We start from the raw sequence: 72089 nt of genomic DNA, 5'->3' as shown, positions 1-72089 counted from the left end.
GAAAAATTGTTAGAAAAAGAATGAAAGAAGGTTAAAAAAAAATTCTATTTTTTAAATTCTTAATTGACACAGCAGATAACTGTTCAAAGTAATGACCGTAACAAAGTATTATTATGTGATCAGTATGTGGATAAGTGAAATAATCACAGCAATATCATAGGGAACAGAAGGGAAGAATTGGGTATACTGTGTTATAAGTTAACTAAGTTACAGTGGTATTCGAGAGTGGACTTACATTAGCTGCAAGTGTACACTGCAAGCTGTTTAGTCAGACATTTATATGGAACAATAAAAGACCACGCATAGCCAAAGCAATGCTGAGCAAAAAAAATAAAGCTGGAGGCATAACACTACCTGACTTTAAGCTATACTACAAAGCTATAATAACCAAAACAGTATGGTACTGGCATAAAAACAGACACACTGACCAATGGAATAGAATAGAGAATCCAGAAATCAACCCACACACTTACTGTCAGCTGATCTTTGACAAAGGCACCAAGCCTATTCAGTGGCGAAGGGACTGCCTCTTCAGCAAATGGTGCTGGGACAACTGGATATCCATATGCAGGAGAATGAAACTAGATCCATACCTCTCGCCGTATACTAAAATCAACTCAAAATGGATTAAGGATTTAAATATACACCCTGAAACAATAAAACTTCTTAAAGAAAACATAGGAGAAACACTTCAGGAAATAGGACTGGGCACAGACTTCATGAACACGACCCCAAAAGCACGGGCAACCAAAGGAAAAATAAACAAATGGGATTAGTCAATCAAATTTTAAAAAATCCAAGAAATCTAAAGAGAAGGGAGAAAACGGATTCTATAAAATGCTCATATACTCACTTTGGAAGACAGTTTGGCGATTGATTACAAAACTAAGCATGCTCTTACTACATGATCCAGAATCATGCTCCTTGGTATTTACCCAAAGGAGCGGAAAACACATGTCCACACAAAAACCTGCACGTGGATGTTTGCAGCATGTTTATTCATAATTGACAAAACTTGGAAACAACCAAGTTTCCCTTGAGAACGTGAATGAATAGATAAAACGTGATACCTCCAGACAATGGAATATTATTCAGCACTGAAAAGAAATGAGCTATCAAGCTATGCAAAGACATGGAGGAAATTTAAATGCATGTTATTAAATGAAAGAAGTCAATCTAAAAAGGCTATGTACTGTATGATTCCAACTATATGGCATTGCGGAAAAGGCAAAAATATGGCGACAGTAAAGAGATCAGGAATTGTCAGGGACTAGGGGATGGGAGAGAAGAACAGGCTGAGCACAGAGGATTTTTTAGAGCAGTGAAACCATTCTGTATGACACTACAGTGATGGATACATGCCACTTCTACATTTATTTATCTAAACCCATGGAATGTACAACACCAAGAGTGAACCCATATGTAAACTATGACTTTGGGTGATAATGACATGTCAATGTAGGTTTATCATTTGTAACAAATGTACCACCTTGGTGGGGGATGTTGATACTGCAGGAGTCTGTGCTAATAAAGATATAGGGGAAATCTCTGTACCTTCCTCTCAATTTTACTGTAAAACTAAAACTACTCTAAGAAAATAGTCTTTCAAAAACGCTCAGTTAAAACCAGAAGAGGCGTAAAAAAAGGGGAGTTAAAAAAAATAAAGAAAAACAAATAAAAAACAGTTACATGGTATAAATATATATATTTATAATATGTACATGATATAAATAAATGATTGAATACATAAATAAATAGGGAAGAAGAAACTAGTTTCTGTTGCAGAAGAATTCTACGTAATTTATGTCCCTACTCCGCCTTCAAGGAGAGGCAGCATAAATCTGCTCTCCTTGAGTGCAGGTTGCACATCCTTTATTTCACAAAATTCTGTATGGAAAAGGGAGGAAAAAAGATTAACTTTACAAGGGAGAAGAATGATACCCACTACCTCAGCCAGGTGGCCAACGTCAACCTCAACAGTGATAAGTCACGTTGATAGTATTATCTTGATATGTGTTGGGGATGCAGCAATCACATTTCCAATCCTGCCCTGGGTATGGACATTCTCCCATATGGAAGATGGTGCTGCGTCAGAGGTTGGCCCCAGATTCTTCTTTCTTATTAGGGGAAACCTTTCCCATGTTCTGGGTTTGCAGTGAACTTCCTGGCAATGCTTAACCTGTGCATGATATGGTACCTGCCAGCCCCACCAGAGTATCTGCACCCCAGGAAGGGAACTGGATCTCTCTCCTGCAGCATGAGAGGGGTGCACACAGACCACCACCCCTCGCAGGCCATGGGGAACCCACAAGCCATGGGAGACCAGCGTGGGACAGATGCTCACCCTGCAGCGTCTCTCCTTTCTGTGAGCAAAGCATTGTCCCACAAAGGGCCTTTTGTGCTGAGTCGTCCCTGGGCACTCCCAACCCATAGAAGATGCATTGGACCAAGCTCTGTGGGCTCCTCCTTTGGCTGGTTGGCATTGCTGGGATCTCTGCCATTCTCCACACCTGGGATTGGTAACTGAGTCTTCCTGCTGGACAATATGAGAACAGCTTGGCATATCACCTCTGTTTTCTTCCTTCTAAAATCCTATAACCCCATTCTAATCACGACAAATGAATCAGGCAAGTTTCAGTAAAGGGGGATCCTACAAAATACTTGACTAGTACTTTTCAAAACTGTCGTCATCAAAAACAAGAACATTTTGAGAGACCATTTCAGCCAAGAAGAGCCTAAAAAGATGTCACTACTAAACATAATGTCATATCTTGGATAGGATCCTCGAACAGAAAATGATTTGGGGTAAAACTAAAAGAATATGAATAAACTATGCACTTTAGTTCATAATAATGTATCAATATAGGTTCATTAATGCTAACAAATGTACCATAGCAGCATAAGACATTAGTCACAGAGAAAACTAGGTGCAGGGCATATAGGTGTAAAGGAACTCTCTGACTATCTTTTACATTTGTCTGTAAAGCTAAAACTGTTCTAAAAAATAAGCCCTATTATTTAAAAAATCTATTTTATGCTAGTGATTTAACCAATCGCTTTATTGAAACTCTTGAAGAATATATGCCTGTACGCTGTTTCCATTTGAAGGTATACACTGGAATTACATTGTAATGTTATTTTCATATGATTAATATTTCTAACATGAATAGCTAAATAAGCATAAATTTGAGTTTATTTGAGAAATGAAAGAATAACCATTTCTTATATTTTGACCAACAGTCCACTATGTTAACCCAGTGATTACTAGTGAGGCAGCTCACTCTGTGAGCCCAAGAGCTAGTCTCAAAACTAAGAAAACCTATGGGCTGGCTTAAGAGTGTGGGGCTTGGTTCCCTCCAAAGCTCAGTTTATGGGACTTGAGAGCAGTTAAAGAACCTCACCCTAGAAAGAAAACAGGGAAGACAGAAAACACAGCGGTCCCATTTAGGTTTCTCCCTTCCCAATAAATGTGGACATGAAACTGAAGGAACTGTTCCTGGGACTGAATCTGCACTTGTCCACACTAGAAGCAATGACTGTATAAGTTTTAAATTACACTTTGGTGTCCTTGCTAGGATTGAAAAGTTTTAAGGAACCCTTCCTTAATCTTTCTGGACTGTAGAAGAAGAATAAGGCACTTATCATAGAGAGTGACTCCCACAGTGAGAAAATCTGTCACAGGTCTCAGGTAGGAGCAACAATTCCTGGGGTGGTGAAGTCTGTCCACCACAGCACAGATGCTCTTCGACTTACAACAGGGTTACATCTGGATAAACCCATCATAAGTTGAAAATATTGTAAATCGAAAATGCATTTAATACACCTCACCAACCAAGGATCCTAGCTTAGCCTAGCCTACCTCAATCATGCTCAGAGCACTTACATTAGCCTTCGGTTGGGCAAGTCATCTAACGCAAAACCGATGTTATAATGAAGTGTTGAATATCTCATGTAATTTATTGAATGATGTACTGAGTGCATATCACTTTTTCACCATCATAAAATGGAAACCGTGTAAGCCAAGCCATCATAACTCGGGGGTCATCTGTATTTAAAACTGTACTATCTTCTGTAGCTGTAGTTAGACGGGATTAACCTTCAGGCTGTAATTTCACACAAACGTTGTTTGTAGTATTGACACTACAACCGGAAGAAGGTGAGGAAACAGAACCATGTGGCCACAGAGATAGTGTTTTTAATTTTTATTCCATTAGGTGGTTGAGATGTTGGAAAAGGAGAACGATTTGGAAGAAGAGCAGCCGCCACAGAAGGTAAATGGTTTACAGTGTAATGACTACCTGGGGGTGACACCAGCACCTTTTCATGCCCAGCCTCCTCTGTCCCCTGTCCCATCCCCACCACAACTGGCACACCGTGAGTGCTCACAGCAGCCTGTGAATGTCTGTCATAGCACGTGCCACTAACATTGTGATTGTCGATGGAGATGGCCACTCACTGTTGTATTCCCCAGACTTGACTTACAGTGAATTCTCCAGATGTGTTTTCATAAAGGATGAACCATGAAGGAAGAGAGGCCAGTCTGGATGGGGAAGATTGGACTGAATGAGTCTTCCAGGAAGACTGTGCACTTTATCTGTAATCTCAGCACCCAGCATCCTGCCTGGCACAAAGCAGGGTCTCGGTAGATTTTTGTTTAACTAAATACTCATTAAATTAATTACTTTAAGGTGGCAGTGTGCATTTTGGAAGGAGAGAAGTCACTGAAGTCAAGCAGACATGGATTTGCATTCTAGTTCTGTCACTTGTTAGCACTGTGACCTGTAGGAAGTTATTAGAAACTTGCTTCCTATATGCATTAAAAGATAATATTTATACTGACTCCACAATGATTTAAAGAGGATTACAGAATATACTAAAAGATGTATATAGCATTCCAAAAAAGCCCAGTGTAGCAGATAGCAGCTGTTAAAGAATTGTGGCTATGATTAGTCATATTATTGTTTTATGTTTTTTTTTCCCCCCCATAATAGTATACATTAAATGTTATCAAGGGTAGGAAGAATGTCTTTTCCCTTTTCTGGGTCTCTTGCAACGGCCTAGCTAAGTATGCGATTACTTCTATTTTATCCAACCCTATGTAACTCTGAACAAAATTAATTTTGCTACAATGTAGATTTGATACTGAAAGTATACAAAAATAGTGTAATGCCACAAAGATTTTATACCATAAAATCCCAATGATAAAGAGAGGGTATATATCAGTACACAGCTACTCTACCTTCAGACACAACCAGTGTAATTATGCATTTCAAAGTTAAGCCACTTTATCTGCTAAACCATTGAAATCATGGAAGAGTGTGCAACTGGAGAGTTATGAAAATTTGGTCATTTTCTCCAACTATCACTTTGAGGACATCAATTCATTGGTTCTCAGAAACAGGACTTGTGGTTTTTCTGCCTTGCTTAGTAAATAAAGTGAACATTTAATAAGAAGGGTTTGTTTAGCCATAAGGGCTCTGCCCATGCTGAAGAAAACCTTTGGGAACCTTGTGGGATGAGATTACATACCTACTGAATGCAATTTTATTTTTCGATGGCTACAAATACTAAAATTAATCCACTTTCACTTTTAAAGTGTGTTCTCCAATAAAATAAGTAAATAATAGTAACAATTTTTTTATTAGTCTCAAGTAGGTAATTTATTTTTTACTATTTATTACTGTGCTTGCTTTTAAAGAAAAATCAAAGTTATAAAGAAAATCTTGCACGTCTCTCTCTCTTTCATCATCTTCAGATGGCTTGCGGCATCTTTGGAATGTTTATTACCAATTCTGGAAAAAACAAATCTCAGAGAAAATTTAGCCCTTCTGTACAGTTGCTTTCTCCCAGGTTCTCCCTCTCTCTCTCTCTCTCTCTCTCACACACACACACACACACACACACACACACACACACACACACACACACACACACACACACACACACAGGCTTCTCATCACCGAGGCTGCCTGATCACCAGGGAGCCTGTTGGCTTTTCTCAGTGCTTGCCTGAAAACATCCTTTCTGCTCATTCTGTCACTCACTGTCAAGCTACAAGAAAAGCCACAGGCTTCTGAGTCTTCTGGTTAATGCTAAGGGAAAGGCAGAAAAGAAAGACAGATGCCAGCCTTTTAAAACAACTAGACATAAATCAGGTAAACCAAAATCGTAATAGTGTTAAGAGACAAAATTCAGTTTTTATCATTGCACAGAGCAGTTGGGTGGAGTTTTTCTATATCCATATTTGTATATAGGACTATGAGAATAAAATACATCACATCGGGGTATGTGTGGGTGGGTGGGTGGCTTCTTTACATGGTCAATGTGACCCTTCTGATCACAATGTATACAATCTCATTTAATATTTGAGCTCTACTGACAGAGAGTTTGCTCAGCAAGAGTTAAGAAATCTTCACAATCGGATTGGCATATAAAATTCCCTTGACCCCCATAAGAGTTCTGTATATGAATGTCGTCCACAAAGGTCTCAGCCCAGTAACTGAAATGAGCCAGACATCAGTGCATGCTTGTTCATTTGTTCTTTCACTTTACTTGTTAATCTTTATATGACTCCCTGTTTAATAATAGCTTTATTGAGGTATAGCTCACATACTGTAAAACTCACCCTTTTAAAGTGCACAATTCAGTGGTTTGTAGTATATATTCAGAGTTGCTCCACACCACTATCTTTTTAGTATATTTCACCCCAAAAAGTCCCATACTCATTAACAGTCATTCCCCACTTCTCCCTCTTCCCACTTCTGACAACTATTACTCTTACTTTCTGACTCTATGAATTTCCCTGTTCTGTACATTTCACGTTGCTCCTTTTCTTTACTGTAATTGCATAAATTATTTCAATCCCATCAGTCATCTGGCATGTTTCACTTGGAAACTCAAGTCAGAGTTTTATCTCTGTTCACATAGAAAATATATAATCAAAATCTCTTTTAAGAGAAAAAAAAAACTTCAGCTTATTTCTTAAAGAATAACGTATTATAAATAATGAAGCTTCCTTAGATGAATTAATCCATGTTAATGAATATTCATCAAGATATTTAACCAGTGAGTCTCCAAGTGTGGTTTTAAATGACCTATATCAGAATCACCTGGGTACTTACTAAAGATGCAAATGCTTGGGAGCCACCTCATATCTGCTGAATTAGACTTTTAGGAAGCAGGCAAGGGGGTCCTGATCTTAACAGGGCCTTTAAGTTATGTTCTTATGCACACTAATGTTTATCAATCAGAGGACAACCTTGTACTAAGGTCTGGGGATAAAACAGATGATTAAGACACAGTATTTGACCTTAGATGGTTTCAACACACTTAGTCAACACATTTTGCCAATGACATATTAGTAAAATCATACAAATACACTGAAAGCAGAAGGTGCACTAGAGGAAAAGATTCCCAGTGATCAACTACTTTCTGCTTTTTACAAAATACTCCACAAATACCAAGCTTCTCTTATAAACGGTATCACAGTGCCAGATGCTGTGACATGTGCAAATTGTCTATATTTGATCTTGCACAAAACTATTCATGTCAACATGAATTCATTCATATATATATTTATTAAACGTATATGCACTGGGTTATCACTAAGTGCTAAGCACTGTTAAAAGCAGCAAACAAAATCAAGTCTCTTGACTCTAAAATGAATGGAGATATTTAGATGAGAGAACACCACACATAGGAGAAGATTTCATGCAAGCAGTAAAATGAACTGGTTCTCAGGGCATAAGTAGGATTTGTGTGGAAATCAGTAGACAGAAGTCATTCGTAGAGTGGAAGATACATAAATAAAAGTGTATATAGCACCAAGAAATTATGGAGCATCTGACTGAAGTTAAATCCAACCAAACTATCTCTTCAGAGTCAAGTATCTGCTGGTGTCCAGAATATAGGAGATACAGTGGATGAACATGATTGATGCAGGGTAATCCTATACAGTTATTGGGTCATGTAAGAGCCTGGAGACCAGTACTGGAGATGCTTAAGGAGAAGCTCTTAACATAGTGTATCCTGGTGAAAACTTACCTCTGTTCATTCCAGGGGAAAGAGACCCAGCTGCCCACACAAATGAGCTTGGGCTTCCCAATTCTAAAGATCTGAAAAGCTAAAGGACCATCTCAATCCTCTCTACAGATAACAGAAAAGAGAAGGGGCTCTCATGTTGAATGGGCAACCTGCTGTTTCTCAACGGCTGGCCCATAAGTATAGAATACTGTTGATTCTGCCACTAATGTGGCTATTTCTGCTAGAGATACCCCAGAAGGTAGATCTGAAAACCAACAAGCTGATAAGGAATGAATGATACATCTAATAATACATCTAATACCTCCCAGCAGGCAGAGAGAGGGGGAGAGAGAAAAAAAGGCTTAGATTAAGCACGTAAAAAAAATGAAAATTGTGGAAGAGACAGACCAGAATGTGAACAACTGTGAGCATCTAGGGAGCTTCGAGTACAGTGCAAAAAAAGATTTTACAGGAATATAGAACTAAATTTAAAACAATCAATAAGTGTTGAGAAGTAGAACAGTCACTGTTGAGATCAGAATTGGTGCCCTACATGATACAGCATAAAAAATATCTTAAAGTGTGTAGTCAAAAGTATGAATAGAAAGAAAATGATTCAAGAAACATGAGAATTGAAGGAGAGATCTAATAGAACTATATGTTAATTGTAGGAGTTCCAGAGAAAGGAAAAGAAACAGATAGAGGACTGGAAATAATAAAAGAAAGCATGCTTTTTTTCTTTTTTTTTTTTTTTTAATTGAGCTGAAGATAGAGTTGAGCCTTCAGGTGAAATTGTTCGATGAACAATCCAGGCAAAGTTCATGATAAAGAAAAGAAGAAAAAGGCTTGGAGAAATTACAGAGCTTCCAGTAGAAGGAGGAAGTGTCTTGCTAGCTTCTGGAAAGAAACAAGTCATATAAAAAAGAAAAGAATCAGACTAGTTCACAGCAACTTAATATGCCACACTCGAAACAAGAAAGCACCAGAAAATTACCTTCAGAATATTATATTGAGAAGTAATTGTAGCCTGATTGTTTCATTGCTGGGCAAGGTAGCAATAAGGAAGGAAGGAAGGAAGGAAGGAAGGAAGGAAGGAAGGAAGGAAGGAAGGAAGGAAGGAAGGAAGGAAGGAAGGAAGGAAGGAAGGAAGGAAGGAAGGCATGTACAGATAGACTATTGCTGTGGATAAATTGAATTGTGCCCCCTAAAGTTTATATATTAGAAGCTTAATTCCCATAGTAACTGTTGAGGGTGGGAAATCCTATTATGGTAATTGAAAAGTGGGGCCTTGAAAAGGTGATTAGATTCTGAGGACCCTGCCCTAGAGAATGGATTAATAATGGTGTCCAGGGGCGTGATTCTGAGGGCTTTAAAAGGAGGGCATGTGAGAGTCTCTCTCTCTCTCTGCTCCACCATTTTCTGCCATGTGAGACCCCTCCGTTGCTGTAAAGCCACCACCAAAAAAGACCCTCACCATATGTGTTCCCTGGACTTTGGACTTCCCAGCCTCAGACACCATCTAGAAATGCAATAAAATGATCATAAACATGCTCAAAATTGAAGAGAAATCTCTGAAATCAAACGGATGTAAATTCTTAAAATTGAAAAGACATTGAAAGACATTGACATTGAAAGGAAAACTATGAAAAGAACCTGGGATTAAAAGTATTAAACTTCCCTCAATTAAAATTCTGCATTAGGGTGAAGGGAAGGAAAGAGGAAAGAAAACAATAATTCTGAAATTCTTTTTCAGGTTGTGGTGATGAGGACAGTAGGGGAGCAAATACGTTCTAGAGAATTCAGCTTGTGGAGAAGGGGCAGAGAGAGAGGTGAGGTCCTTGGGATGGAATAACTGGTGACAGTGTCCAAGTAAAGTGGGAAACTTGAGCATGACGGTGAGAGCCAAGAGAGATGACAGCCATTCACGAAACAAAAACACAGTAAAAATGGATGTAACTTGTTCGAAGCTTAACCTTTTTTAAAGGCTAAAGAGAAAAAAAGGAATCTGATAGAACCAGAGAGACTGACAGCATAAATAAATCAAAAGGAGGAAAACAGTTGAATAAAATAATCAACCATTTTAAATATATATATACACACACACACAGTACATATAATGGATATTTTAGAGATAAAGAAATATGTCACATTGTTATCATAAAGCAATGAAGTTGGAAATGAAAGATAAAAATTAAATCAATATAACCTTATCTACTTAGAAATTAAGAAACAGTCCTTGACAACCCTTAGATCAAAGAAGAAAATGTACTCAATTTACAAAGTTACAGAACACAGAATACATCATGCCAAAACGTACAGGACATAGCAAAACTGCACTTAGAAAACTGATATTGCCTTAAGTGTCTTTATAGTTAAAGGAATTTTCAGTGTTTAAATTTCTCATTATCAAATCATGATTTTTTAACACTTTATATTGAATCTAATTCAAACCATATATATTAAGATTCATGATTTTCAGTTCTTTTAATACCTAAATTCAACCATCCTACCAATTGATTAATCTCAGCGGGAGTTTGCCCTTAAGGCAAAAGAAAAGACATTGACAAAAAAAATTCAATATAGCGGAGTTTTGGATAAAAGATGACACTCATTAAAGCATTCAAATAAGAGCATAACTGGATAATTTGATACATTTTTAATATCCATGATGGACTTTGTATTGATATTGCCTTTGTATGGAACTTCACTATAAAGTGAACCCAGTGCTATACTCAAGCACAATAACAGCTTTACGATATCCTTCAATGTTGTTATAAATGTTTGCACACACGACGACATAGCCTACCATTTCATTAGTTAAGGAGTAATTTTAATCAAGCTTACTGCATATAGTCAAAGAGGGACTTTGATACCTAGGTAGTCACACACGAGCAGTCTTCCTTCAAAAGCTTTCTGAAACCAGTGCACAAACTAAACATAGCCAGCTGCTGAAAGCATCCATTAAACATTAACTCCTCTAGTTAAAATTATCACAATTCATGCCTTACATATAAGAAGCTATCTCTGACTTTATTATTGCAATACTTAACCATACTGCAAATACTGAGTGAGAGCTTAGCAGCTAACAACCTTGCAGTTCCAGCTATTACAAAGTTTAGTTAATGTATTTGAGAGGACACTGATGAAATAACCAAGGCATCATAAACCTAAGATTAAACAAAATCACCTAGCAGTGACTAATTAACATGACACATGCAAATATGCAATATTATTCACTGTTGTAAATTCTTTATATTGAAAAATGATATGCATCTTTCACATAAAAGGGTTTTGTTTGATCCTTTATGTGCAGTAAAATTTCTTCTTCTGTTCTGTGGAAATCAAAAGCTCACCCAAATGAGAATAGTGAAAGGCTGTTTATTCAGAGCTTGTTATAGCAGGAGAGTCAGCACCATCACCTGCACCATCACCTGTGTTTGGCAGATGCTCAAAAGCAGGCAGACATTGGGGAAGCTTCATAATGGGGAAAAAAGAAGGCTTCAGGTGTGCCTTGACTGGAAGTTGGTGGCATGCATGAGGACACTGGAGGAGGGGTGAATTAGGAGTGGGGCATCCGATGTGATTGCGTCAGGGAGCATATTTGGCTTTTCTTGGTTCCTTGTCAATTGGAAGTGGGATCAAAATCTATGGAAGCCGGCAGTTATTGATTACTTCCATTTTTTGCCAATTGCTACAGAGGTTGTCGTTTGGCTTTCTGGGCTGGTTGCTGCAAATTGTGGATCAGAGTTCTATTTTTAAATATGGTCTGGCCATTACCATTTGCATATTTTTAGTTCCCATATATGGAGGACTAAAATAGTCCTATTTCATTATAATGCACAGGTACAAGTTGTAAAAACTGAGAGTACCTATAATCTTGTCATTTTCCAATTATCACAAAGAAATTTTTAAGTGCTAAAGCATGTGACATGTATTGATGAAGAATACATCATAGGTGCAGTTTTTAAATTACCTTGAATGAGATTTTCAGTAATGCCAGGAGTTTGAATCAACACAGATAACTCTACTGCCTATAACCAAAGAGCCAATGTTAGCTTCATAGTAACAAAAAATCATCATCACCATAACAAAAATTACTTTTACTGCTATGGTACTCTTACTGTCTGTCAGAGTCTCTGTGTATATTCATAATTAAGTTTTACTCTTTACAACACTTTAAGTGTAATATAAAATAAAAAGCTAAGTTATATGGGCTCAGTTATTCATTCAAGAATCACTGCAAATGGTGTTGATTACGTAAAAAACTTTTAGAAACAAAAATTTAACAATTTTCAGAAGTCTATATGCAGCAGGTTATCATTTATGGAAATTTCAAACCATTTGAAATAATACCATGCATTGTTTAATGGCTGAATTCATAGGTGATAAAATTATTAAATCACAGACAGGAAGGATAGACAATGACTTTAAGATTGTGGTTTTTCTGGAAATGAGGGGGTGGCATAGAGTTGAGGCAAGGTATAAAAGGGGTTTTAATTATATACGAGTTTTAAATAGCAAAAGCAAATATAGCTAAGTATTATTTTTAAGAGAGAGTAGAAATGTTTGGTATATTAGTTTATGTGTATGAAATAGGCCTAATTTAAATGAAAAAAATATAATAAATCTACCTGAAAGCTGAATAGAAATAAAGAGAAAATGTGTACTATGAACACTTGCAAATGTTTATATGAAAAATCCAATGTTTCTCAGATACCAGTTTTAACCAACTTGAATATATAATATTCAAAAATATCTCATTCCAAATAATAACCAAGTATAAAATTTCTGTGAATATTTAACAAGAAAATTTTATAACACTAATTCTTCAATCAAATGGTTCTGTGTAATTTCAAACAAATCCTAATGGGGATTAATCTTATAGTCCCACTGAGACTAGAAATTTTGGTGAAATTGTAGATGGCCACAGCAGATAAGATCATTTTTAATAAGAAGTCATAAAAAGAAGGATCTTGAAATATTAATAGTTAAAAGAAGAGGTACCTTATGCTAGGATATTAGTGAAGTATCAATGGATCCTGATTCTGAAGAAATACGACAGTACAACTTAGTGCTAGTTATAAAAATATATATATATCTAATTCTTCTTTATGCATATTATGTACCTAATTACCTTTCTTTTCAAATGGCTGAGGAATCAAATTGATGAATAAATAGTTTAGTGTCAATTAAGTAAACTTTAGAGAGAGAAGTGGAAATCTCCAGCCACAGATCCTGCAGGTGAAATTACGACTGTGCCACAGACTCCCTGGAGAGCCAGCAGCAGGTCCCCAAACTGGAACTACCCTTTCATTTTTTAATTCCGAGTAATCAGTACACAGCACTGAACACAGAGGAAAAGAGCAGCCAGAAATGACAACTCCAAACTCCAAAATGAGAGCACATCCACCAAAGGAAGCAGAATTAATGAAGGAAATGAGAAGACTTAAAAATATCTAATTAGTATTCTCAGTCAGATGCAAGTCAATTGCAGTGATAAAAACAAAAGCAACTTGCAAAGAAAGCGATGCGAGCAGACAGCAAGGAGGGCTCTTGGAAATAGAAAGCATGATTGCAAAAATTAGTAACAGTAATAATTGAATCACAAATGCATTCTAAAAACTAAATTTGGGAAGACCAACTCTATTAAAATTATGGGAGAGGGAAAGGATAAAAAACATAGAGAAAAGGTCAAAGATGCGCTTGGCAAATCCAGGCAAGCCAATACTCATTAACAGCATATAGAAAAGAAAAGGATGGAAATCAATAATTGAACAAATTATATATGAGAAATTTTCAGAGCAGAAGAAAACACTGGAAACCACTGCCCCCCAACACACACACACATCCTGTTAGAATTTTTGAATTCCTTAGATAAAGCGGAAACACTAAAAACATGCACATGCAAAAAGCGCAGATCCAAAATAAACATATAAATAAATCAAAACCCCAGGTTTACAAAGGGGAAAAAATCACAATGACTCTGGTTCTGATCTGTAGTACCATAGCTCAATGTGAACCACGTTAGGAAAAATCATTGCAAAATTTTCAAACTATAATTCAACTGTGCAGACTAAAACAGGAAAAGCAGGATATGTTAGAGAATATAAAGCATGTTCCCATTTCTTATCTTTTTTACTGCATATAGGAAATACTTCAAATAGCTCATGGAAAGATTAATACACTCATTTAATGCCATTTTTTCATGAACTTTTTGAAGTACCCTTGTATACATATTGTCACACAGAGATGTGTTATGCTAGATAGGGGTTATGAAGGAAATTCTATTTTTTGGTTGTTTTTAACAAATCAGTATCATGCTATGTGTTCATATTTATGCATCTTGGTTGGGCCCAAGCACTGTGATGTTGCTGCCTTCAAGGCATTCCTCTTCCATGAGTGTAGACAGGAAACACACAAAGGCGAAACCAGGGAGGACGCTCAGTAAGGATGTGGTGTCCGGGGCCAGTTGCAGGGCTCTTAGCTCAGCCATATCAATCTGTGCGGGAAGAGACTATTGCTAAGATGTCTGCAGGAAGGAGCATGATTTAGCCAACTCACAGCCAAGGCAAAAGCACTGCAGGCAGAAGGATAAACACGAGGCAAAAACAACACATTGTGTGGGAGGAAAGAAATAGGACAACAGGCTCATCAGTTGTCGGAACGTATAAAACTGAGTCATTGCACACAAAGAAGCTAAACAACTAAGTTGGCCCAAGTCATAGAGGGCCTTTTAACCCCAGGCTAAAGAATTTGAAGCATATTCTGCAGAGAATAACTTTTCAATCTTTTGAAATAAAATAACCCTTTATCCAAACAATATCAACCTAGAGATCTAATATATATTAAAAAAAAAACAATAGTCCCTTATGTTTAATTACATGGGCTGCATTTGGTAACATCAAGTGTATAGTCAGGCCTTAACCGGAATGAGACCTCTGCAATAAACCCCCAAATCACAGCCTCAGCATATAATTTATTTGTGTTTAATTTTAGTTGCACAGTATCAAAAATAAAAATAAAAAGACTTGAATCAGAGATAAATTTTTGCAAATAGTCATTTCAACTTTATATAAACTGAAGTCGAAAAAGAGACTTAATTCTTGAATCTGGTCAGAGAAAAGTGACAGATTGATAGCAATAATGGCTAATATTAATATAAATAAGCTGACCAGGAATGGGCCATGTGGGTGGACCTCCCTGGACCGGCTAAGGATTTGGTAGCCAATAATCCTTAAATACTTGCATAGCACTTAGCTATTGATTTTCTTTTAAGAAACACTGTGTTTCTTTGCATTCAACGTTTTTCATTATCAAATAAGAAAATCCAAATCTGGGCACTTATGCAAAAGGGAGAAATGACTGGAAGATGTGGGGGCTCCCATTATGGACGAAGGGTGAAAAACTCTGCTTGGAAAATGCTCAGGAACAAAGACAACCCTAAATTTCCAAAATCAGGGAAATGAGCAACTCTGTGTTCAGTGGGGACGAGGTGCCCTGGAGACAGCCAGTGTGCTGCAGGGCACACTCTCCACTTGGGGACACAGCTGCTGCTGCCACTGGTGATTCCTAACTCACAACAGATGAAAATGTCTTTTTACTGAGCTCAGGTCCTGTGCCCGCCCCTGGCTCCCTGGGGACGGGGAAAAGAAGGACCTTGTCCCTGACAAAGACAGAATGAGAAAATCAGAATGTAGAAGTTAGCCAGTCGGGGAAGAAAGATCCCGAATAGTTTCCCTGAAACTCAGAGGGAAACAGAGACATTGTGCAGTCTGTGAATAGCACGGGTTCATCCCTTGTTCCCTCCACAACCCCCTAGAGAATTCCAGGACATCAGATCAATGCGACTGGTTGGCAACCTATGCAAGCTGACCGTCATGCAACCTTTCCTCCAGCTTGGTGGGACGGGACATGATCTTTTTGACAACATACCAATATGGACTACTTATATGCTATCGCCAATATGGGCTACCAATACACCATTACCTGGACTGAACTTCAGAAGGGTTATTCCTTGAAATTTCTGTACTCCTTAGACTTTTTTTAAGTTGTGAAATGAATGTTTATAATGCTTCAAAGACTTTTAAACCTGAAGTTCGATACCACACCGTCATGTGTGTACCATCCTCAGTAAGCTTATCTACAGTGTTTGCAACCATTTAAAGAGCAAACCATTGACTAAAACCACATTGATTTAAGGCTCCATCAAGGGATAGACAGCCCCAAACTAAATGGTAAAATATATGCACCATTTGTACTGACATCTATAATTTGATTCTCTCATGGCCATTAAAAGTTGGTTCGTAGCAAATAAATCCTTTAAAGGCAAAATTCACCTCATTTGAGTTTTGACCCAGAAGTTCAACAATCATGAAGTCCACAGTCTTATTGGCAAAATTGATATACAGTGTTTCTAAGTCACTCTGCTCATGACTGAGAGCGATGCATGTTCCATTTTTACATTTTACTGGAACTTTACATTTTCAACTCATGATTTAAAATCTCTAGGCTTTTACTCCACCAAATTGTCTGAAGACACAGTGTGCCACAGAGTTTAGACTTGTTTGTCCCTCTAGTTTCTTCAAACAGAAATATTTCTCAAGTGTCTACTGTTCTAGAAGGGTAATTTTTCAGATGTGGCCACTTCTTTGGAATAGTCTGAAGGTATCAGGCCTGTGAAGCAAGGGGAGGGGGAAGAGAAAAAAGATGAAACACAGGGTTCATTGGGTAAATTTTACATTAACTATTTCAGGCTGAATTTTTTTTTTTTTTTTTTTTTTTTTCCTTGAAAAGTCTGAGTCTTGGTGTGGAAAAGAGAACTTGGCTGTCACATCACAGCTTTCTTGTAGTGAGACTGTCAGGGGGTCTTGACTGGAGAGTATGATTCAGGACTGTTGCAGTTTGTCTTTAGCCTGTTCCAGTTCACCTTTCATTTTTAGGAAAAACAAATTGATTGCTGGGTCCATCATTGTTGAGCTCAGCTGGGCAATGCTTGGCTGCTGGACTTGCTTGACGTATTGGATTTCATTGGTTTCCTCAGTTGCTAGCCATATTACAGGGATGTTTTCCCTGCATGCAGACTCTTGCTTTAGTTTTTCTTAAGACTCTCTTAAGCCAGTAACATCATTAGAGTTAAGATCTGTGCACTTGACCTCCAAAGGTTAAGATCTGTGTACTTGGCCTCCAAAGCTTGTGCATTGCTTCTTAGTGTTTCCATCTCAGAATTAACTCATCTTGTTCCATAACTTTTAAGTCTGTTTCACTCAGTTGAACTGTCTTGGGAAAAGGGTCATCTTGAATCCAAGGAGTCACTTTCCACGTGTGATTTCTGTCACCCTCCCAACACTGGTCCCTGCCAGGGATGAGGTCCCTGCCAAGGCGAGGAGAAGGGGACTGCAGGCCTAGCTTGATCGTGGTCTCAAAAAGCTAGGTCTGTACCCTACAGACTCTTAAGCATCCCTCCCCAGCACAACTCAGAGGGTAGGTACTCAGAACAGATCATAGAGTTAGAGGTGAAGAAATAAACAGAGAATTAAAATTTCAAACGCTGTGGGCCAGGCACTAATCATTGCACTTTACACACTCAGCTCATGTGGTCCTCACATTCCCCATGTGATATGGACTAGTGTGACACACATTTTACATCAGAGGGACTGAGTAGCATGTCTGGAACCATTCAGTTAATAAAGAGCAGAACCAGAAGTGAAATCCAGTCCAGTCTGCCTCCAGAGGCCCATGTTTATAGCCTTATTCCAGGGGTTAAGGACTAAAATTGATGTCAACTATATTTGCATTAAAATCAGGGAGTTTCTTTATCTCTTTCAACTAAACAGCATTGGTTACTTGTATTCTTGAAAAAAGTAGCTAATAATTCTCAAAGTTTTAACATGTATTTAATTTTTTCCATCTTTTTTGTGAGAAAACAGTACCCACTATTCTATTGTTTTTGTTTTATCTTTAATATGCTTTTGCAAGTTTCTCAATCAAACATCGTCCTGAAAGACATATTAAAGATTTGAAAAATACAGAGATAAGGAAATAAATTGCTTGTTCTAAGTAAAGACTAGTAGGTCACGGATGTGGTTTAGAATTCATGGTGACTGGGATGATCAACCCTTGTTTGGTAGTGGGTCTTATTATAAGGTTTTTAATTTATTTTGAATTTCAATGTAGGTAGATAGAGACAATACAATATCCCATGAAAACTCACACTTAAATATGAATTGATTAGTGATTGCCTCCTATCCTCAGCTAGATCTTGTCCTCAAATACTGTGCTAATGGACAATATTTCTTACTATTTGGGGAATCAGGCAATATCCCCAAATTCCTTAGGTCTGATATCTCAAGACCAACTTCATAGTACATGGCTGAATTTTGGATCCCACGTATTTTATTTTAGTCAGGCTTGTGTTTAGATTTAGTCTTACTCTATATTTTAGGGGTGGTTAGTTAACAACTGCTGTCTTACTTATCATATAAAAGTATTCTATTATTTAGAAATCCATAAATCCAAACATACTCCGTGTGAATGCTATCTAACTACTTAGGTTGTGTTAATTAGCATAATGGATCTTTAAAATATCCAAAAGATGTTCATCGACAAGAAAATTTTAAGAATCCCAGCCTATCAAGAATCCACTGAGCCAGTGCAATTACACATTCTGGATCAGAATCCTAGGCTTAGGATTCAGAAGTAGATAGTAGATCTGCAGCAAATAATCAGACATATTTCCTTTACCTGACCAGAGGTCTAGCTGAATTTTGCTGCTGAAATGCTGTCACATCTGCCTTGAGTGAACATTTTGTACAAACTGCAGGACAGAGAACTGGAACTTCAAGTTTTAAGAAGTAGTAATACAATCTTTTGTAATTTCTGCTAGTAGATTTTATGTATGGTAGAATTAGGTCCAGGATTTGCCTCTTTTTAACACCTTCTATAATGGCAAAGTTGGAGGCTTATAAACCTATAAACCTCACTATCTCTAAAAATTGGAGAGTGCATATATCCACCAGAATGAACCAATAATTCAGAATAACCAAATCAGCTATGTCAATTTGCAATAGGACTCTGTTTTGCATTTTACATGCACAAGTTGTAAAAATATCTAAGAAAGATAGATCGATACCTATTAGTTTTTGCTGCTGTTGTTTTATTTGGCTTGTTTTTATTCTATAGCACTAAATACTTTGTGCAAAGAAGAAGAAATGTACATTTTGCTGATAATAAATTTACATTTTGCTGACTCAGTAAAGAGTCCCTTGTATCATAAAATGCCTGTTATTACAGAGATATTAGTGCTCCTTATATGAGGGCGCTTGGTGTCCTGCTCCTTAATGTGACACCAACTTTGAGGAGTTAAAAATAAATTCTATTAAAACACATCTGACCTTTTCAAAAAGATAGAACATTAAAACTATTTTAAGCCAAAGTTAGAATGGAGCATTTGCAGAATCCCTGAAACACCTGCATGCACAACAGTTTGCAAACTGCTGGATTTTGCGGAAGGGAAAGACACTATCAGATTTATATTTGAAAGATATGTCTAGCATCTATGGAAAGAATGATTTTGCTGAGAAAATGACTGAAAACACAAAGCTTCATTAAAAAGGCAGAGGTGAAGTACAGCAATAGGAATAAGAGCAAAGAGAAGCTGTTTCAAAGATTATTTAGGAGGTAAAACGTGCAAGGACTAAAGTCATTCTCCCATCTTCTAGTGTGGTCTTCTCTGAAAGCCATCAGATCCATGGTTTCCCTTCAAGCTGGCTGCATGGCATAACGGTGAGAAACATAAGCCTCTGTTTAAATCCCAGATCTAGAACTTACTAGCTCTGTGATGTTGGGCAAGTTACATAATTAACCTCTTGATCTTCCATTTCCTCATCTGTAAAATGGGAATAATAATTTCTACCTCACAGATTTAAGAGGAGAGATAAAAGGGAGGGAAAAGTCTATGCTAAGGTATTAGAATAGTGCCTTGCTAAGCAAACAGTAAATGGTTATTTTTTTTTTCCTTAAGAAAGAAACAGTTTAACTAAGAGCAGACAATAAAAGCCAAGGGGTATGTGACTAGTCAAGATGGGTGTATTTTAAAAGAGTGTAGGAATTAAGCAGTATCTTCACATGGAAACCAGGCCGTGTAAGAGAGTAAGTAAAATAATGTTATTTGTGTATTGTTTTGATTGATTCAGCCTATTTTTTCCCAAGTGGAATTGTAGGAGTAGCAGAGACTTCACCCGAAAAAATAAAATTAAGTGGTGAAAGGAGAGAAGATAAAGATTAATTAAATTCGAGAAAGGACGGATTCGCTCACTGGCAAGTCAGCTTGGTTGGGTTAGACAGAGAATTGAAGGTGGATGAGGTTCGAGAACTTGCTGTTTGGCCAAAACTGTGCAGCTCGGGGCAGCTTCCCACCGCACAAGTTCCCGCGCATCATGAGCTCTGCATCTACCAGGTGCAAGGGCAAAATCCCTCCTGTGAACAGTCAGGGAAGGTTTATCTCTGGTCTCTAATTAGAACTGAGAATTAAACGAATTATCAGCGCTAAAGCAGACACATCTGGATATCCTTTAGGTGTCCTGTGGACGTTTAATATCCGGCCACACTTACAAGCCTGGATTTTGAGCAGAGAAGATGCATGTCTGTTCACGAAATCAAGTTTTTCCTGTATTCTGGAAGTATCTACTTGGTGATATGAACTGGTTCCACTAAAATAGATAAAACCACTATCCTAGCACCCTTATTTCATTTGCAATTACAGGCAAGCAGTTTCTCCTAGGGAATAAATGGTCATTTTTGACCATTTTATTACCATAAATTATTGTCACCTAATAACATTTTTGTCTCATTATAGTAATGACAAATTGTGCTGACCTTTGAAGATGGCCAAAAATAAGACAATCTTTTTGGTCATCTTTTGGGTTTTGATTTTTTTTTTTTTTTCCTCACAGTAGTGATGAATTTTCACCACCTTTATTTCTTTTTTTAGTTCATCTCAATCCTAAACTCTTATAACACTTGTTTATTGAGAAATTCGATGGAACGTCATTGTGACAGAGCGGTACTGGGTTTTTGTATCATCTATAAAACTTATTCTCAATGGTTTTTACGTTAGAATATAATCTTTCACATGGTTATAATCTAAACTAAAAACTCACACAACAGCTGTTACCATTCCTTACTCTCAGGTCCTCTTGTAATCACGATTGACCCTGCCCTGTGCCCAGGATGCCTCTGGAGGCTTTTCAACACAATCACTTATGATCTGACTGACTGATGATCTGATTGATTTACCAATCAGAGTTACCATGTAACACTAAACATACTTGCCACCCCAGCCCAAGGCTGAATGCTTCAAGGCTTAGAGAAGATAAGTTCATTAATACAAGCCTAAAATTTATCAGAGAGAGTACATTATGCTTTTTCTAAAGAACATGAGGAAACAGCAGGAGAATGACCTATTTGACATTTTTTGAAATGTTATTCTTGATAAACATTTTTTTTTCCTATAGAAGCATGTCTATTAAATGGCAAATATTAGGTAAGTGGAAGAAAAAATTATTTCCAAATTATACAAGTTATGTTCAAAACTTGGAAAGTTGACAGGTTTTTATCTCTTAAGTCAGTGTGGAAGGAAATTTTAAAGGCATACTCTAGATTAACAGTTTTACACTGTACAGTTTATAGTGTTACACTGCTCAAATGAAGACCACGTGCTCATGAGAACTTAAATGCAGTGTTAACACAGTGATAGCATTCTTGAACATATGTGACCTTAATCCACTCTGAAATGTTCACATGTGCAATCTGTAGATAATGATTAAGTTCCTCAACTTTAGAGGGTTCTATTGTGCTCTTCAGTCTGTGCTATTCTAAGCTGTTTGGTTTATCATTTCTGTCATATTCCGAGTCAGTTGAGGACAGCTGGATTTTGCTGATGAAACTGTAGAAGGCTGCATAATTAGATAGAAGGGAAGTATCTATTTCAGAAGGAAATAAACATCCAGGAAGTTATTTTATGGGGTTAGAAGAGGGAAAGAGATGTGAAAAATATTTTTATCCTGTCACCAGACTTTTCCAAGCATTTAGATTTAGCTTTCATTTACAACATTAACTTTGGCATTCCTGAATGTCTTTGTGTAATGGACTTAAATAATTGACATTGGAATTGCTTCCTGGTACTGAAACTGCTTCAGACTTACTTCTTCAGTACTCCAAAATAAGTTATGACAGATAGATATTGTCATTACCCATGTTAATGACAAGGAGAGTTGTGCTGCTTGAAGCTAAGTTATTTTCCCAAAGTTATACAGGGTAGGTAACAAAACTGGGAAGTAAACCCCAAAATATTCTATTCTTTCCCCAATATTATATAGCCTTTTGCTTGGGAATTTCCAAGACTAAAAATGGAAAGAAGTCAGCCATCTTGATATGTCTAAAATCTGCCCATTAATACCTCCTCTTCACCAGTCACCAAGTGTGCAAGAGGGATGAGGAATTAGAAGCCATCATGTCCCTACCTCTCAGAGGCTCCAAATGTCTTTGGCCAGGAATCAAGGCTTTTAAAATACAGCCAAACCACATTTTCAGGAGTAATAATAATGATAATCATAACAGTAATAGTAACCGTTTGCATAATTTTCCTATTTATTATGTGCCAGACACTACATCAAGAATTTCACATATATTATCTCATCTACTTCTAACAAAAATATGCATGTGGCAGCTACCATGATTATATCAACTTTCCAGTAGAGGAAATATTACAAACTGAGAGGTGAAGTCACTTGTTCAGGATGCCCTGCTTTTTCTCTGGCTGGGATCAGGATAAACTGCCTTTTCTTTCCATTAATTAGGTGGAAAATAGAAGGGTTGGTGGGCCACCACGTCTGGATGTGAAGTCATCTGTAGTTGCGAGGGGAAACTGAGGACTGTGGGAGTGATGCATTATAGAATTTGAAGTGTTTCATACAATTTGGCTTATAGCCAAAGAGAAAGCTTAGAGAGCATCAAATTATGTAGAAAAATGCTATCCTTGAAGTCCAAGAAAGAGGCACACTGGGTATAAGATAAACACATCTTTAATAAATTGGGATATTATTCAAATTAATTTACATCACTATATCCAACTAAATGCTGATTATGCAAAACACTTATGAAATATACTAAACATGTAACAGTAAAAAAAAATGTTTGGGGAAGCAATTAACTAAACACAAAAGAAAAAATAAATGAAAATATAAATCGGGATCTTGCTGAAACCAATGTACATAACTCAATCCAACTATGTGCCAATTACATGAAACATATCTGAAATATACTAAATGTTTAAAAATAAAAAAGAGGAAAAACAATTAGCAAACAAATGAGAGGGAAGAAACAGAAATATAAATATCAACTGCATTGATGAAGACATTTGTCAGTTAAACCAAAACTGCTCTTTTGAGTGTTGGAGCATGATGTTTATGACTAGAGGAATACTATCTTTATTCTGCTTTCAAAGCCATATTGGAGCTGGAAGAGGGCAGAGGAAGACACGGGAAAAAAGAAAGTTCCTTCTACAGTGTAGCGGATTAACTCACTTTTGTACAAAGTAGGACTAGGGAGTCCCAGAGCTGGATTTGGAGGCATGAGATAGAAAGAGATTTTTCTGAATTAAAAACAAAGAGAATTTGTTTCTCATTCTTGTGTGTTATTTCTAGTTTCTAAGAGGGAGGGAAAGAGAAAAGGGATGTCTAAAATTAAATTTTAAGTTATTTCTATTTGGGCTGTGTAAATGTCTCTGTTCATTTCTAAGATCTCAATAAATTAACAGGACATACGTAAGACCTCACGTGGGAGCTTCTCAGTGTGTGCACTCTGTGCACGTGTGTTCGCATTTGATATTCCATGTGACCACCGGCCAAATCCTCAAGTATCCAAACACCTTCCATTCTTCTCATAGTTTTCTCCTCTTTCTCTTGGACATATAGTAAAATAATAGAATCTCAAGATGATACTTCCATAACTTTCCATAAATTTTTTGAATACCCCTTACAATAATAACAATAATAATTTTTAAACGTTGTGACCATTCGCTATTATTCTCAGCAATGTCACATGAATATCTCTGTGCACCATTCTCAGAATGTAACTTGCACTGTTAGAAATGCAATATGCAGGGCCGGCCTGTGGCTCACTCGGGAGAGTGTGGTGCTGATAAAACCAAGGCCACGGGTTCGGATCTTGCATGGGGACAGCCGGTTAGCTCACTGGGAGAGTGTGGTGCTGGCAACACCAAGTTAAGGGTTAAGATCCCCTTACCGGTCACCTCTCAAAAAAAAAAAAGAAAGAAATGCAATATGCAATACATGTAAAATTCATTTGAGAAATCTCTGTCCAGATTTGTGGCATTGATGCTACAAAAAAGCAGAGAGAATGTACCCATTAAGTTGCCTCAATAAAATATGGTAAGATACGATTAGCCTTAACATGGCCAATAATTTCTGCCTGGAGAGATTATACAGGGTCAGAATACCATTCCCCTGTAGTACATATTCCTGATTTTGACCGAAGCCCCTGTGCCATCATGCAAACTTCCCAGAGCTGGGGCTTTTTCACCTAAATCGTTAATACCCTTTAGAGATAGGAAAACATCACACACTCACAATAATAGGTAAAGTCTGTCTTGAATTACAGATACCTTGATGCACAGACATAGAAAATGCTTATAGTTTCAATTCTACAATTTCAGCCAAGGATAAATACAAAAACACAAAAGCTCACCCATCCAGATAGTAAAGAATTTTTCTCCTTCCTAATGGGCATACATTTCTTAATTGATTTGAGCTAAAATAGAAAAAGAGGCAATTAAACAAATCAATAACAAAACAGACTCTTTTCATCTCTCATCCAAGAGATAGAAGATTTTGATAAACAATTCATTTACAGTGGTTAACAAATACTCAGACCGTAAAACAGAATCCCCAATCATTTCTGCTACCAGTGGGGAACGATAACTTATCAACATTTAACAAAATAAAAGCAAAAGCAAAACACAAAAATATTGAAGAGGAGAAATAAAACATAAAAAAACTGAGTCAGCCCAGTTCTCCTGTGACTTTGAATTCACCATGACGCAGTTTCCGTTGTGTGTGAGTTGCATATTTCTCTGGTGACGAAGTTTCTTCTGTTCTGTCAGGTGAATCCATGCAGCATCTCAGTGGAAAACCTCCAAAATTATATAAAGTTACAATATCCAAGTATTGAGATACTAGGGTAAAAACAGGAAAACAGTTCAATGAAAGATAAAATAACCTCAAAACATTCCATAAAATATGTAGGATAATTTAATACATGTGAACAAAAGCACCACAGATTAGCAGAAAACATAAACATTATTCAATAAAAGACTTAGAGAATTAGTTATTTGGAAAGGAAATAAAATTAAATCATAATCTTATACTACCTATTACAATAAAGACCAAATATACCAAATGACAAGATTAAAAAATCAATCATTTTAATAACTAACCAGAAGAAATCAGATGATTATATTTTCACTACTTGGGGAAAGATGTTACAACAATTTGTTTAAAAATTCGGACACAGAGATTTGGTTCTATGCTGCTCCTGGTCTGTGGTACATGCTCTTCTCCAGATATTTCTAGTTTCTTCTCTAGTCTCATTTACTGTTTGTGCTCAGGTTCTCTCTTCCCTCCTACAGAAAAATTTTTATATGTTTTAAAATGTTTTGTATTTCCTGTTCATATGTGTTCACGTGTATGCGTGTTTTTAATTTTCCTAAATGTCATTGTGTAATATATGATTCTATTTCATACTTTTTTCGTTTGATGTTATACTTTAAAAAATTCCTTATGTTGCTGTGTTTATAATTACAATTTACCTTTAAACTGCTGCATAATACTCCATGGTGGGCAGACAGGGGGTGTTTTGGCATTTTGTTTTTCCTTTTGCTTTGTTAAAGGCCATTAAGTTATTATTCTTCATTGGTTGCAGCAATGACTGGGGATTTGGTTCTATGGTCTGACTATTTCATGATCATTATAAATGGATTGATGATTTATTGAGATCTTCTATCTCTTGGACGAAAGATGAGAGAGAATCTGTCTTGTTGCTTGCCTGTTTGTCTGTGTGAACCAACAGACCTCTTGATCCTGCTATTGAAGCCCCTCTTATTGAACTAAACTTCTTGCAGCACAAATCCCATCTAAATGCCCCTCTGTGAGCCTGGTGAGAATTCCTTTTGGATATATACCCAGGAGTACTTGGTTGTAGGAGAGGCAGTTGTTTAATTTGAATGGAAGGTGTCGACTTGCACTCCAGAATGTTAGCACCTCTCCAAATGGATTTGATAACCTTAAAAATGATATGGATAAAATAGCAATATTTATTTGAGAATGAGAAATAGAGGTTGTCAGGTTCCAGTTAACCTAAGTTGATAAATAGAAGGAGTTTGAGCCATGTATTACCATAACAATTCTTCATGATAAGCCAGCCTAAAAACCAGTGGCTAACAAGCACAAGCATTTATTTTTCTTACTATAGGTATGTCTGGGACTAGTCTGCTTGAGTCTCCAGATCCACTGGGTTTGCCTCTAGATTTTGAGTTAGATTCAGATCTGTTCCATACATCTCTTCATTTTCCTAGGAGCCCTGGCTGCCTGAAGCAAGTTTTCACTGGGATGACAAAGGGCAAGAGTTTGAGTATATACACAGCAGCAACCGTTGAGTCCTTAGCTTGGAGCAAACAAACCACCCTTATGCACATATTCTTTTGAACAAAGATGGTTTCATGGCCAAGTGTAACATCAATGTGTGGTGAAATAATTCTCTCCCTTGACTGAAAAAGAAAAAGATTGAATCAGCAGTCCTGTCTCTCATAGAGGTCATTCAGGACAAGATTAAGGATGTCAGAAAGTGTCTAGGTGTTTCACTAACTTGTTCAACACATACATATGAAACAAATGACAGGAGACGGGAGAGGGGAGTAGTGGGGCAGAAAGGGTCAGAAAAAGAAAAGGTTGTGATTAAAATTAAAGGAGAAGATAGATGACCAGAGGTGTTCCCCCTAGGATGAATATTCTAGATCATTAGAAAGAAGAACAAATATGTTTTGAGAAGTGTACAGGAACTAATCAATTGAACTAACAGATGTCAATTTCCCAAGTTTCTACTATTAAAAATGTAATGGGCTGGGGAACATGAAAAACATTCAAGCTGACAGAAGTGAACATCCGTTATTTCAAATTTTCTCCCTTCGAGCAAAAATGCTCAACAGACTTCTCTCTGCCACCTTAAGCACCCCACACTCCTTTGAGAGTTAGGAGGACTGAAGCTTAAACAACTTCCCAAGTCTTGGGAAGCTCAATTGTGACAGAGTCTGAGCAGGAGTGTGCAGATTATTCTAGCTTTAGACCTTTACCTCTGGATCCTGCTCCTACTAATAGAATTATGCTGAATAAAATATAAAATATTGAAATAAATGACTATGCTTTAATTAAGAAGAGTGGGAAAAAGCACTCACCTCCATATTTTTTCTCCTTTTAAAAAGGCAATTAACCACATTTTAGAATATTTCGAATGTAATCCAAATTTCAATGATATTAAGTTGTTAAGAGTAGGAGCTCAGATCTGGACACATTCCCTTATTTTTAAACCTAAGACTCATTCATCCACGTATATAAATGAGATAGTCATTTGTAACACTATTTCTCATTCATGTCTGTTCACATTTTCTATATTCCAATAGATCTTCTAAGTATAAATATATTTGATCAGTACATAAGTGACACTTTGCAGCCCACAACAGAATAAATCAGATTCCAATGCTGTCTTCAAAAGAGCATTGATTTAAAAAATAAATAAATAACTTAAGCAGAAAAGGGTATTTATCAGTTCACATAACTGAAAAGTCCAGGGGATATACTAGCTTCAGGCATGGCTGGATCCAAGGGCACAAAGGTTGTCATCAGGACTCAAGTCGCTCCGTCTTAAAAAAAAAAAAAATGTAAAACGACTTTTAGTATTAATTTCTTGAGCACATTCTGAAAAGCAATGTTTATACACTGTCTTTTCTTCTGTAACAAAAAGGGGTAGCATTGACAGTGAAACTCCCATTTCCCCTAGCTGTGCCTCAACTGGGGGAAGGGGCAAACAGCAAAAGAAAAACTGCTTGACCAAGCAGGACGGGCTTGATTCCTTGGAGTAGCAATACACTATGGTTAACAATAATACAAGAATAAAGTTAGTTAAACATCCACTTTCCTTAGGCTAAAACTTGACTCAAAGATCAGGATGCTTTTTCCCTAACTGAATGCCTTACAGCTTAAGATACCACCTATCACACCAATCTCAAGTTACTTCAGCAGACCACTTGCAACTACAAGCCTGCTTTGAAGTGTATACACCCTGGACCCTATGGTGCCACAGAAAACATCAGTCAAGATGCCAGGAAGCATTGTGCTGACTTCACCCTGAACTGACCAGCTTCCCACATGACTCCCTGGACCCCTACTCATGATTCTTCATGATAAATGCTGTGATCAGAGAATCCAAGGTCTTCAAGCTCCTTTAGCTGCCACAGGTCGCTTTGGCTGGACATTCAAATAAATGCTGATCCTTATGACTGCAAACTTTAGCATGAGAGACTCTAGCATGTTGGTCCAGCAGATGACAAACCCCCCTCTTGGTTCAGTCACAATAGAGTTGGTGAGACACTATTGAGACACAACATAATGTCACCAAAGCATGTATCTGCCACAGTTTCAGCATTCCAGCCAGAAGCTGGAATCTAGCACTTGAAACATCCCCTCCACTTTAATCTTAAATCAAAATGAGCATGGTTAATCTCAGTTATTATATCCTTCTTGGGGGAGGGGTCAGAATTTTAAAATATTTTCTGAATACAAATCAATCCCTAATTGGCAGAGAGATCATTTAACAGGACACTCCTTTGCTCACTCTTCATTGAAATCCCTACTTTCTAGTGCCCCATACTAGGTATGGTTTTCAGATTCCGTCTCTGAAACGAGGCTAAATTCTATACTGGGCTCTGAGTAGTCCATGCTAGAAACTCAAACCAGACTGAATCCGGCTTTCCCTGTGTTCACTTTCTCTGTCCTCAGAGTCACAGATGAAATTGTCATGGTCTACTGAGGGAGATTTTCCCAAAGGGTGAGTGATATTCTCAAAGGAATGCTTTCAAGCTCCATTTTACTGAATAGTTTATTATCCAAGCCATGTTCACTCCTAAATTAACAATTGCAATAATTTTTTGTACTTTCCTTATTATTTCCTTCCAAGGAGCTCAGTCACATCCACCTGGCGAAGCTCGGCTCCTAAGTTCCCAACTGCACAGGAATTTGTGTGCTAGCAGGGCAAGGACTTGGACTCACTTAATCTTACCTTAAAGACTCATGAGGTCAAGGAACTAGTTATCAGAAGAGGTGGTCAAGTTGATAATGCAGTGCAATTGGATCCATCTCCTTTCCTGTTTCACTTTCCTGTCCCTCCTCCTCGGGATGCTGTTGCAAAAACAACCACCCGCACATAATTTTTCTTCTCAAGCTCTGCTCTTGGGAGAACCCAGCCTAAGAAATCTGTACCCGCGTGTCTTGATATCTCTGTTGCTGTGTCTGATTATCTTTTTATCTATCCACCCATGCTCCTTAAGGACCTTATAATTTAGGCCAAAATAGTTGGATGGAGAGAAAGCATAAATGAATGGATAATTAATAAGGTATGCTAATAAGTGCCAGGACATAAGCACTTTTAATATATGGGGTCTATCTTTCTGGAATATTTTTGTTCATTTAAATATTTGTATATCTATATGCATTTTTACAGAAAATGAGATATCACTATCACGCATAGCGACACACACGTACATACACGTATACATGTTAAGACTATTTTTCAATTAAACTTAATGTCATATTTATTTCAATAAATCTAGATAAAGCATATATTTTTCATAGCTGGGGCAACATTTGGGTGGCTGTGTCAGATTTTTTAAATAATCTGTTATTAAACATTTAATTTATTTTCTGTTTTTTAATATTATAGAACCATGTTGTCAAAAGCTTTACTTTAAATGCATCCTGTTCAATGAAACAAATTATTTCCTTAATATAAATTTCTGGGTGAACAGTATTTCATTTTTACAGAAAATGTGTACCAATTGAGATTCCTACCAGGTGTAGTTTATGAGGTATGTTTTATCACATCCTCACAAGCAATTGATGTTGTTATTAATTCTGACCGAGAATACAGACATACAGATTATAGACAGACATGGCATATACATAAATATATTATTTAATTTGCATTTATTTAATTATTACGGATACAGTGCAAGTTATCCTGTTGGGCTTTCATATGTTTTCTCTTGTGAGTTGCCCATTCATTTCCTACCTCTAGCAGTTCATAAGGATCTCTTTTCAATGGTAAATAATATCGATAGAGGACCTACTATGTGCTGTGTTCTGTGTAGCAGATGCGGCAGACGCCATGGCAAAAATGCAGCTTGACCCCTTCCCTCTGGGGCCTTGAGTCTAGCAAAGAAGAGAGCCAGTAACATCCACAGCTGTGATGGGGGCTGTTGAGTGACATATGGCAGCAGAGGTCATGAGACCATCAAGGGGAATCACGGAAGACCCAGGGAAATAGCACTTGAAATTGAAGAGTAAGAGTCAGTCATGTGTAGAAGGACAGAAGAACATTCCATGGACAGTAAGCAAGCATAAAGGCCTGGGGAAAAAAGAAATGCATCATGTTTGATTATATTCACCCTTTTTAGATCATATATATAATCATATATACACACACATGCATATATATATACATATATATATAATAGTTTTCTTAGGCTATTGTATGTTTTCAGCCACTTTGCCAAATGGAAGTGTTAGAAATACTAACTGTCAAATATATAACTATTTTCCCTTATGATTTTAGTTTTGAGGGTCTTGCCTGGATAAGGCCAGATTATCATTCACTTCTATTTCCTTCCGGTACTTTTATTATTATATTTTTCTCTTTCAAATTTTTAAACCCTCTGGAATGTATTTCATTGTAGAGTATGAGAGGATTATCACTTTTTTCTCTTTTTCAGATGAAGCTACTTTCCTTTTTCTCCCCAAAACTTACATTATCCAGCAGATTCCCTGCTGCACATTGGTTCACTGCTCCACAGTAACCACGTAGTCCCCAAACATTACCAACATTCTTCCATCTCTGGACCAACCCATTTTTTCCCATCTGCAGGGTCATCTCTGCCCCTCACTCTTAATTTACATCTCAATCTTCTTTTAAAATTTTTACATGTTATCCTGCTCATGATTCTTCCCCAAATTAAGTCAATTTGTCTGGCATTCTTTAGCAATTCACCAATTAGAAAAGAGAAGCTAATATTCATTAGTATGAAAATAAAATATAAACAAGAAATGTATTTTACCTTTTTTGGTGATGTGTCATTGGATGAAAGTTTTTACTAGTTTTTTATTATAATTTTTAAAAATAACTAGGAGCAAAGGAATGCACTGCAGAAGTAATTGGTACTTAGACTGCATGAAATTGGCACAACACAATAAAACACAGTAATTTAGAAAATGTACTTCACCAAAATAAGAGAATTTGTATAGCCAAATTCTCTCAAGGGAGGATTAACCTGTCTCTGAAGCAAAGGTACTTACAGGATCTTGAGAAACACAAAATACCTGTGCTTGTAGCAGCCTGAAGTCTGGCAGGTGGTCACAAAGTATTACCAGAATATGAAATAAACATTGTTAAATACGTTTAATATTTTTAGAGGCAACTCGACTAAAGCTGCTTACCGCAATCTGAATTAGTCATTACAATGTAAAACTAAAATTATTATTTTTATTGCAGGAATGAGAATGCAGTCAATTTTTTTCTCACTATTTTTTCCTGGTTTTCGAGACATTTTACATAAGCTCTAAAATTTCCAGAGAGATAGCATGGGCTCTTGTATTAAAAATATTGGAAAACATACATGTAATCTTTCCCAGAAGAATTACTGTCTATGATCAGAGACAGGATGTTGGCTTAGAGTCCAAGCTCGTTAACAGTTCGCCTGATTTGGCAAACATTATCCCTTCTCAGGTAGGGATGAGATCCTGATTGATTTGATGATATTGCTGGACTGGGAATAGAAAATTCATGTGAGGAAAGAAAATAATGATAAATTTGTCATACTGATTGTTCATAGCAGCCAAGTGAGTCCTCCGTGTTGCATCCATGACCAGCAAGGAGCTGCAGCAGTGCAAGTCTAGACACGACCGTAGGAGAGTGTCTAGGAAACCCAGAGGTACTCAACCCAGGGAAGCTGGCAAAGCTGAAGAGAGCAGCCATCTCCAAGATGTTCAGTCCAGGAAAAGAGCAACGAGTCAGTCAAAATGCAGAGCTCTGGCCAGTAATTATCTAGTCTCTTTGTAAAGTGCATTCTTGTACATTCCCTGCTCAGGAAGAACATTTCTCCCTGGCCTGGATACCTGGGAAGGGAAGGACTTGGAGCCCTGGAGAGAAGGGGGCCTGTTGAGACACAGCCAGACTCTCGCAGAAGACAACATCCCACTTCCCGAGCACAAGGGTGCCAAGGTGGATGTCTAAGAAGAATGCTTCCCTAAAATTCTCTTTCATCATTTATCTTTCTCTTCCTGAAGAATATCACTTTCCATTTTAAGATAGGAGAGGATTTGCCAAGATTGCAAACCACACAGAGGAGTCAATTCAGGGTTTGGCAAACCACGTACGCCCATCCGATCTAGGACCTACTTGTCTTAGGTCTTTGTGCTATTGTCTAGCAGCTGTGCTAAGACCGGAAAGAGAAACATCTGGAGTGAGGAAATAGCTTATGGAGAGGAGGAATGGGGTGCCTTTTGCCTTTGTTGAGATTTTAAAATTGTGGGTTGGATGGTTATCTTGGAAGACATGTATGCCCCCAATTTAAAATTTGGTGCTTGTCCCCTAATGACAATGTCCTATTCCTGGCACTGAATTGCTGTCCACTCCACTATGAGCCAGTTCACAGCTTTACATCTGTCCATGACCACAGCCTGTCCTATGTCCAAGATGTCCATCTGGCTGTGGAAGCAAAGTAATTGCTGTGAGATCTATGAAACCCTGGTGTATGGGATGCCCTCAACCTGAGAGATCCTCGCACACACCATGGAGATAGCCATTTTCTACTCACAGCCTCTGCCAATATTATTGGTATTCCCCCTTAATACCTAAAACGGAAGCAAACAAGAACACTCTGGATGCATCCAAAAGACACTGCAGTTCAAAAAGGAGCCCCTGACTTGACTCACAGTGATAAAAAAGTCTTTGCCCACCTTACCCACACCAGCTCTTAAAGGGCACCAGAACCATTTTTAGGAAACATCTGTCAATATTCTCATCTTTCACAAGACAGAGAACATAATGCTTGTGATGATGACTGTTACCAATAGAGGGCTGGAAAATCTGAATGACTGCCAGGATTTTCTCAGTAAAACTAATGAACTTCCATGCAAATAGTTACAACAAGCAAAGAGAGATGTGCAAACGGGATGAGTTTCATCATGTTGAATAAGGAATGTCAGGATGACAGCACTTTTATCAGCCATGGTCACCTCTGTTGACTTTCCAGGGAGATGTTTTGAGTGGCTGTGTCATTAAACCTATTAACGAATTTGAAATGGAGGTTAATTTTAAATGAGAATGTAACAAAGAAGGGAAAATCCAACCCCATAACCAGCTCACTTTCAGCATAGGAATCAGTGTGTTACCAGGGGAAAGAACGAGGGGTACACAACCTCACCCAGGACAGGCCAACCCACCTCTTATTCCTAGGCAGGTGCTGGCAAGGTTGCAATATTGGACTTGTGCTGACAAATACTTCATGATTCCTACTCAAAATCTTGGAAAATCATAGCAGAATCCCAAACTAACTGAAACGGACTCTGCTGATAGAAAAATAGACTCCTAGGTAGGAATATTCAGACAACCAGACCTCCATCCATGTCCTCTGATTGCTGAGAGATCTTCTCTACACCACCTGGACTCTGCTTCCACTTTAGGCCAATCCTCCATCCCCTATCTCTCCCCCACCCCTGGCTTCCAGATCCTGACTCTACCAAAGTCGGGCTTCTTCTGAAAATAGATTGGAGGCTTGACTTCTTCATACACTTCAAGAACAACTTACTTATCTCCTGCAACTCTGACCTGAGCTGCTTTCACCTGAGGTCACAAAAAGAAGACTAACCCCTGTGTTCTGATCTCAGGGGAATCACACTTGAAATGTAACAGACTTAGGCAGGAAACAAACAGAGATACTGGTTCCATTGAATCTGCCCAAATCTTCTGTGCTAGGTGTCACAATGCAGCCCACACCCAGGACTTAACAAAAGGGACAGCAGGCTTCAACAACAGCAGTCCCACGTCCTTTCCACCTGGACCCTGTACAGCTCTACAGATACTTACTTCATGTGCACACCCCTGACGTGTTTAATCCCCTGCTTTTTAGCTTACAGCACATAAAATGGGATACTAGAAGCAAAGACTTGAAGAATGAGGGGTATATAGTGAGGGAAGAGGAGGCTCTTGAGTGCCAGACCATCCATAGGCACCGGTAGCAGGAGAAATGAAGTCATAACAATGGACAGAGAAAAAGAAACCTAGAAATTCAAAATTCATTGCCATAGAGTATCATGATGGCTGTTTGTAATATCCTTATGTCAAAAAATAGTTAATTTGCTTTTGTACTCTCTCATTAAGAAAGTACCAAGCTATTAAAATAAATGTTTCAGTGCTTTTCTGGATAAAGAGAGTGAGGTATGAAGAAGAAAATAGTAACTATCAGGTTGTAAGCAAGGGGGTTTAGTCCCAGGATATTTAAACAAGTTTCATGTCATTTGCCAAATCTGTTTCATTTTTACGGACACTTTGGGACATTGTATTACTACGGAGTGTGGGGCTGTATCCAGTAGGAGAGACAGTCAAGGCTGATGAGAGTCTTCCATGGCTTTGGAGGTGGGGTTCAGGGGAGCTGCAGAATGGAGGGTTTGGAAGAGAACTTTGTTCTGTGTTTTCCATCCCTATATATGGAAAGTGCTGCTGCAGATCAAGTCAGTGGAGAGACGCTATTGGCATTTACAAAATGTATTTATTTCACTCCTAACATGTTTTGCATGTTACAGAATAAGGACATGCTCGCTGCTTGAGTAACACAGCTACGTAGGTCTTCAGTATTCATAAAAATTAGGCAGCATCATATGGAAAGAGAAGCATTTAACTTCTAGTGAGAATATTTTGATGGTGATATGGCATATTGTCTAAACAAGGCAAACATTTTCATCTATATGTTATTCTTCGTGCTAATGGTGAATTTTTTTTAAAAAAACAGACTTTCTTTTTTATAGCAGAATAGCATTCCATTGCGTAGATATACCACCTTTTCTTTATCCAGTCATCGGATGATGAACATTTGGGCTGGTTCCAACTCCCATTTGTAGCAACATGGATGGACTTAGAGAAAATTATATTAAGTGAAACGAGTCAGGCACAGAAAGAGAAATACCACATGTTCTCAGTTATTGGTGGGAGCTAAAAATAAATAAATAAATGAACAGACAAACAAATCAAGGGTGGGGGGAAGAAGACAGAATAACCACAAAAATTCCTTGAACTATTTAAGTCAAGTGAACAGATATGATATGGGGGGCAGGGGTGCGTGTGGGAGAGGAATGGGTAAAGGGGCACGAAAATCAACTACAATGTATATTGAGAAGTAACATTTAAAAAATAAATAAATGAAATAAAATAAAGAAATAAATAAAAATAAAATAAAGAACAAACTTCCTGTCCTGTCACACATGTTGGCCTTTAGAAGAACACTAGATCAGGAGTCAAGAGTGCTGGGAACATCTCCTGCTGCAGGCCATTAAGTACCTGTGTGACCCAGCACAAGTCACAGCATTCTCCACTTCAGTTTCAATAAACCCGCTGAGAAACTGTAAAATCATTGTAAGTCTAGGGAAATTTATATTTTACAACAAATGCAAGATTCTCACAGGTGTAATGGCAGCAGTATGTGGCTATGTCTGTAACATTTTCTAATACCTTAATTCACTGGCCATATGTTCTGATTATAATCTTTCTGGGGGAGAACAAAACTCAGGCTCTCAGTATGTGAAAGACAGGCATGATCTTTTTTGGCTGGCAAAAACAAAAATTGCAAATGAACATTTCTTAGCCATTTATTTCATTAGCAAGACTCTCAGCACATGTAACATTTCTGAATTGAGTTAATGAAAAAATAAAATCTAATTTTGACCAAAAGTCATCAAATGGAACCATTTCTGAAGGCAATTATTTTGGGGTAATTTACTATCAAGTGTCTGGATCCTGTCTCAGAGCAGGTAAACTTTCAGCAACATCCTGGTCCTGAGGAAAGCCAGATAACCTCTGATGAGATCTGCTGCTTCAAAGTCTTGTTTTTTACCAAATGGTCAAAACCAAAGGGAAAAAGAGGTACAATCACGTGATTTGTTCAGTGTATTTGCCACCAGAACCACAATGCAGTTTAGGCAAATTGCAGAATCCTCATATAGTTTTCAAAACTTTTCTGCATTTATTTATCCATTCACCTGGCATAGCACATGAACCATAGTAATCAAGGAAACTTGTTCTAACGAACAAATGAATGAAATTATAAGTAGCTGACTTTTACATTAAGAGTAAAAGCATGATTAGATTTCTTTTATATTTCATCCTTCACAGCCCATTATCTACCTAAAAAATTCTAAAGAATATTGCTTCAGTATTCAGAAATGTCCTAGCTCAAGGGAAAAATCCAGTTATGCTTCTTTCCATGATAAGTTGAAAGAATATTATTAAATTTTCTAAACAAATTAGTTGTTGGAGGGGGAAAAATAACCCAAAACCAAACAAAAACAGCAATAAAAATAACAAAAAACCCGTGGGCCAAACAGAGAGAATTTCACCAAACTTAGTCATTTAGTGATAATCGGGAGTAATGGATAACAGTGCTATTAAATTCTCACCAATATATTTTTATTATAATGTTTAATCACAAGGATTTAGAATGTCTGAGTTGTCTACACTTAAATAATGCTGAAAATGGTCAGTCTTAACCCATTGGAATCATAGGAAATATTGCACAGTTGCTTTCTTTTGTTTTCTAGATGAGTTTTACTTCTAGATTTTTATTTTACAATTATACTGGAGAAGATTTAAAAAGTACACACATACACTATTTTGGGAGAAGAACATTTTAATCTACATGCACACACATGCTGCAGAAGATATTTTAGTCTCAGCAGAGGCACCACGTATTTTGCAAATCTTTCATTGATGCCTTGAGACTGAGTTAGACCTTCCCAGTGTACATCAGACTGATAAAATCAAGATTACAGCACCTACCGTAATGTCACAGCCTTCCTGAGTGGCTGTCCACCAATTTTGACCATGAATTTTCTCACATTTGCATTCCCAGTGCATGACAAAATTTATAGCATATTGGATCTGTTCCTTAAATGTGTCTTAAATGAATGAATGACATTATGGTTGGGAAAAAGCAGTACAGGATTTAACCATAAATTTCCCCATAAATTTAAAGCTGTTCATTCTTTGATCATTGAAATGGTTGCTCTTAGCAATCATGGAAAGGAAAGACCATTAGTCACCATATGTTGTTCATTAACACTACAACATAAGATTTGCATAGTGTTTTCTTCTCAAGTTTAATATAATTTTGAGACAAATGTTAGGAAATAAATGCTTTAACTTTGACCTTAACTTTGAAATAAATTGTACATTTATAATTGGATCAATCTTAAAATTTATTATTTTAAATCACACTAAAGTTGATTTGTCACTAAGTTAAGAATGGGAGACAACGTTTAACTAAAAATTTAAAAGGTACATCACAAGAATTCAAAAGTGTGAGCAGTTTTAAATTCTTGAGACTGAGATACTCTCAAGGGAGAAATGGAAAATGTTTAATACTGTGTATGTTATAATGAATATGAATTTGATATTCGAATGGTAATTCTTAAAAATTAATCTGAGCACAATTCAAATTATATAACCTAATATAGCAAATTATAGGATTTTTAAAATCACATTCATGAAGTGACTCCACTGAATTGTTTCTGTAAGTACTGTCTTAGTCTGTCTTGAGTTGCTAGAACAGAACACCTAAAACTGGGTAATTTATAAAGAACAGAGGTCTATTTGGCTTACGATTCTGGGACAGCTGCATCTGGCACGGGCCTCAGGCTGCTTCTGCTCATGACGGAAAGCGGCAGGAAACCAGTGGGTACAAGCAGGGCCCATGGTGAGAGGAAGCAAGAGAGAGAGAGAAGGTGCCAGGGTCTTTTAAACAGCCAGGTCTCACGGGAACTAACAGAGCAAGATCTCACTCAGGACCCTCACCCCCTAGAGAGAGCATTAATCCATTCATGAGGGATCCGTCTCCACGTCTCCATGACTCATACAGCTACCAGCACTGCCACGTCGGGGATCAGGTTTCCACATGAGTTTTGGTGGGGACAACATATCCAAACTCTATCAAGTACATTTCCGTTTATTCCTAAGAAAAAGGGAAACTGGCCATGTTCTGAATGAGAAGGTTATTTTAATTTAGGTGACTAGGGTTTACTTTTTTAAATGAAATGTAATTTTGAATAGCTTGGAATTAATTATTTCATACCATTTTAAAGTCTCTGAAAAAAATATGCAACATTTATTTCACTTCTTCCATGTGCTTAAATACCTGTCTGTCTGTGACAGTGTTTTTCTACCTTAAAATAATTTCAGAGAGTGGAAAGGTCTAGTTTCAAACTGCTTTCTTCTAAAATACAATTAGGATCATGATGACTGGTTGGAGCTGTTTTGCTTTTTGGAATGAAACGTTAGAGTCGGGTGATACGGAATGAGGTGGGATGCCATCCGTCCCTTTTGTACACTCAGAGTTTAAATAAATACGGCATCAGTTTCATGACTGATGATAAGGCTTTTTCACTCATCCACTGTGAGAAGACTGGGGGATTCGATTTGGAAACACAGTAATGGTCAAGCAAGGGAGAGCAACTTCAGCTAGAAAAGCACTTGTATAACTTTTGCTCATGACTTCTCTGTTCTTTTTATTTGTTTCTTTTATTTCCCTTTGACACATTAAGTGTCCTGCACTGTGAGTTGTTTATCATTTTCATGGATTGGTTCATGTACTATTTATCTCAGCTACTCTACTTTTTATTTTATTTTTCCCTTGTCTAGTCCCTTAGAGGAAATAATCTTTCATAGATGCCTTCCCAAAATTACTCTTCAGGGTTATGGCAATAAAATGATTCTTTCTTGTATTCAGTGCTTTGGATATAATCTATTTTTCACATGTCCCCAAGATACATGTTTTATTTTATTAACCTTAGAATATAATTGTCATTTCCCTGCCCAGTACTTATGTAGAAGGCAGTGAATTTAAGAGAAAAAAAGAATTTAGAATATTTGCTAAATCCTCTTTTCACAAAATATGGTGTGTCTAGGGGATACATAAAATTATGAAGATAATTTATCTGATGCAGCTGAATGTATCTGTATTTACATGAGAAAGTGACCTAATGAAAACCTAAGCTGCTGTGAAAACAAGTTTCTATTATCAGTAAATATCTGCTAACTTTATTACTCTCTTCTAAAAAAGTAAAAAAAAAAAAAAATGTATACATGGAAATTATAGAATGCTCGTATTAAAAATGCAGACTCCAGGACAAGCTCTCTACAGCAAATTTTTAATCAAGTGAAACTATATCAAAATTTTCGTTAAAATTCCAATTAGGTTAAAAAAATGCTTTCAAGTAATGAGAATTAGACTAAAAAGAATTTAACACGCATTTGTGAATGTGCACAGCACATGTAACTGTGCACAGCAGTCCCTCCTTATTTGCTGCTTTACTTTCTCTGGTTTCATGTACCCATGGTCAATCCTAGTCCACAAATATTAAACAGAAAATTCCAGAAGTAAACAATTTATACGTTTTCCAATGCATACTTTTGTGATTACTGTGATAAAATCTCACTCCATCCTGCCCTGTCCTGCCCTGGGATGTGAATCCCCCCTTTATCCAGTGTATCCAAGCTGTCTATGTTCCCAGCCTGTCAGTCACTTGGTAGCCACCTTGGCTTTCAAATCAACTGTCATGGTGTTGCAGGTCTTGTGCTCAAGTAACCTTTATTTTACTTCAGAATGGCCCCAAAGTGCAAGAGATGTGATGCTGGCAATTCCAATATGCCTAAGAGAATCTGGGAAGAACTTCCTTTAAGTGAAAAGGCTCAAGTTCTCACTTAATAAGGAAAGAGGAAAAAAAATCGTGTGCTGAAGTTGCGAAGATCTAGGGTAAGAATGAATATTCTATCTGTGAAATTGGAAAGAGGAAAAAGAAATCCACGCCAGTTTTGCTGTCACACCTCAGACTGCAAAAGTTATAGCCACGGTGCATGATGAGCACTTTAAGATGGAAAAGGCATTAAATTTGTGGGTGGAAAACGTGAACAGAAATGTGTTTTCATTGTTATAATTGTTCTATTTTATTGTTAGCTAGCGTTGTTCATCTCTTACTGTATCCAATTTATAAATTACACTTTATCATAGGTATGTATGATTAGTATAAAAACATAGTATATACAGATGTTCCTGAACATACAAGGAGGTTATATCCCAATAAACCCATGGTGACTCAAAAATAGCATAAGTTAAAAATGCATTTAATATCGTGATATACCCATCATAAGTCAAAAAATCATTAAGTCCAACCATTGTAAGTCCAGGTGGTCCTCTATGTACAATAAGTTTACCTCCCAATGAACCCAACTTGAAAAATTATAAGTCCATCCATTGAAATTTGGGGACCAGCTGTTTAGGGTTCAGTACTATCTGCAGTTTCAGGCATGCAATGGAGTTCTTGGAATGTATCCCCTGCTATTAAGGGGGAGCTACTGTATACACACACAAATATTGATACTTCAAACACTAAATTCCAATGCAAATCAAATTTTTTCATATAAATAGGACTCAAATCATCAAGGAGCTAAAAAATACCTATTTTTCGTAATCTCTACTGTCATTGACATCAGAGCATCTGTTTATTTGATGCTTTTGTTGCCAATTAGATTATCTTTACACATGCCCAAGCTCTCTCTGCACTTAAAAATATTGTTTTACCTAAGTGTATCCACTCGTTTTTCATAAATCTTATGTTTAATAAAGTTGAAATTAGCTTTCTACACACAAATGCTAAACTATGGTTAAGCAATCTTTCCCCTTACAAACGCAACAAAATATTGGATAAGTTAACTTGAATTTTAAAAAGTTATTTGATTAACTCTCCAAGAAAGATGGGAAATCGTTGAAGTTTCATCAAGGAACAGGGTACCCAAATCTTGGTAACCAGGAGGTGAAAGCAAGGGTCTCCTGCAGTAACCACACCAGATCTAAGCTTTGGGAATTGCAATTTGAAGGTCCAAACACTGGTGATGAGACCTCAGAGTTAGATTCATTATCAAAATGACCTGGAAATGTTTTTTCTACATAAATCTTGGAGCTGGAGATTGCAAAACTGTCTGTAAACAAGGGCATAGACATAAAAAAGAAAACAAACAAACAAAAAACTGTTTGCTTAATGATTATGGGAAGGAAGCTGACTCCAGCCTATGGTGTGAGCTGTATGAAAACCAGTGCAAGAACCTTGACTGGATCTTGAGTTGGGGGGGCGGGGGGGCATAAAAATTATGCAACAATATGAAAACTTAAATATGGATAATTTTGTTGATGCTGTGGTATTATTGTTAGTTTTCTAAGGCATGATAATGGCATTGTAGCTGTGGGGAAATAGTTTTATACTTAGGAGATGTGAGATGAATCATTCGGGAGTGCTATGTCCAGTGCAAAGACGATTTGACTTTAAAACACAATCAAACTCACCAAAATAAAGGAAAGTAGAAAAGATGTGCTCACCTCAATATTGACATTTGAAAAGGCTTTTAATCAGTAATGAAAAAATTAATTCCGAGCAAAAATTAGTCATAACATTAGAAAGACAATATCTACCCAATCAGCAAGTTTCATGCTTCATGGTGAAGGATTCTGAGTATGTTAAAATCAAGAATAAGGCAAAAACAGAAGCTAGTTCATTACCAGAGAAAGGGAGCTGGGAGATGCTACGAGATATAGCACATCGTTGTTTTTGAAATTTACCATTTCCACACACCCCATAGAATCTTAGTGGAGAAAAAATACTTTCACAGTTTGTCCTAATTTTATGATTATTATTGTTATTATTGAAACATAATTGATTATATATGCTGGTGGGGTACAGAGTTCAATATCAATACCTGTGAACAATATGTAATGATCACATCAGGATAAGTATATTCATCATTAGAAAACATGACTATTCTTTGTGACCCTTATCCAGTTCCTAGATGACCCTCCTGCTCCCACATTCCCATTTCTAATAACCACAGTTCTCTTTTCCTCATTTTTTTTTTTTTTTTTTTTGGTGAATTTCCCTATTGGAGGGCAAGCTTTCCAATTCAAATTTACCTACTTTTCTGATATCTTAAGAACTAAAAGAGCGACAGTATACTTGACTTTTCTTTTTCATAGAGACGTAATTGATTATACATATTTGTGGGATACAGCTTTGACGCTCAGTATCTGTGTACAATATGTGATGATCAAATCAGGATAGTTGACATAGTCGTCACTACAAAACATGCACATCCTTTCTGTTCATTAACCTATTTCTCCCGGACCTTGCATATCCTCTGCCTTTCCCCTCCAATAACCATATTTCTGTTCTCTCCTTTTGAAAGTTCAGAGTATTATTGTGATTGTTGTTTCTTCCTTTTTCTTTCTTTTTTATTTATTTATTAATTATTTAGCTACTACTTATGAGTGAGGACATGTGGTATTTCTCTCTCCGTGTCTGGATTATTTCACTTAACCTAATTTTCTCCAATCTCATCCATGTTCCTGCTAATAGCAAAGTCTCATTCTTTTTTTATGGCTCAGTAGCATTCCATCATGTACATATATCACATTTTTCCTTATCTGGTCATCCTTTGAAGGATATAGAAGTTGGTTCCAACTCTTGGCTATTGTAAATACAGCTGCAATGAATGTGAGGGTGCAGGTATCCCTTCAACATGATGATTGCCATTCCTTTGGGTACATACCCAGCAGTGGGATTGCTGGATTGTACAGCAGTTATATCTGTAGTTGTTTGAGGAAACGCCATGTTGGCTGCTTTAATTTATTGTCCCACCAACATTGTAGAAAGGTTTTACTTTCTCTGTATCCTTGTCAGTATTTGTTATTCTCTGTCTTTTTGACGGTGGCCAGTCTGACTGGGGTGTGATGATATCTCATTGTGGTTTTGATTTGCACTTGCCTGATGCTTAGTGATGTTGAGCATTTTTTCATGTGTCTGTTGGCCATTTATATGTCTTCCTTTGAGGGATGTCTATTCAGCTCCTTTTCCCATTTTTTAATCAGATTATTTGTTTTTTTACTGTTAAATTATTTCAGTTCCTGTATATTCTGGATATTAACCCTCATCAGGCATATAGTTTGCAAATATTTTCTTCCCTGCTATAGGTTGTCTTTTCATTCTGTTGTTTCCTTGGCTGTGCAGAGCTTCTTAGTTTTATACAATCTTTTTTTTTTCTTTTGTTGCCTGTGCTTTTAAGATCTTATTTATAAAATCTTTGCCCACTTCTACATCCTACAGTGTTTCCCCTATGTTTTCTTCTAGGAATTTTGTAGTTTCAGGTCTTATATTTAAGTCTTTAATCCATTTTGAGTTGATTTTGGTATATGGAGAGAGGTACAGATGTAGTTACATTCTTCTATGCATGGATTTCCAGTTTTGCCAGCAATATTTATAGAAGAGGCTGTCTTTTCCACAATGTATGCTCTTGTTGCCTATGTCAAAGACCAGTTGGCTATAAGTATGTAGGTGGATTTTTGGGTTCTCTATTCTGTTCTGCTGGCCCGTGTGTCTGTTCTTATGCCAGCATCATGCTGTTTTGGTTACTATAGCTTTGGGGTATACTTTGAAGTCAGGTAGTGTTATGTCTCTGGCTATATTTATTTATTTATTTATTTATTTATTTATTTATTTATTTAGCTCAGGGTTGCTTTGGCTATTCACAGTCTTTTTGTTGTTCTATATGAACATTAGGATTGTTTTGTTTTGTTTTGTTTTTTCTATTTCTGTGAAGAATGCCATTGGTGTTTTGAAAGGGATTGCATTGAATCTGTAGATTGCTTTGGGTAGTATGCACATTTTCCCAATATCAGTTCTTACAGTCCAAGAGCATGGAATGTCTTTCCACCTTTTAGTGTCTTCTTTAACTCCTTTCAGTCGTGATTTGTGGTTCTTTTTGTAGAAATCTTTCATTTCCTTGGTTAAATCAATTCCTAGGTATTTTATTTTTTTGATAGTGATCATAAATGGGATTGCTTTCTTGATTTCTTTTCCTGCTAGTTTATTGCTGGTATATAGAAACACTACCAATTTTTGTATATTGATTGTATATCCTGCCACCTTAGTAAATTCATTTATCAGTTCTAACAGTTTTTTTGTGGAGCCTTTAGGTTTTTCTGTGTATAAGATCATGTCACCTGCAAGCAGGGATAACTCAACTGACTCCTTTCCAATTTGGGTGTTTTTTATTTCATTCTCTTGCCTGATCGCTCTGGCTAGAACTTCCAATACTATGCTAAATAGGAGTGATGAGAATGGGCATCCTAATATTCCTGTTCTTAGAGGAAAAGGTTTCAAATTTCCCTGCTCAGGATAATGTTAGCTGTGGGTTTTTCTTATATGGCCTTTATTATGTTGAGGTATTTTCCTTCTGTTCCCATTCTGTTGAGAGTTTTTAATCATGAAGTGATGTCAAAATTTTTCAAATGCTTTTTCTGCATCTATTGTTTTTGTCCTTCATTCTGTTGATGTGATGTATCACATTTATGGACTTGCATATGTTGAACCATTCTTGCATCCCTGGGATAAATCCCCCTCGATCATGATGTATAATCATTTTCACATGCTGTCAAATTTGCTTTGCTAGTATTTTATTGAGGATTTCTGCATCTATGTTCATCAGGGTATTGGCCAGTAGTTTTCTTTTTTATCATGTCCTTGTCTGGTTTTGGTATCATGGTAATGCTGTCCTCGTAGAATGAGTTTGGGAGAATTCTATCTACTTCAATTTTTTGAAATAGTTTAAGAAGTATTGATATTAGTTCTTCTTTAAATGTTTGGTGGAATTCAACATTAAGCTACCTGAGTCTGGGCTTTCTTAAAAAGGATTTTTAAAAAGCAAACAAATGAGTAATAGAACATTCTCATTTGAGCTATCCCTAAAATGGAGAGTAAGCTTTACCTGAAATTCCATATTTTTAAATGATAGTCCTAAACATACAAGAAATGCATACATGTGGTCACATTGTTAAGATAATTATTTGTCATTTGTACCAGAATTTGGCAGATTATATATATTTTTGGTTATTACATTCTCTTGTTCCTACCAAGCAGAACCAATAAACCAAAATTTTCTACTAATTCATCAGGAATTTGTAATCATCCACTAGCTAATATGTCATGAGACCCCCCTTTCCTCCTATATGTCTGTATCCCCTATCCCTGAATGCTGGAAGAGATGTGGTAAAGGGGACTACCTTGGTTAGTGTGGACCCCCAAGGTCATCATGCTGGGGTGTCACTTACCTGGGGATGCCTTTGACACTGAAGTCAAGGTCATATGCAGAACCAAGAGAGAGGCAATGGCAGGTTGTTGAGAGAAGAAAGTCCCAATGGTCTACCCCAGGGACTCAGAGGTGTTCCTTGAGACTGAGAGTAAAGAAACACACAGTAGGAGAATCAGGAAGCACAAAGTGAGCAAAAGAAGTCAAGGTGGGATGGCAATAGTGGGAAATTCTGGGCCCAGTCAGGTCCTGGCTGGAAAATGCAGTGGGAACACAGTCAGGATTAAAAGGCTGGCAGGTTATCAAGCAGCATGTTCATGGTGACATCCCATCCAGGCTTTCCCAGGAGATCCCAACTTTAAATATAGTAGCATTTACCTTGTCACATCATGTGCTTCAAGGTCATTCATTCACCCATACTTGGCACCTATTCATTACCAGGTGCTGGGCTAGGGGCCTGGGATATGAGCAGAACCATGGCGTTTACTCTTTTCCTGGGCTGCAGACTGTTATGTGAGGGAGACTGAGGATCATGACATAATGCAGAGTGATAACCTGTGCAGGCAGAGCACCAGGCAATGAAATATTAACCTCTTGCCAAGTGCAGTATTACAGGGAGCTTTGATTGAGCACGAGAGTCAGGCCCTGGAATCCAGGGCAGAAAGTAGAGACAGTTGCCACCTCATGGAACCAACAGGCTGTGGACTGGGAAAATCTTGAGGCCAACTAGTCTGCATGACATCTCTGTGTGTCTGCTGTAAAGAAACTGGTGTGTCGCAGGTAAGCTAGTCTGTGATCCTCTCATTTCTTCACTCGGTAACTATGCCTTGAGAACTTCCCTTGTTCCAGAGGCTGAGTTAGGCCTCGGGGCCTCAATGAAAAAAGACAGACAAGGTTTCTGTCCTCCAGGAGCTCTCAGCCTACAAGGGGAGAGGAACAAAACCACAGATATAAACATGAGCAGAAAAACAGTGAATGGTACATCAGTGAGACACGATGCTGCAAGTCAGGGCTAGCTTAAGCACATCGGGGACCTGAAGGGCCTCCCTGCAATGACATTTACAATGCAAGCAGAATGACAAGTGGGAACTATCAGTGGACATGTCTGGAAACAGTGTGCCACAGAAAGCTGCCACTGTGCAGGGAATTTAATACAGAAGTGAGTTGAGTCAGAGACGAGGTTCAAAAGGTGGCCAGTGAGGCTGGAGAGAGCTTGAAAGGACAGAGGAGAAATGCAGAAGGGCATGGGCAGATTCTGGGGTCTGGAACATGGTGTTAGTGATCTATTACTATGTGGAAACAGGACCCCAAACTCAGGTGCTGTTGGCAACAAACATTTACCATCTCATGTTGTAGGTGAGCCAGCAGCCCAGCAGCACTCGGCTAGGAGCTTGTACCAAGACGTGTGCCATGATAACAGGGCTGCGGTCTCACCTGAGGCTCAACTGGTGTAGAATTCACTTCCAAGCTCAGTCCCATGGTTATTGGAAAGGTTTAGTTGACACTGAGGGCCTGAGTTCCCTCTGTCCATGACCTTCTCTAGGTCCTAAACCATAAGAGCCTTTCCTTAGGGACATGGATAAAAGAACATGTGCTTCCCATGAGCAAGGGATCTAAGAGAGCAAAAGAGAGAAAAGAAACAGGAAACATAGCAGAGGAGAGAGTGCGAGACTCGAGTCATAGTTATTTTACAAGGAAACCTAGAAAGTGACATCTTTTCACTGCTGGTATTCTGTAGGTTAGAAGTGAGTCCCTGAGTCCAGTCCACACTCCAGAGCAGGGGATTCTACAAGGACGTGTGTACCAGATGGTGGGGACCACCATTCAGGGGGCTCCCACCACATAGGTACAGATGTGGGACTTGAGTCTGAACCTAAGTAAACATGAAGCCATTGTGAGGTTTTAAGGAGGAAAACAATATGTGAATTCATGCAATTGTAATCCGCTGCAGGTGCAGATGGAGAAATGAAGCCACGAGGGAAAGTGACATTCATGAGATTGTGTGGCAGGACCACAGGCCTGTCTTTAGTTGTGAGTCATGCTCCATGCCACAGCTCCACGGATTTCATCTCTGCAGTTGTCCACTTGCTCCACATGACTCCAGCCCATAGGTTTTCTAAGGATTACCTCACTCATGCCTGATGACATCCCTGGGAATAGATGCTTGATTGATCCCCACTGTACAGGAGGGTACACTGAGGAGGTCACGAGTGACACAGTGCTTTGTGCAAGTCCCAGAAGTGGAAAGAAGAAAGAGCTTTTTGTGAATCTTGATGGGCCTCCTCAAAGCTGGGAAGTGGCTGCACCCAGGCCTTCTGCAGGGGTGTGGTCCGGCCGTGCTGGGGGACGTGTGGACAATAGAGAGGGGTCATGGAGAAGGACGGTGAGCAGTCAGATGCCCACAGGGGCATTTGCAGTCTTGTCCACAGAAGAGGGGACAGGAAGTGGGATACCAGGAAGTGACCTCACTTCTTTGACAACAGACTCCCAACAGAAATCAGAACCCGGTAACCAGGCACCTACATTCTAGGGACAGCCCCTTCCTCGGTCACTTGGTCTGAGACAGTTGACAAATCAGGATGTTCTGCTGTGTCCTGATTTCCTGGGGTGGTAGCCTTAGGATACCCCAGACTGGGAGGCTTTGTCGATGCTTCAGGCACTGGTTCAGCCCTCGTCTTTGACACCTCTGGCCATTGGCAAGAGGTTCCCAAAGGTATCTCAGGGCGGCCCAGGGGAGGGCAGGCCAGGCCAGCACTGGGAGTGCCCCTGGGCAGCTGCACACACCCTCGTCCTCAGTGTGAGGGGGATGGGGACCTGAGGAGTAGACCCACCCTGGGAGAGTGGGTGGTTGTAAACCTGGTGGTCCCATCATGTTCTCACCTCAGGTCACGGCTGGTGGGTGATAAAGCAACTACTGGGGTGGCTGTCACCATGCTGAATGTTACTCCTGAGCCTTTGGGCTATCGTGTCTTGTCCTCACTGGGGGGAAGTCTGGGACATCAGGGTCTGTGTGTGCTCTGGGTCATGTGGGGCACAAACAGCCCGAACAATGGCCAGGCCAGACTCTGATGCTTCCTGCTGGCTGCGTGCACTGTCTGCACAGAGCTCCTTGTGGGACACTAGCAGGATCTCATGGAGGGGGTCCTCTACTCCACCCCTCTTTACACACAAATCATGGGCCCCTCACTACCAGCAAGGGCCAGTGCTTCCTGAGGTGAGGGTAGGCCCAGAGGAGACTCCACTCCCAGGGCCCAAGAAAGGCCAGTGAGTGTGTCGGGGCCACAGGCCACATTCACCCCCTCACTTCCATGGCTTGGAAGTTTGAGGTGCCCAGACTTCTGCTCCCCCAAACGACTGGGACCCCGTTTCTTTTCTAACCCATCTCTCACTGCCCAGTCCCTGCCATGGCCAGGGGCAAAGTCACTGTCACATGTTTGCTTGAACATCAGAAAATAGAATTTGATACTATTTCAGGTAAGCTTATGTCCAAGTTGTTTTTGCATTTTGCTATTTTGCCTAGTTTTCTTTAACTCTTGCACCAGGTGTCCATGGAGCAGTTGATCTGACTGTCTCCTTCCACTCCTGCAAGTCTTGCATACGGTCTTCGTGATCATGACCGTGGCTGTTTATAACCCAGAAAGAATGGGGGTCTCCTGCTATTATGTCCTTTTCTCTGCAACTGACTGTCTCAAGGAACAGAGTCCGATGGCCCTCCAGGTCAGGAGCTGGGGCCTCATCAGGCTATACCACGTTCCAGAAAGGAGGCCGGTTACGACAACATTTCAGCTCCTCACTGCTCCAGGACATTGTCGTGAATCCTTTCTCTGGTCATTTCAACAGTCTGCAGTGAAAGCCGCATGTGTCCTAATATACTGATCCCTCCCAAGGCAGGCTACACATCTGTGTTCTCATCTCTAGTGTGGGATGTCGATCAGGACTCAATAGATAATTCCCTTAACGCAGACAGGTGCTGTCAGTATGCAGATAACAAAGTGGCCTGAGGTCCTGATACTGTGACTTCTTCCCTGTTGAAACTCTCTTCCCTTCCAAGCTCTCATTTTCTCATGGAGAACAGCATTGCTCCCAGGGCACTCATGGGAAGTCTGTCTGGGTCTGCAGTTGGACGTGAGCTCCAGCCTGGACTCTCCTGCTGGTTCATGGTGGTGCCACTGACCATGTGTCTCTCCTCTTTCTCCTCCTAGAGTGTAAACGAGTCTTTCCTGAACCCAGATGACACCCACACAATGGAGACATCCATTCAGGCAACCTACAGAGGCTCATGGAGCACCTGGTGCCCGCCTTCCTGGGCGAGGACCACCGCTATGTTCAAACGTTCTTCTTCACATACCGAGCCTTTGCCACCCCCCAGCAGGTACTGGATCTGCTCTTCTGCCAGTGAGCTCTCTGCCTCCCCACACCTGATGCACACTGTGACCTGACCACCTCCCCGCTGTGAGTCTTGGGAATGCCACCACACCTCTCTGAGCCTCAGTTTCCTCCTCTGATCAGCATGGCGGTAGCAGAACTGCCTCCAGTGGGATCCTCCATGGAAGGTGCTCGTCCTGTGCCCAGCCCTGTGGAAAGATCTGCTGGAGGGACAGCGGTTCTCCATTCTCCTCATCTGCGATTTTCCTCCAACCCCCGCCATAAGAATGTCATTGTCACAACCTCACTGACCTCGTGCACTAGGGCTTTGCTGTTTTTGCATGTTTACAGGAAATTTGAGATTCTGTCTACAGGGTTCGGGGCGTATTCAGTGCAGGGAGCCATGGGGGCTGGCAGAGGGGACCCAGGTGCATGTAGATATCGTGGAAGAGCTGTTTAGGGTTCATTCAACGATGACATGTGAAGACACACTGTGTGCAGGCACTGTGCTGGGCACAGACTATAATCCAGTGAATAGAGCAGGCTACATTCCCTGCCCTCCTGGGCTCCCATTCTAGTCAGGGGTCAGACAGTCACAGTAGACGTGAGAAGCAGGTAGTGCCTGCAGTACAGTAGATGTGACAGACGTCCCCCCTCCTCTATGAATGCATTGTCTCAGACCCTAATGAGGACATCAAGCCCCAGGAACAGCTGTGGCAGTAAGTGGGGTTTGGGTGCAGATGGAGGGGCTCCTGTCTCCACTGAACTGTGTGCGTGGGGGGGGGGGCTGTGGATGGGGAGGGGCTGGCTGAGTTCTGGCTCCCACACATCTTCTGATCCCTGCCACATGGCTGAGGGCTGGGGGCTTTCCTGCAGGAGAAAAGAGGTCAACATGATAGGAGGATGGGGCCACAGGCACTGTACAGAGTGTGAGAGAGGCTGGAGCAGAGTGAGCCCAGACAGAGTCCATCCCACTCACCCGCCATCCCAACTCTGCTCACTGCCCAGTCCCCATGCTGAGCCCAGAGCAGGAGGTGTGGAGAGCACCCTGCTCCCACATGGGCAGGAACCTCCACAGGGAGACTCACCTGGTGTTGGGGGCTCAGTGAGTGTCTAGGGGTCAAGAGATCAGTGTGAGTGGAAGAGACAGACATGGGGACAGCATGTCAGAGTGTGAGATAAACTCTGATGTTTTCCATGGACCCTGGCAAGTCCAGGTGAGAGGATGCCTCCCTGTGTTCGCTCTTTAATGAGATCTTCATGGAGCACCTCCTGTGTGCTGGCGAGTGCAATCCACAGAGCAGACAGTAAACTACCTGCCCCGATGGGGAGCTCAGATGGTTGCAGGTGCCCCTGAAGAAGGCAAAGTTTGTCACGGCAGTGGTGGCAGGCTCCTCCCACTGAGGATTCTCCTGGCCCTCCTGGGTCACCAGGCCCATCGCTGCCTGCACTGGAAGATCGGTGGTGGGCATGGGATGGGGCTGGCCTGTGGACCACCGGGGCCCCAGGAGTTCTGCCTCACAGGGGAGCCCAGGGAGGGCAGTGTGGAATAACAGTCCACCCTGTGACTCTGCTTCCCTCCTGTATCCTCCAGCACCATGTCCTCCATCCTCAGTACCTGGCTGGATGTGTCCTCCAGCAATTTCAGTCAGTCCCCAGAATGTTCTGGTCTGAAAATTGCTGCTGGACTATCTGCAGCTAAACCTGCCAGGCTCAGAACTGGAGCGCTGCATTCACTCACCTTCTCCTGGCCCAGCAGGAGCACCCGGGGCCCACTGAGGCAGAGCAGAAGGGTGAGGAGGATGGGGTGGGTGTATGTGAGGGTTTGGGGAGGGGGCTGGGCTGAGCCACACAAGCAGAGCTTCCAGAAGTAGGGCTGGGGTCGGGCACTGAGAAACTCAGGCCCATCCTGCAGCGTTCTGCATCTGGGGGATGGGATCGTGGAGGCTGGGTACTTTCCTCCACACTCTATGTGGCCATCCTGAGTTTCTGCCACTCCTCTGATGTGCTGCAGAGCTGTCCTTCTGTTACTTTCATCCGAGTTTAGTTGCATATTCATTGTTTTGTCTCTTTATGTGGGAGAGGTGAAACGGTAGAATCTTCTAGATGGCCATCTCGCTTTATTCCCTCCCTGGCAGTTTCTTTGTATTAATGAGTTTGTTTGTTTTTTTTTAAATACAACTGACCTTTAATTGCACCCTTCACCTTCTTTACCTACTGGGAGTCATATCAGGAGCCAGAAAGAGGCGGTCCGCAGCTGATTCACAAAGTTGTCAGGGACTCAGGCTACTTCTGATTTTCTCTCCATTATGTTAGCATGTGCCTTACATTCTCAGGTCCACCTCATGATCTGACATCGCCGATTTAGTTCTAGGGACCATATACATATTCCAGGCAGAAGGAAGAGAGAAAGATGCTGTGATTTCTAACTTGTCATCTTTATTAAGTTGACGTGCTGCACAGTCAATATTTGTAATCTCATAAAATGTAGCATCCCAGAAAAATGCAGAATTTTTCTTCTAAATTAACTTCTGAGAATGACAGCCTAGAAAACTTAGTTCTTGATGAAATAATCAGATTGGTATTTTATTTTATTGTATTGTATTCAGCCTAGAAAACTTAGTTCTTGATGAAATAATCAGATTGGTATTTTATTTTATTGTATTTATTAAGGATATAAACAATATGGCCTTTAAATATTATACTTTTTTTTTCTTTAATTGAAAAAGTTTCACATTCGATGTGGATGCCATGTTTTAACATTATAGATGAATATCTAATAAAAATAAGCATACACGGTTGAAATATTTTATAATCTATGTAGTTGGCTTAACACGAGCAGCTCAAGGAGATACACACAAATTTGGTCAAAGCATAGATTTATTATGAATGACTAATACAATCTCATTCTCAATCTGTGGGATAGAAAATACAATAAGAGACATCTCACCTATACTGTTATTGGACTAACTTTTATAAGTATATGAATAGAAATAGAAAAGAGGGTGATGTTTGTATTAATAATAAAAACGAAATAACAAATTCTAGCTTATATGAAGTGCTTGTTAATTACGAGGGTTTTTTAAAAACTTATGTCATATAAACTAACCTATTCAATCCTTACAATGATCCTACAATATGAAAGTATTATTATCCACATTTTGCAGATGAAAAAACATAGGCACATGACACAGATGTTGAGCTCCAATCTACTACAAAGATGTTCTGCCGTAATACCCTGTACTAAATATTTTTTAGAACTTTTGAACCAAGCAACATCTTCTTTTAGGTGCCTCAAGCAATAGACATGTTAATGAGCCAAGTTCCTACTCTCCATAGGTTCAATACACAGATAAATAAGTACTCAGTATCACAGCTTTATCTCCATGTAATCTGCAACTCAGAAATTCTTACAGCCCCGGGGTCTGCTCCAGGGTCCTCAGCTCAGTTGCATCAACATCGATGGGTTTGGGCTTTTCTGGGTCTCCAGTTAATCCGGACACAGGCGGTGAGCACATCAAAGCTTCAGACCTAATTCCACCTTCCACTGGCCCCTTCTTTCTGGTGCAGTGTGAGTTAGCCTCTCAAAGGTGAGCATTGTCAACACTGCTAGGTTTGTGCTAAGAATCAGAGCCAGGTCTGCCCCAGGGAGTATCCTGAGAGCTCACGTTCATCAAAGCTCACTTGTCCTCGCCCTCTGATGTCTCACTTTCCCAAACACAGGAAAAATATGGACTGTACTTTGATTTTGCCCAAATATTTTGCCTGACTCTTCTATACCCTTTTAGGAGTTGTGTCCTGGTTATTTTTCTGATGATAATTAGCTCCTTGAAAGTTGTCTTAACCCTTAGTGTTATAGGCTGTCTGTCTACCTCACCTTCATTTGGAAAAACTAGTACCAACCATTGCCTTTATTTCATCTGAGTGTTATACATATTCTGAATGCAAGTCTACCCATCCAACTATCCCCTCAGTCTGGAGTAAAATTCACCTCATTCCCTACCATTTGTCTAGTCATAAAAGGCAGATATGCTATTCCTGCCTCTTGACTTCCAACTTGTCCAGAGTTTATATAATTATATCACCCTGTCTCTCATCCAAATGTCTAAATATAATCAGCCCCCACCAGTAACTATAACACAAAACCAAATGTAACAATTGCCTAAACATTTCTGCAATATGTGAAGGTTAAAAGATTAGATAGAGCATTTTTCATTGTAAAAAATGATGAAAGATACTATTGGACCATAAAATATATGGTACATGTTTTAGATGATTGTGACAACCAGAGATGGTAGAGTACAAACAACTGGAGGAAACAGCCTTAGCAAACTTTAAGAGGGCACAGAAGTCCAAATCATGTTCCACAAACAAATAACTCAGTTTAGGTCATCTGAATGGTATATGAAAGCGTGTGATATAAGACAAATCTGCAAAGGACAATCAAAACCATGTAGGAAGGATCACAAATATCAAAAGATGAGTTTGTGCAAAATATTTTAGACAATACAAGTTAATTCTCTCTCTCTCTCTCTGTGTTGGCATAGAAACGATTAAAACAGAACAATATTAGAAGCTGGAGATATATCTAGGAGGAGATTGCAGCAACACCAGACAAAAGAATATCCTGAATGAAGGTGCTCATAGTATAAGAAAAAAGAATCTAGTAAAAATAAAACAAAATACTGAAGTTGGTAGATGAAAGATAAACTTCATGTTGGAAAAGAGATAAGGATGGCTAAGCTCAACTTTTCTCCCCTATTTTACCATCCCTGTGAGGACTCTGTGACTACTGCTGTCATGACTAGAGTGGCCAACAAGAACCACCACTTACCTTCAGTCCTCTGATGACCTGAGCAGACACCTGAACTCCTTTCCCCATGAGCCCCAGAGCACAGCAGAGACAATACTGGGACAACCAAGAAATAATTTACTGAAGTCTAGTCTGCAAGTTGATGCAGAGTGAAAAGTCTGGATGATGTGACACATAAAATATGACATCATCTTTAGCTTGTAACCCACTGGATAGGACCTAGACCACAAGCTGCCGAAGCTTAATAGATTCTTGGCACTCGCCAGAAGCAAACATCTCAGCATAATCCAAGTCAAGGAAGGTTTCGACCTCTTCGCCTTCTAAGTCATCTCTCAGTTCTAGCTTCCTGTTTGAGGATGTCTTTCATTTCCTGGCCAACTTATACAAGATATCAGCTCACTCTGTTTTACTCGCTGTCCACTGCTTTATCTTTGGCCTTTTTAGAAAAACCATATCAAAGTTCACCATTGAGGAGCCCAACATCCATGGTGTGCTAGCAAATATTTAGCAGAAGGATCCCCAAAAGGCCCCACCTCTCAATACCACCACAGTGAGGATTAAGTTTCAGCGTAAATTCTGGAGTGGACATATTCTTCCCCTGACGCCCCCCCTCCCCAAATTCATGTCTTTCTCCTATACAAAATACACTAATTTTATTCCAATAACCCCAAAAGTCTTAACTTGTGTTGGCAACAACTCAAAAGTTTAAGTCCAGAGTCATATCTGAATATCCTCTAAACCAGATGTGGATGAAACTCAAGAAACTCTTGATACGATCGAATCAAGATACGATTCACCCTGAGTCAAGTTACCCTTCCAGCTATGAGCTGTGATATCAAATACTTTACGTGCTTCCAAGATACTGGGGTGGAACAGGCATAAGATAAACATTTTCATTCCGAAAGGGAGAAATAGGCAAGAAGGAAGGGGTAACTGGTCCCAAGGTAAGTCCAAAACCCAACAGGGAAAACAACATTACATCTTAAGGCTGGAGAATAATCTTTGACTCCACGTTTCTCCTCCTGAAAGCTCGAGTTGGAAGGTCAGTTTTGTGCTCACGGAGGGGAGCAAATATCTACTGAAAGTTTTCAGATTTGGAGGTATTGAGACCATGTGAAATGATTTTATATAAATGTACAGAGCAGGATCACAGTCCAGTTGCTTGGTTCTGGTTTTATATTTAATAAAGATTGTCCAGTAGCCAAGCTGTGGCCATGTTGTCACTTGGCTCTCCCAGCTGGGCTGTGTGCTTCTTAAGGGTAAGAGCCATGTCCATCTCCCCCCTACAGCATGTCACATGGTTGGGGGTGCAGTGGGGCTTCAGAGGTGTTAGTCAATGTCCTTCTTTCTAAACTTCACCTTTGAGATATTAGAGACATCTTTGTGTTTTGCCTAATATACTTCCTTACTTCTTCCCATAACACTGGTGTGCTGAACAAGGTAGTCCCATTAGATATTTGACCCTTGCCTACAGTTTCAGGAAAATACAGGCAAGCTGAGGGCAGATGGATGTTATTTTTAACATATTTTAAGATTCATTTTTAATATTAATGCCACATCTACCTAATATTTGCAAACAAGGAATTTTGTAAGTGCAGAGCTGAACTCACTGAACATTAAAATAATTAATTGTTTTATCACTATTGTTTTCCTGACAGCAAATGTATATTTTTCCAGGGATTTTTTATGGATAAAGAAAAGCATTGATCTTGTGTATATAAATAGTGATAATTTGCAAAATGAGCACCGGAAAGCTGTGTTAGAGGGAGAATTTTTCAGCAGATTTTTAACTCAGGCACTTTCTTCTTTTTGTGGCTTTGTATCAAAAACTCTAAGAAAAGATAATAATTTAGTTCTTAATCACAGCACTAAATATAGCAAAGTTTATTTCTGTTAGAAAGCATATAATTCAAATTAAAAATAAAATATAATTTTACCTTCTGTTAGCATTTTATACTGTGAATTTAGAATAAGAAAAAAAAAAGCCACTCTCAATATGTAGATTTCTCTCAAAGTAATTTTTGAGATAACAATAAAAACATGTAAGGTTTTATCTTAACCTTCCTCTATATTGTAATAATTTGGATAAATTATAGGATAAATCATGCCACCCACAAGGTACCTAAAGAAGAAAACTCTTAATACGATTGAATTAGCCTGTATTTGGGGTTGTAACTAGAATGAAATTGATCTCATTTTTATGGTCTGGAAGTTTGTGGAATAAATTTGATTGGGGATCAAGACATCTTTATTTTCTAATAGATGAGAACACAAGGGAATTTCTGTATGAGTCATCACACATTCTACCAAGTCTTTATGCAGCGCTTCAAACCACTATTGTATGCTTTCCTGCCAATCCAATAAGTCATTTATAATTATTGATAAACCATTATGACTGTGTGTTACACAAATATTTAAAAGTTTTTTTTTTCAAGGAAAGAAACATATACTATTGTTTTTTGGGGGTTCTTGCTACATTTATTAATTCTCTAAAATTATGTGTACCGAAGTCAAGCATTCTCAAAGGAAACAGACTGGGTGTTTGGTTTAGGAGGCTCTAAACATATCACATTCCCGAGTCCATTCATTCTAATTTGATCAATTACAACATGGGTTCTTAACCAGAAGCCCAGGAACTAGAATTTAGGAGGTTTGTGAGCATGGATGGGTTATTTTCACTAAGTGCAACCAAAATTTGTTATTTCTTTCAACTGTGAATCAGTCAACAAATGACAGTAGTGGTTTCAGCACAGATTTTTCATATCACAGTATAGGTGTTGGAGATAGTCTCAGATAACATTTATGCTCATCACTTTAAATTTATTTTGAATAGATCTACAAATAGATCTTTGATGGACAAATAGTGCCTTTAATGAATTAATAAACACCTGTGCTACTATATCCGAAATTTGTTTACATATACGTGTGTATGTATATGTATGTGTGTGCATGTATAGATCGTATACAAGAAATTCATTTTGAGGTTCTGGTGTTCTACTATCCCGTAGGTTGACTCTGGTTAACAGTTAAGTTTTGTATATTACGTAATAAATAGGAGTGGCTGTTGAATGTTTTCACCACAAATAAATGTAAATGCATGAGGCAATGGTTACGTTGACTACCCTGACCTGATCATTATAAAACATATATGTATCAAACTATCAGATTGTAATACATTAACATGAACAATTGCAAGGTGCCAATTTAAATAAATCTTTAAAAAATCCAGTTTGAAAAGACATCCATCAGTTTCCCCAGAGTACCACTGATGCCCATGTTACAGTAAAGGTTAGAATCCCCTGTACTGATGTTTAGTTTGGAAAGACAGAAAAAGAAGAAGCTTGTGCTTTCTCAGAGCATAACTTAAAGAACACAAATGTCCTCAAAAAAATCTTTAAAGACTTACAAATTCTTTTCAAGGTAAAGTCCAAACTCCTATCTCATTTCGAAATCTTTCTCAACGTAATTCTAACCAACATCTCTTATGTTACACCTTCTCTAGATTAAAGTTCTGCTCTGAGCTAGGTAGTCCTAAATAACACATTTTACTTCCTCGTCCTGAGATTTGCCTCTTGCTTTATATGTTCTAGAGAATGACCTCTCAACCCTTCTCCACTATCCAAAATTCTGCTCACTTTTATAGTCTCCCCACCTCTTTAATATAATCTTTCTGCTTTTTTAGTACAGTCTTTACATACAGATTCTTATGCTTTGAATTCGGACACAATGATAACATTTGGAAAGCTGAAAAAAGAAGTCAGAATTCAAATTTAAACTAACTTGTTAATTGGATATGTAAGGAAATTAAAGTACCTTGTCAAAGTTTAGAGTTATGTAGTGAGAGAGACAGAATTTAAACTGTCGGGTTTTTCAAAGTAGGATTTGTGGAGACCAAATGTTAATCAAAGGAGTCTTAGGGGTTGAGAAAGATGATAACCAGAAGACCCTTTCCCCACTCATGTGTAATTAAAGAAGTTCTGTTTCTATTTTTATTTTTTTCAAGTTGGTATTGGAATTTAATTGAAGAAAGGGTTTGCCGTCAACATAAATAAAGGCAAAGTATTGAAACCCTTGTGCTATACCATCTTGACTCAGTGTCTAACTATTCATAAGCTGTAAAAACTACTTGACATTTAATTAAACACTAAATTCTTCACATCCTATTTGGTTATTTTACATTTCATTTTGCTATAATTTCTCACCCCACCTGTCCTGTAAGCAAAGTAAGTAGGGAACAGATATTGCTTATTTTGCAGTGGACATAATACCTGCCACAAGCAAATTTCAGTAAAACTTCTTTTCTGGATGAATGGATGAATGAATGAATGAATGAATGAATGAATGAATGAATTGATGCATAAAATTCAAATATTTTTGAAGTCTCTTTATTATCTACTCAAACTAGGATTTAGTTTTTCTACTATAGCCATAAAAAAAATGGGAGACAATATCATTCCCCACTCTTTGGGCTAAATAATGTAAAACGTATAAATTCTTTCACAATACTTAATAACATAAAAATATCACATAATTTTGCTTTTCTAAGTCATAGAAAACACACCTCAAGTATCTACTGGGCAGAGTTGTCAAGTGTATTCATACACATCTTTTTCAGAGATAGTTATAGGTCACTTAGTTTGTACTAGAATTTGGGGATTTATATAGACCAGAAAAATGAAGGAGATATTTGGTGCCCATTATGGCACTTGCCTCGGGCCTTTGCAGGCCACTTGAAGGCAAGGAACTCCAGGGATGACACCACTCTCTTCAGGCTAATGTTCACTTGGGGAATTCTCACGAAGTCCCATGGCACATCAGCTCTTATTTTTTACTCATTATAGACAACCAGGTAGTTCTCTGCATATGAGACCTCGTCACCTGAGAGAAGCTCCCCTCATGAGCACCTCCATCTGCTGGACTAGCTCAGGAGATTGACCGGCCACGATGTTCTACTCCACCTAATGCAAGTCATCAGTTGGGAGAACAGGCTTCACTGAACATGCTGGATTACCAATCAATTATGGCCAAGTACCACATGCTAAAAATTTACTCTTGGAAGTCCCATTCCATCATTTCTCCAGCATCCTGTTTAATATGAAAGTGAGCCCTACCCAGTTTGGGAGAGAAATACACAATGCCACAGGTTCCAGGAGGAAGGAATCATTTGGGGCATTTGTAGACTGGATACTCATTGAAAACCTGTAGTCTGGGGCATTTGTAGGCTGGATACTCATTGAAAACACTTGAAGATTAAACATCCTTATTCTTAAGGTCACACTTCTGAGAGAGAATGTCCCCTTCATTATCATTTGCCCCAGTTCCAGAGGTGAATAAGTTTTTTTTTTTTCCCCCTTTATATACAAAAAAAAAAATACCTTTTCCAACTTATTCATGTCTGGAACCATCATCTCATATTGAAAGATTCTTTAACATGCTTTGTTATTTAATGTAAGTGCTGCTCCAGAGTGAATCATCACGTAGAAGTATGGAAAAAGCAGTAAGGACTTTAAAATTCTAGTTTTCCCTCACTCCACCTGCACTAGTGCTGGCAAGAAGAAGGAAACAGAAGACACATGTATTTTCTTCATGAAATTAATTTTGTCTCTATTTCATATAGCAGACAAAATTATCTGCAGCGATTCTTACCTTTGAATGTGTTTTTCTTTCCATTGCACATTTAATATTGTTTGCAATAAGACACAAAATAGAGATATTAGATGTGAAATAAAGATATTAATAGAATATATAAAATGTGGTCACTGTTCTCAATAAGCTTATAATGGATATGATAGAGTGAAGTTATTTTATAAATTATTATTTGGATCCCAGCTTTCTAGGTAGAGCAAAGCAAGTCGAAAGCTGAGACAAAAGTTTTAGCACCAGATCACAACAGTCTTTCTTTGACTGGGAGCAGCCAATGGTTTATTTTGACATCATTTAGTAAATATCTTTTTCTCATTAAGTACTCTATTAATGTCCTAGGAAAATAAACAACTAAAAACATGACTCCTGCCTGATAGGCCTCACACGGTATTAAAGAAAGCATACAAATTATAGAACAGTCGGGAGAAGATAAAGTATTGCAGATCTTTTCCAGAATGATAAACACAGTACAATGGACACACACACACACACACACATACACACACAAAGTGGTCAGTTCTGTAAGAGGGAGATGGATCAGTAATCTTGGAAGCTATGGTACCAGCATCACCTAAACCAACAAACTCCCTCCTCAGTGTTCTGTCGAAGCATAGTCTGATGTCTCACGGGCTTTCTGGCAATCTACTTTATTCAATGACTCTAGTAATCTCCTGGATTAGCTTATCTTTAACTCCAACGCTTGTCCAGATTCCACAGAGATCAATTAAAATTTCTTTGTGTAAATGGGAAAAAGTATACTTCTATTTCTCTATATAATTAAACTTCTTTCAAAATGTAGCATGCAGAAAATGAGCAAAAATTTTCAAATGTAGTACAGATATATTATATTGCCTGATATTAAGACAAATATTTATTAAAACATTTATTTATTACATCATAGGGATACACTTTCAGGAACTGAATGCAAAAGAAACTCCAAAAAAAGGGGGTCCATCTTGATTAGAACTGTAGGAGTCAAAGGAAAATTTTCTCTTCACCCCTATAGGTTCATTAGTAAAAATCATTGTCAAATTTAGATCAATATGAAGTAAAGGAATAACAAATTTTATTATTCAATATTTTGGAGGGGCAAAGCACAGGGGAATCACAAAAGAGTAATTTCCCCATTTCCCAATGGGGTACAGATGTTTACATACCCTTCTGCATAGAGAAAGGAGAGATGGGGATGCAGAAGTAAATGATTCTTAGGAAGGGGTCCTCAGTGGGTGTGGGAACATGCAATGGCCTGGGACAAAGTCTGTAGGCCTTCAGAGCAGACAACACTGGTAAATGATTCTCTCGAAAATATCAAATGGTATCAAAAAAAGACAATGGTCTGTAATGCAAGTTTGCTCAGGGGTGCTGAAAGACTCCAGTCTTTCATCCTGTGATATGAGTCAAGTTAATGAAAACTCAGGGAAAGAACCACAATAAGTGTGTTCTTCATTGGTGGGTCCAGAATTTAGGCAGATAAGGGAACAACTTCATCCTGTGCTTTGGAGAGAGACAGAGGATTGAGAGTGGTGGTGTCAAGAGATTTTGGGGATGCTTCTTAATTCCAGCATGTCAAAGCACCATAGTTTGAGGTAACAGCTTTCTGCACCCCAACAAAGCCTATAATGAAAAGTTCCAGATTTTTTTAAACAATATAAATACTAAAGCTTACGACGTTTGAGTAATGCATTTCATAGCTTCAAAAAATTTCTAACTTTTTTATGTTTGGCAAAAAAAGTGAGAGAGAGAGGAAATAACATGTCAAGTTTCTAGTTATGAATCAGGCAGTTGAGTATGCATTATTTCATTTGCTTCTCATAGCACTATTGGCATATTTTAGGTGAGAAACTGAAGCTTAAATAGTTTAACATGACATTAGTCAAAGAACTATTCTGTACTGAAGATAGAATACTGAGGTAACTCTAGATGGCCTCTAAGCTTTTCCACAGAGACAGATAGCAATTCTCAAACAGTATTCTTCAAAACAAAGATCACGTGGAATGTTAATAGAATTTGTCATCAACCACAATGAAAAATAATGAATTTTAAAAATAAGATTTTTCATAGCCTTAGATATGCTAACTTGTATTTCTGAACAACCAAGAAGAAATTGTAGTATTGGTTTCCTAAAATATTCAGCCGTAGTGTTGTGTTAATGAAACACCTGCTGGATATATATTGTATTAGAAAATGCAGTAAGGGAAGCATTCCATTGACTCTATAAACAGAAATGCAGAGAAGATGTGTAAAGAGGGACAGGAGGGAAAATGCTAATAATTACATTCTTGTGGGTAGGCAATCTTCCCAGAAAGTTATAGCTCTAGGCCACAGAAAGAGGTAATGAGTTCTAAAGCCATAAGTAGTAACCCAAGTCTTTCTGCTGCTATTTATATTGCCCAACCATCAGAAGCATACTTTATTAAAAGAATTTCCCTTGCAGCTGCAATGAAATAACTGGATTTGGCATGCCTTTTTGCAACATACACAGAAAAATAAAGCAAACCGGGCAAAATAAGAAAATAACAATATGCTAAATATATAGTAAATAAAGTCAACAGAAGAAATAAATATGACTCTATACATATATGTATACAACAAGAAAAAAATATGCATAACTTAAAAATATATTTAAAAAGCATGAATGAACAAAATAAACTTGAGATCTATAGAAAACAAATAACAAAATAGCAGACATAAATCCAACCATATCGATATTATATTAAATGTGAGTGGATTAAACACCCCAACCAAAAGGCAGAGATTGTCAGGCTGGAATGAAAAAAAGATCCAAATATATGCTATCTACAAAAGCAAAATGTAGATTCAAATATACTAATAGTTTGAAAGTAAAAAGATGAAGGTGATATTCTTAAAAATGGCACAGAAGGACATCTGAAATTCATTTCCCCATAAGTCAACAAGAAAACTAGCAAAATAAAATCTCAGTATAACTTTTTCTGAACTCTAGAAATCAAGCAAAGGCTTGCAATCATCCAGAAATTGTTTATTAGAAAAAAAGTAGATGACTCTCAGTAAGAATAGTGAACTTTGTGGCATTTTAACTTTCCCTAATCACATCTCTCACTCTTCAGCTCCATGGTAAACTGGTAAAGTAACAGTTCACATTAATGGTGATAGGCTGATAGCAAATTGAAGGAGCAGAACAATTCTGCAGCTCTTTCAAAACCTCATTGCCAGGGATTTGTCATTAGTTGACTTTTCTGGTGGTTGCCTGAAAGACTACGCTTGCAAAGATATCTGTACTTGACCTGGTTTGGAACTTTTGCAGTGGTAAATGGATTTTCCTCAGGGGCAATTGTTGAAAAAATAGTACTGGCAATTGATAAACTTAAAATCTGCCTGAGGTGGTGAATAACTGATGGAGAAAACAATACAAATCAAATAGCCTAAAATGAAAAGCTAGGAAATGCAATTTCCATAGAAACTTTTAAAAATTCAGTCATGTTTCTGGGAATGTGGAAGACCATAGGCATGCTCAGGATGGAGCACACTTAGGAAAGACATTAAAAGGCTCCACACTTGCTTCTCTAGCTGACCTGAAGCTCTACGCAAGTAGGAAGTGGAGGCTAAGGTAGAGTTGTCAAATGGCTCGGTGAGCGTGGAAAGCATGCCCCAACACACACACAGAGTCTCAGCACAGACTGGGAGTCCTATTGTTTTATTGTTTTAAAAAATGTCTGCCCAATTATTGGCAGATGTCTACAATAACCCAGCAGAGACTTCAGTGGCCACACATGACCAAAAACGTAGATTTTACAAAATTATTTCAGAAAAGTCATTAAACAAACAAACACCCACTACAACAAACAGCAAAAACAATAATCCTGGAATTTTAATGACAATAAAACCAGACATTTTTAGAGAAGTTGACAAGCTGTTCCTGAAATTCATGTGGAAATACAAAGGACCTAGAAAATCCAGAACAACTAAGGGATTATTTTGAAATAGGAATTACTGAGACAGCATGGTATTGGCCTCAAGATGGACAAAGGTATAAATGAGTTAGAGAAGAACACAGAAATAGACCCTTACACCTGCACAGAAGTGTTTATGGCCAATTCATTTTTGACAAAATTTCATATGCAATTCAGTGAAGAAAAGATAGTCTTTTCATAGTGGCACAATTAGACCATCCCTTTGAAAAAAAATTAAAATCCTTATCTCACATTATATATGTCTGTGTGTGTGTGTGTGTGTGTGTGTGTGTGTGTGTGTGTGTATTTAACCTTAAGTTGAATTATAGACCTACACGTAAAACTAACTTTTAAAATTTCTATTAGAAAATTCAGGAGAAGTTTTGTATAACTTTGGGTTTGCCAAAGATTTCTTAGATTGACATCAAAAGCATGATTGATAAAAGGAAAATTTGGTAAACTGGACTTTTCCAAATTAAAAATTCTTCTCTTCAAAGGATCAAGAGAAGAGAATGAAAAGACAAATCATGAATTAGGAGCAAATATTTGCACAGCATCTACCTGCTAACAAACGTTAAAGAGTCCAGAACATATGAAGAGCCTTCAAAATTCAATAATGAGAAAACAAACCAATAAGAAATGTGTGTGACGGATGTGAACAGCCATTTTACCAAAAAGGATGGCAAATTAGAGCATTAAAAAGGACTTCAACATCATTAGTCTTGAGGGAAATACAAATAAAAAACACAATGAGACATCAAAATGCATCTATTAGAATAAAAAGCACTTCCTGAAATTAAAAACAAGTCAGATCATACTAAGTGTTGACAGAGTTGTCTAGCAACTGGAGCCTACTGGGAATTTAAAAAGTTATAACCATTTTGGAAAACTCTTAGGCAGTTTCTTAAAATGCAAAAGATAGTCCTACCAGATAGCCCAGTTATTCCACTCCTTTGTATTTATTCAAGAGAAATTAAAGCATTTGTCCATACAAAACTTTTACTCAAATGTTCACAGCAGCTTTATTTGTAACCATACAAAACTAGAAATAATGCAAATGTCCATCAATAGATGAATGGATAAACACATTATGGGATATCCAAACAATTAAATACTGTTCAACAACAAAAAGAATAAATTATTGATGAATCTCAAAATAATTATGCTGGGTGAAAGAAACCACATAAAAGCAGAGTACATACTATATGACTCTATTTGTAAAATTCTAGAAAATTGAAACTATGGTAACGTAGAGCAGATCAATGATAACTCAGAACACACAACGATGGGAGGAAAGAAAGGGTCCAATTTATTGCACTTAAATAAAACTGTTAAAAATAAATAAACGAGTATTACTTTTTCCATCTTCAAAGAATAAGCAGTATATTGATGGCTAAACATAAAAACACCAGTGAAAGTGTAAAAAGAATCAAAGTTTATATGAGTTTAATTTACAATAGGGTGACATTTATAACAATGAAGGAAAAATAAATTATTTAACAAAAATTTAATAATCCTATGAAAAGGGGTAGATTTTTGTGCTCTAGAGCATCGACTTCAAGGAAAGATTCTTACCATTAGTTCAGGCTGCACCACTTAATAGCACTAGGACTTTTAAAAAGTTATTTTACTCTTTCTAAGCTTCCAACCATGACCTACCTCCAAAACAAATTATTTGTCAACAAAGGGAAGAAGTAAGAAATTTAATTGAACCTTGACCTCTACCTAACAATATCCCTTCAAATGAGCTCATAAATGATCTAGATTATACTGTAGGGGCCAAGGGAGAATTTCCCTTTCAAACCTATGAAGGTTCACTGAAATCAACGGACAAACACAAATTAATAGGAAAAAGAGGCATAACAAATGTTATGTGATCATAATTTTACATGACACGGGAGCCTTCAGAGTAAAGACCCAAAGATATTAGGAAAACTGTCCATTTTTATGCTGAGGTTCTGTGCAGCAGGGACAGCCATGTAGAAATGTGATTGGACAAGAAAAATGTGATCTATATCAATGGACTGGGTGGGAAACCCAGCAAGGCCTGTCTGTTAAGATTCTTCTTGACTTCTCTGCACAGCCTTTCTTTTTTCCAAGTATGGGGCAGGACTCTTTCTGGAATGGGGGTCTTAGGACCTACAATCAGACAAGGTAAGTCAGAGAATTTACAGCCAGCTCCATGACAGAAGGTCAGGGGAAAGATCAGAATATAGTTTTAGCCTTTATAGTGGGCTTTGGGGAAAAGGTGTTCTGGGTGGACTCAGCTTGGCAAAGGGGGATTCTATCTTTTATGGCTTGCCTCGGAGGGAAATGAGGCTGAGAGACAGAAGGGCAGGAGAAGTTCAAAGAAAAACTGATTTTGAGGCTGCTCCTAAGGCCTTCACTCTGGAGTATCACTTTCTGAGCCCCAAAATACATAAAAGCAAAACCCATAACATTTCTAGTAGAAGATAGAGGGGGAAATCTAGTCATCCTTGATGGTTAAAATAGCTCTAATCAGAGGCGAGGAGGGACCTCATATTCCCCAGTAGTTACCAGAAGAAAATCTCACTGTCAATCAGAGAGCCTGTAAATAGCTGCATATGCACCCAGTGGAAGGTTTTTATCTATGAAGAATGGAACATATGTTTTAACCGGTCTCAGAGAAGAATATCATGAGAAAATAATCCTTAATCCTCTTATTCAAAATTAGAACAAAACAAAGGATTATACAGCTCATTCAATCTGGCTTCTAAGTCTTTTTAGGTCTTGATTTCTCATGCCAAGCTCCAAGGTTTGCCCGCAATCCTTTCCCCCCTCTTAAGTTGACAGGGCACTCTGAAAAGCACATTGTCTTTCAAATCATGCAGTACTGAGTTCTCATACCAGCTCTGCTATTTATTGCTTGAGTCACCTTGAGCCAACTCTCTTCGTCTCAGTCTTCCTCTAAGAAAAAAAAAGAAGGGGATAGTTTTAATTGTAAACACTGAATGAAATAACATGGGGACAATATGTTAAAAATGTTAGTCTTCTATTTTTTTTTTTTTTTTTTTTTTGCATATAAAATCTCATATTTTATTTGTGTGTTTAGTCAGCTCAACTTCTCTTAAATCATCCAAGAACCATTCAGGCAAAAATTATTTTGGTGCTTCTCTAAATAAAACCATTGTCACGATAATGCTAGCATTTTCCTCTCCTCTTGTATTATTCTCTCTTTTTTTTTTTTTTTTTTTTTGCTTTTTGTTTTTCAGAATTCATGACATCAGGACAGAGAATTTGGTCCATTTTGTCTTACTGATGTTAATGGGAAGAACCAGTGAAACAGCAACAATTGTAATTATAAATAACCCATAACATCCCTTATAGAACCTCCTAACAAAACAAATGATTTGTCAAAAAGGGAGCAAGTAAAAATTTAACAAATTTCTCTCCTTTCATTTCCTCTTCTCCCAAGCTCCCTTCTGACCTTCTGTTAAAGCTGCAAAGGATTGTAAAAGCAATCGGACACCTGCAGCAAAAGAAGGAGAAAAGGTAAAGTGTTTAAATTATCAATGATAGAAAATGAGCTTTTAATATTGAGAGCAACCTGTTTTCCAGGGACCAGTACCAGAAAACACCTAGTGGTCGTTCTGCAATCATGCTTCATTAGCTAAAGCATCTCTGCACCTATTATGCCAGCAACAGCATCAGTAGCATAAACAATCCTTTCAATGAGAGGAGACAATGGTGAACGGTATTTTCCCTCTGTCAAGCAGTAGTTACCATCATTGCTCACGGTCGACATACATAATGGAAAGTAGAAATTGAGAGGAAAAAACTGAGAGGACTTTTATGAGAAGAGAATAAAGCTCCAGGGCTTTGCACAAAAGAGACCAATTATTATCTTTCAAGGAAGTGACCATAACATATCATGTGTATAATACAAAAATTGCCTTTTTAACTAGCAATGATTATTCTCATTATTATTAATGTCTCAAGAAAAAAAATTAGCCTAATAGTTAATTTCCTGCAAGTGCAAAATATATTACTCATATTTTGATAATGCATTAATCGTATTTTAGCCACATATTGTAAGAAATTGTCAAATATCATGGACCCTTTACCTTTAAAAAGACTCTGATTATTTGCAATAATTCTATTAATTTCCCATATCTCTGAAAATGGATAGCTGGTATCTGTTTCAGGTATCAGTTATTTAATGCTTACTGTAAACCAGGCACTCTGCTAAGTAATTTACATAAATTAGTTTATTTAACCCCGGAAGCAACTCTTGGAAGTGATCTTTGTTATCTTTATTCTACAATTGAAAAAACTCAGATGTAAAGGTATCTTTTGGCCCTCTAATATCACTCTGTCAGTAACTAGGGAAGTTTACATTTTAAAATGAGGTCTGTCTGGGTTCCAAGTTCAGGGCATTGACAGAATGTCTCTGTGGCAAATCTTCAATATGCTGTCTTAATCTTCCTTTACTTTCATTTATGTTAGCTGTTCCATTGTCATTATCTCTTAAACAAAGTTTCCTTTTTTCAAATTGAAACATGAAACTATAATTTTGCTCTTAGAAAACCATAAGATTATCATCAAATCTACTTTTGTAGGATTTCACAGTTTACAAACTTCATATTGTTAAAGAATAATTTTTAAATGGTGGTTCTCATACGAATTTGAAGTGGACACATGTCAAATATTAATTCATTATTGTGGGGACCAGTAAGATGTGACAAAGAGTTCAAAGGAGAATTGCTGTGGATTGATTGAATTGTGTCCCTAAAGCTCATGTATTAGAAGCTTAATTCCCATTGTAACTGTTGAGGGTGGGAAATCCTATTACGGTCATTGAAAGGTGGGGCCTTTAAGAGGTGATTAGATTGCAGGACCATGTCCTAGTGAATGGATTAGTAATGCTGGTCAGGGGTGTGGTTCTGAGGGCTTTAAAAGAAGAGCACATGAGAGGTTAGTCTCTTTCTGCTCCACCATTTTCTGCCATGTGAGACTCCTGGGTCACTGTCACCACCACCAAGACCCTCACTAAATGTGTTTCCTGGACTTTGGACTTCCCAGCCTCCAAAACCATAAGCAATAAATTTCATTTCCTTATAAATTACCCAGTTCCAGATATTTCATTATAAGCAACAAGAAAGAATTCAAAGAGCAGTCACATAAAGGGGCAGTAAAAAATGCTGGCATAAATTTCCTAATAGATGCAAAACTGGTCAATATCAATAGGTCAATAATCAACTCTTACCTTGAAAGAAATCTGCATTTCTACAGACAAAATTCCTTTCTATTACTATCAGTATTCAATTATTTACAGAGTTGTAAAATAGCTCAAAGACAAGGAAAGACTTAGAAATGCCATAGAATCACACACTCAGACAGTGCCTAGTTTGCTTTTGAAGACACCCAGCAATATTTTGGGTCCATTTCAAAGTCTTTTAACATTTTTCCCTAAATATCCTAAATTCACCTTCATTATAACACTGAAATAAAGAAAAAAAAAAATGGGGTTGGGCAGTGGTTGGCTGACTTGATCAAGATCACGATGGCTAAACACAAAGAAATCATCATATTTATTTACTCCCTCTCTGACATCTCACTAAAATTACAAAACAAAATGAAAAAAGCATAATCCCTCAAGAAGAAATAGAATGTCAGCACAGAAAAGTTGAACCACTGGAAAGCTACTGGCATCTTACAAATACCAGTGTGTAAGCCCACTAAACCCTAGCCTCCCACAGGAAATCAGAAGTTTAATATAGAAATCTAACCAGAAAGGCTCTAGGCTCAGTAATGCCAGGAGCAGTTGATAGGGGAGATTAGCACCTGCATGAAAACAAAAATTAGGTGAAAGGTGCCCTTGTGAACTCTGGAATTTCTTGCATCTTCTCCCTCCTCAAGGAGATATGCCTCCAAAATCTGATTTTGCAGAATCTTCTCTTGAGAAACTGATATTTCCCAAAGAAATTATCTTGATGTACTGATATTGCAGATCTGCAAGTCATTGCCCAATAACCAAGAGACCCACCAAATAACAGTCTTCCCCACACCCCATCCATAGAACAACTGAAATAGGATACGACTCACAGCAGAAACAAAATCAAAACAGAAACCTATGAAGTTGTCGAAAGACAAAAGTACAATATATTCAGTTATAGTTTTCATTGGCTTGCATTTATAATCCATGAATTGGGCAATGGCAGAATAGTGTGTTTCATAGGTGGGAACAGGAAACAGAACAAGAAGAGAGGTGATTTGTTAACAGGTTACTTCAGGTTACTTTTTGTAAGGGTTAAAGCAGAGGAGACTTCCATATTCTGCTAACTCAGGTACACTGGAATCTCCTGTTTTCAGGAAATACTGGTCTGTTTCCGGATCTGTCTGTTTTCTTTAAGTTCCAGTTTGATCCTACAGCATTTAGCATGAGTGAGTCCATTTTGGTCTGGGCTGGTCTATCGGAACCTAGTGCAGGATCTCAGTCCAAAACAATGGTCTCCCATAAGCTTTATTTAACAAATTTTGTAGAAATTAACAGAGAATAGAAACAACCTCTGTGGAGAAAATAAAAATTGTAACATCTCTGTGCTCTCTAGACAATTTTGCATGCTGGTAATTTAATGCTTGAGTTCTCAAAATAACATAAATCACTGAATTGTCTTACAAAAGAAAAAACTAGAAGAAGATCTTTGCAGTGTATATATTTTGCAAAGGGCTATTTCTTTTCTGGTTCAGCATGATAAACCAGGGGGAAAACTGCCTCTGAGAGAAAATGTCTTTAGTTACAAACTTGAGGAGAGGATAAAGGAATGAAAGACGTTAAGAAATGATAGTGTTTTAAGATGTTATGTTAGTTATGCTTTCATAGCTTTTTGATCCTGGAATATTAAAGAACTACATAAGTGATTATATCACGAATCACCAGTCCAAAGCAGCAAAATAGAGACATGGAATATTAGACATGGGAAGAATCTTAAGCATCATTCAGTTAAACTGCCTCATTTCACAGGCGAACACACCAAAGTCCAGTGAGGCTAAAAATGTTCTCCAAAGCATTGAAATACGCTCACATTTCCCAAGGAAATTAACATCAAACTAAAGACCTAGATCACCTGAATCTTGGGGTAGACCTTACCACTATTTAGTAAGCAGATAAACACAGATCTACAGCTATGAATTACAGATTAGGAGACCAAATGTCAGATGTATCAGAGGATTTATCTAGAACTATATATAATTTAACATCTTGATTTCCAGTTTAGGTCACTTCTCACTACGCTATGCTGTCATAGCTTAATTCATTAAAAATTAGACTTAAACGTTTCGATTTTTTAATCAAAAATAAACCAGGTAGTAATCTCTACTAGATGTGGTCCCAATCAGAGAACTGGAAGGAGTAAATTTCCAAAAAAAATTAGATTTGTCTAAGAAATCACTTCAGGCATCCTAAGATATACTTAGTCTGAATTTCCTCAGTATCATTGTATAATATATGTTATTTTAAAAATACATTTTTCTTGGAATACCATACAGAATTTTCTTTCTTTATA

At 38.1% G+C, this 72089-nt stretch overlaps 1 pseudogene; it reads right to left on the bottom strand.

The window, feature by feature from the left end:
* Positions 1-16636: 16636 nt before the first annotated feature.
* Positions 16637-50434, bottom strand: LOC134366511 (uncharacterized; annotated as a pseudogene).
* Positions 50435-72089: the final 21655 nt, after the last annotated feature.

The sequence above is a fragment of the Cynocephalus volans genome, chromosome 18 (assembly GCF_027409185.1).
Source record: "Cynocephalus volans isolate mCynVol1 chromosome 18, mCynVol1.pri, whole genome shotgun sequence".
NCBI lineage: Eukaryota > Metazoa > Chordata > Mammalia > Dermoptera > Cynocephalidae > Cynocephalus > Cynocephalus volans.
The sequence above is the reverse complement of the archived record's forward strand: the minus strand, read 5'-3'. Positions and strand labels throughout refer to the sequence as shown.